Below are 60,948 nucleotides of genomic sequence, written 5' to 3'. Positions count from 1 at the left end.
AAGATGACAATAGAAATCATGTAGATATGAGTCTACATTAATCCATCCCTATCCCCCATCTATATAAACCAAGCAACAGGGCTAAGTAGGCTACCCATTGGACTGAACCACAAAGTCAGGATTGTAGTTTAAATGGGTGGTTCTCAAATCTATGAAGTGTCAAAATGTACACTATACACAGCTGTTTATGAATAATAAAATACTGTTAATTAACCATGTTGTCTTACCCATTCTGATCGTGGCGTCATCCTTCGTCCACATTGTTTTGAATTTGGGGAGAAGGATTGCAGCTGTGATCAGCTCAGGGTCGTGAAACATGTGGCTGAAGCGCTTCCTTAGTCTCAGTTGTAGCGCATCCACCAGAGGCTTACAGTACTTCAGAGACAACTTGATTCGGTCAAATTTTGTGATCAGCAGGTTGATAGTAGGAAGTAGACACCCCATCTGGACATTGGTTTCAGCCTGCAGGATGTTGATGGCCTTTGCAACTGGGCTCATGGTAGAAGCATACTCTGTGAGGAAGGATGAGTGCAGCTGGATTGAACCTGTAAAAAAAATATATATATAATAATAATAATACTCTGCTTCCTAACCCTATACAAAGGGGACTACTAACCATTTGACCTGATTTAACTGCAGTAATCAATGGCTGGATGAGTAGTTTACTAAATGGATCAATTTAGTATGTGGCTACAACATGTGAAACAGTTATTAGTCCCCAAGCAAAAGGTCAGAAAACACTGCAACAGATTTAGACAATATTCAAGACCTTAAATTATGACAAAATACATCATCCTTACATACATTGGAACCTCAAAGTCTGTGCAGGGAACTCTGATGGCCGCCTCTCCTTTGTCGATCCTCAGGAGTCTTTCTACAGCCATGAACCAGGAGTTCCAACTCGTAGCATTTGGGCGCAGCAGCTGGAGGTCGCAAGTATCTTCAACCATTTTGGCTGCAAGTGTGTATCTTCCGCATTTGTTCCAAAGTGCTTGGCACTTGCCAAATGTTAAAAATGGGACACTTTTTTGTAAGCCTCACTGGATGTTGCTTTCAGGGCATTGACTGTAGATACTAAGTTGAGTAGGTGGCAAGCACAGCGCTGGTGCTTCGGCAGCTGGTACTCAAAACCATCATCTTCATTCAGAATCATTGCCACATCAACAAACTCCACTTCTTCACTCTCCTCTTGTTCCTCTTCCCCATCTTCCTGTCCTGGCTGAGCTGCTTCACCACCCACTGCTTCCAGTGTCTCGTTGTTTTCACCTTCTCCAAAAACTTGGAAAGCTTTCAAGAAGTTAGAGCCGTTGTCTGTTGTTGTTCACGCAATCTTAACCTGGACTTCAAACTCAGAATAGATGTAATTTAGGGCGCCTGCCAACACATCAAAGGTGTGCGATCCTCTCAACCGTTTACAAGCAGGGCTGCAGAGCATCTGTTGAGACTGTCAGGGTCTATCCAGTGGGATGTAACACCAATGAAGCTCCGTCTTCTTGCAGACCAGCAGTTGGTGGTGGTGGCGGTGATGTGGTCAATTCCTCTCATGGCCTCAGTCACCTTCTTCTTAATTTCCTTGGAGACTTCATCAATCCTGGAGCACAGTGTGGGCCTTGATAAGATCTTTGAGTTAGGCTGCAGATCCTGGACAAACTCTGAACGGTTCTTGTTCTACAACAGCGAATGGTTGGAGCCCTTGGACCACATACTTCACCACAGCTTTGTCAATGGATTTTTGAGACACTGTCTTCAGTAATGTGCTCTGCTTGATGGTGGAGAGAGTCTCAGGGGCATGTTTTCTCTTCAGTGTGTTTGCTGTCAGTTCTCCATACTTCTTTAGATGGTGTACATGCTTTCTCTGAAATAATAAGAAAAGATAAATAGTTACTTAGCTAGATAACTACCATCACCAAATACTTAAGGATACTATTTTTAAAGCTATAAACATGAGGTAAGTGACTGCTTGTGACCATTTAATATTACAATGATAAAAAACTGTTAATTGATCTAGCTAGTAGGTTACGTCAATAACTTAAGTCTACAGTAATTAGCTAGGTAAGAACAACTTTATCAACTAACAAGGAATAAAATGGCTAGCTAACTGGGTGTTTGCTAAAATTCCAAAGCTAACATTAGTTAGCTAGCTAGACCAGGTGTTTAGAGAAAATGTATTCGACTAGACTAACGTTAGCTGACTAAAATGTACCCAGATTCATTAACTACTAGTTAGCTACTGTAACTAGTTAGCTCAAGTCAGTTTAGTTAGATTGCGCTAGCTAACAAAACTTCCGAATCTGGGCACATTTTAGCCAGCTAAAGTAGGTATCTACTTGCTAGTGAACTATTTAGGTGTAGGATTAGCTAGCATCAACTAACACATCAACTTGTTACTTTAGCAAATGTTGGCTAGCTAGGTTAGCTAATGTTAGCTAACATGCTAATTATCATGCTAACTTTATTCTAGCTAACTAGCAAGCTAACAGTAGGCTTATCTCAATTTGTTTTTTAAGTTCGACGGCGAGATCTTGAAGGCTAGTATTTCCTGAACATTTGGTAAACATAACAGACATTTCATCCGGTAGGATGAATCCTTCATTCCGAGGAAAGACAACATTTATTATAGATACAGCCAAGGAAGTTGATACTCATCAGGAAGTAGTGGTAGAGCGATGTCGGACATGATTGTGCGATTTTGGACATACTTAGGCAAAGTGCTGCTGAGGTGATGACTGTTTTGCGTTGGCAAGTAACGTTAACAGGCTCCCGATGGGTGGGGTTTACACGTTAGGACCCTTGGATTTGCCCAAACTGGTGAGGATTGGATCAACTCTGCATGTCATCGCCTACTGCCTTGCAAAACAAGTTCCCCCATGAGTGTTCCGACTCGCCGATGTTGCTTTCATCTTTTTTCCAACATGATTCGTCTTTTTCTTCCAGCTTCAGATTTTTGTATTTATTTTTAAGTAACGAATGTGTCAGGGGAAATGTATTGGAGTAAATGTATACTTTTTTTCATTTTTTATGTAGTGAAGTAAAAGTCAACAGAAATATGAATAGTAAAGTAAATTACTGATACCCCAAAAAACTACTTAAGTACAGTAAGGAAGTATTTCTACTTTGCACAACTGTAAAATACATATCCACGTGTTGTAAGATCTGCCAGGCGTCAGCAACGCCTGGGCATAGCAACGCGCCCAAGATCGGTTTGGTTGAAATACTATCAATCATGGGGCTATTTGGTGGGGAAGAAAATTGAATGTTCTCGATATCCCGCTGTACTACAGAGAAATACTGTAAGTTATTTCTTACCAAAATGAAGTAGCCATGGCAGGAGTGTTCCATACAATGACATTGTATTTATACCAATTGGCCTTAGCCTCTGGTCTCCAGCCAAGGTTTACAACCATTCCGTTACTTATGATGTAGGCCGAAGGCTTGACAGTGCATCAAAACGATTCAAAATATTTCAGAGAGCCCAGATCAAGCAGGTTTATACGTATATATTATATAAATATGGGTAATCAACTCCAGATGTAGTCCCCAAGTGATCATTTCTACGGCGCTTTTATAAAGTGTAATGGCTCCCTCCTCGGGACACATGCAGAACAACATAATTGAACCCTCTCATTGCCTTGCCACCTGGTGTCGCTTTACATTAGAGGAAAGTCAGGTCAGGGACCTGTAGCTCCAGAGAAGCACAGGTTCAATTGTGATTTTGTAGATGGTGAAACGATCCTTAAAATGTCTTTCTCTCGCAAAATGCTGCATGTAACATATATCAGTTCAACAATGATTGTGATGTCTCTCAAACGGAGGTGGTGAATCTCCCATATTATGTCTTTAACATGGTTCAATGGCGTCGGAAGAGATTGCTGCAGTTTTTCAGGTTCAAATCAAATGTTTTAATTTTGTATTTTTTTTAAATTGAACCTTTATTTAAGTCAGTTACCCAAGTCAGTTAAGAACAAATTCTTATTTACAATGATGGCCTATCAGGGAACAGTGTGTTAACTGCCTTGTTCAGGGGCAGAACAACATATTTTTACCTTGTCAGCTCCGGGATTTAATCCAGCAACCTTTCGGTTATTGCCCAACACTCTAACCACTAGGCTACCTGCCAAATACAACAGGTGTGTAGATCTTACAGTGAAATGCTTACTTACAAGCCCTTAACCAACAATGCAGTTTTAAGAAAAAAAACAAGTGTTAAGTAAAAAATAGATAAGTAAAAAATAAAAGTAACAAATAATTAAAGAGCAGCAGTAAAATAACTATAGCAAGGCTATATACAGGGGGTTCCGGTACAGAGTCAATGTCCTAACCAATTGTGCTATTGTGTGTGTTTTTTTGCATTATTTGTAACTTATTTTGTACATAATGTTTTTGCCACTGTCTCTTATGACCGAAAAGAGCTTCTGGATATCAGAACAGCGATTACTCACCTCGTATTGGACAAAGATTTTTTCTTTAATGAGTCGGACACAAAGGATTTACTTCAGACACCGGACAAGGCCAAAATCTCTGTCCTTCACATGAAGAAGACACAGCGATATAGGGGACGTAGGTCTGGGTGCCTTATAAGAATCTGACGGCGAGTGGATAACCCGCCTCTATCATCCATCCTTTTAGCCAACGTGCAATCATTGAATAATAAACTGGATGAGCTCTGATCAACGGGACATTAAAAACTGTAATATCTTATGTTTCACTGAGTTGTGGCTGAACGACGACATGGATGATATACAGTTGAAGTCGGAAGTTTACATACACTTAGGTTGGAGTCATTAAAACTTGTTTTTCAACCACTCCACAAATTTCTTGTTAACAAACTATAGTTTTGGCAAGTCGGTTAGGACATCTACTTTGTCATTTTTCCTACAATTGTTTACAGACAGATTATTTCACTTATAATTCACTGTCTCACAATTCCAGTGGGTCAGAAGTTTACATACACTAAGTTGACTGCCTTTAAATAGCTTGGAAAATTCCAGAAAATGATGGCATGGCTTTAGAAGCTTCTGATAGGCTAATTGACATTATTTGAGTCAATTGGAGATGTACCTGTGGATGTATTTCAAGGCCTACCTTCAAACTCAGTGCCTCTTGCTTGACATCATGGGAAAATCAAAACAAATCAGCAAAGACCTCAGAAAGAAAATTGTAGACCTCCACAAGTCTGGTTCATCCTTGGGAGCAATTTCCAAATGCCTGAATGTACCACGTTCATCTGTACAAACAATAGTACACAAGTATAAACACCATGGGACCAGGCAGCCATCATACCGCTCAGGAAGAAGACTCGTTCTGTCTCCTAGAGATGAACGTACTTTGGTGCGAAAAGTGCAAATCAACCCCAGAACAACAGCAAAGGACCATGTGAAGATGCTGGAGGAAACAGGTACAGAAGTATCTATATCCACAATAAAACGAGTCCTATGTCGACATAACCTGAAAGTCCGCTCAGCAAGGAAGAAGCCACTGCTCCAAAACCACCATAAAAAAGCCAGACTACGGTTTGCAACTGCACATGGGGACAAAGATCGTACTTTTTGGAGAAATGTCCTCTGGTCTGAGAACTGTTTGGCCATAATGACCATCGTTATGTTTGGAGGAAAAAGGGGGAGGCTTGCAACCCGAAGAACACCATCCCACCGTGAAGCAGGGGGGTGGCAACATCATGTTGTGTGGGTGCTTTGCTGCTGGAGGGACTGGTGCACTTCACAAAATAGATGGCATCATGTGGTAGGAAAATTATGTGGATATATTGACGCAACATCTCAAGACATCAGTCAGGAAGTTAAAGCTTGGTTGCAAATGCGTCTTCCAAATGGACAATGACCCCAAGCATACTTCCAAAGTTGTGGCAAAATGGCTTAAGGACAACAAAGTCAAGGTATTGGAGTGGCCATTACAAAGCCCTGACCTCAATCCTATAGAACATTTTTGGGCAGAACTGAAAAAGTGTGTGCGAGCAAGGAGGGCTAAAAACCTGACTCAGTTACACCAGCTCTGTCAGGAGGAATGGGCCAAAATTCACCCAACTTATTGTGGGAAGCTTGTGGAAAGCTACCCACAACGTTTGACCCAAGTTAAACAATTTAAAGGCAATGCTCCAAAATATTAATTTAATGTATATAAACTTCTGACCCACTGGGAATGTAATGAAAGAAATAAAAGCTGAAAGAAATCATTCTCTCTACTATTATTCTGACATTTCACATTCTTAAAATAACGTGTTGATCCTAACTGACCTAAGACATGGAATGTTTACTAGGTTTAAATGTCAGGAATTGTGAAAAACTGATCTTAAATGTATTTCGCTAAGGTGTATGTAAACTTCCGACTTTAACTGTATCTGTCTATTTACCACCACAAACTGATGCTGGCAGTAAGACCGCACTCAACGAGCTGTATAAGGCCATAAGCAAACAAGAAAATCCTCATCCAAAGGTGGCGCTCCTAGTGGCCGGGGACTTTAATGCAGGGAAACCTAAATGCTTTTTAACTTCTTATGTCTGGGTGGCAGTATTGAGTAGCTTGGATAAAAAGGTGCCCAGAGGCTAAGATATGCATATTATTAGTAGATTTGGATAGAAAACACTCTGAAGTTTCTAAAACTGTTTGAATGATGTCTGTGAGTATAACAGAACTCATGTGGCAGGCAAAAACCTGATAAAAAATCCAACCAGGAAGTGGGAAATCTGAGGTTTGTAGGTTTGCCTATCCAATATACAGTGGGATATTGGTCATATTGCACTTCCTAAGGCTTCCACTATATGTCAACAGTCTTTAGAACCTTGTTTGATGCTTCTACTGTGAAGAATGAGGGAAGGAGAGCTCTTTGAGTCAGGTGTCTGGCATGAGCTGAACATGCGCGCTCATGTGAGAGCGACCTGCTTTCCATTGCATTTCTGAAGACAAAGGAATTCTCCGGGTTGAAACATTATTGAAGATTTATGTTAAAAACATCCTAAAGATTGATTCTATACATCGTTTGACATGTTTCTACGAACTGTAATGGAAATGTTTGACTTTTCGTCTGACCTGCACGTCATGAATTTGGATTACTGGACTGAACGCGCGAACAAAATGAAGGTATTTGGACATAAATGATGGACTATATCGAACAAAACAAACATTTATTGTGGAACTGGGATTCCTGGGAGTGCGTTCTGATGAAGATCATCAAAGGTAAGTGAATCTTTATAATGCTATTTCTGACTTCTGTTGACTCTAAAACTTGGTGGATATAGTTTTGGCTTATTTGGGCTCTGAGCACTGTACTCAGATTATAGCATGGTGTGCTTTTTCCGTAATTTAAAAAAAAAAATCTGACAAAGCGGTTGCATTAAGGAGAAGTTTATCTCAAGTTCCATGTTTAATAATTGTATCTTTTATCAATGTTTATTATGAGTATTTCTGTAAATTGATGTGGCTCTCTGCAAAATCACCTGATGTTTTGGAGGCAAAACATTACTGAACATAACACGCCAATGTAAACTAAGATTTTTGGATATAAATATGAACTTTATCGAACAAAACATACATGTATTGTGTAACATGAAGTCCTATGAGTGTCATCTGATGAAGATCATCAAAGGTTAGTGATTCATTTTATCTCTATTTCTGCTTTTTGTGACTCCTCTCTTTGGCTGGAAAAATGGCTTGGTTTTTCTGTGACTAGGTGCAGACCTAACATAATTGTTTGGTGTGCTTTCGTCGTAAAGTATTTTTGAAATCGGACACTGTGGTGGGATTAACAACAAGTTTATCTTTAAAATGGTGTAAAATACTTGTATGGCTGAGGAATTGTAATTATGAGATTTCTGTTGTTTTGAATTTGGCGTCCTGCACTGTCACTGGCTGTTGTCATATCGATCCCGTTAACGGGATCTCAGCCGAAAGAAGTTAACTAATTTCTACCAGCATGTCACACGTGCAACCAGAGGAAAAAATAACCTGAGACCAACTTTACTTCACACAGAGATGCGAACAAAGCTCTCCCTTGCCCTCAATTTGGAAAATATGACCATAACTCTATCCTCCTGATTCCTGCTGTGCTAGAAAAACTAAAGCAGCAAGTACCAGTGACTCGCTCATTACGGAAGTGGTCAGATGACGCAGATGATAAGCTACAGGACTGTTTTGCTAGCACAGACTGGAATAAGTTCCGGGATTCTTCCGATGGCATTGAGGAGTACACCACATCAGTCACTGGCTTCATCAATCAGTGCATCGATGACGTCGTCCCCACAGTGACCGTACGCACATACCCCAACCAGAAGCCATGGATTACAAGCAACATGCGCACTGAGCTAAAGGGTAGAGCTGCCGCTTTCAAGGAGCAGGACTCTATAAGAAATCCCGCTATGCCCTCCGACGAACCATCAAACAGGCAAGTGTCAATACAAGACTAAGATTGAATCCTACTACACTGGCTCTGACGGTCTTGCAAACTATTACGCACTACAAAGGGAAGCAAAGCCGCGAGCTGCCCAGTGACACGAGACTACCAGACGAGCTAAAATACTTCCATTAGCGCTTCGAGGCAAGCAACACTGAAGCATGCATGAGAGCACCAGCTGTTCCGGATGACTGTGTGACCACACTCTCCGTATCCGAGTGAGTAAGACCTTTAAACAGGTCAACATTCACAAGGCCGCAGGGCCAGACAGATTACAAGGACTTGTACTCCAAGCATGCGCTGACCAAGTGTCTTCACTGACATTTTCAACCTGTCCCTGACCAAGTCTGTAATACCAACATGTTTCAAGCAGACCACCATAGTCCCTGTGCCCAAGAACACCAAGGTAACCTGCTTAAATGACTACCGACCCGTAGCACTCACATCTGTAGCCATGAAGTGCTTTGAAAGGCTGGTCAAGGCTCACATCAACACCATGATCCCAGAAACCCTAGACCCACTCCAATTTGCATACTGCCCCAACAGATCCACAGATGACCCAATCTCTATTGCACTCCACACTGCCCTTTCCCACCTGGACAAAAGGAACACCTACATGAGAATGCTATTCATTGAGTACAGCTCAGCGTTCAACACCATACTGCCCTCAAAACTCATCACTAATCTAAGGACCCTGGGACTAAACACCTCGCTTTGCAAATGGATCCCTGACTTCCCCTCAGGGGTGCGTGCTCAGTCCCCTCCTGTATTCCCTGTTCACCCATGACTGCATGGCCAAGCACGACTCCAACACCATCATTAAGTTTGCCAACGACACAACGGTGGTAGGCCTGATCACCTACAACGATGAGACAGCCTGGCAGTGTGGTGCCAGGATTACAAACTCTTCCTCAACGTGATCAAGACAAAGGAGATGATCGTGGACTACAGGAAAAGGAGAGCCGAGCACGCCCCCATTCTCATCGACGGGGCTGTAGTGGAACAGGTTGAGAGCTTCAAGTTCCTTGGTGTCCACATCACCAACAAACTATCATGGTCCAAACACACCCTCGTGAAGAGGGCACAACACGCCTATTTCCCCTCAGGAGACTGAAAAGATTTGTCATGGGTGCTCAGCTCCTCAAAAAGTTATGCAGCTGCACCATCGAGAGCATCCTGACTGGTTGCATCATCGCCTGGTATGGCAATTGCTCGGCCTCTGACCGCAAGGCACTATAGAGGGAAGTGCGTATAGCCCAGTACATCACTGGGGACAAGCTTCCTGCCATCCAGGACCTCTATACCAGGCGGTGTCAGAGGAAGGCCCTAAAAATTGTCAAAGACTCCAGCCACCCTATTCATAGACTGTTCTCTCTGCTACCACATGGCAAGCGGTACCAGAGCACCAATTCCAGGTCCAAAAGGCATCTTAACAGCTTCTACCCTCAAGCCATAAGACTCCTGAACAGATAATCAAATAGCTACCTGGACTATTTGCATTGCCCCCCCCCCCCCCCCCCCCCCATATTTTACACAGCTGCTACTCTCTTTTTATTATCTATGCATAGTCACTTTACCACTACATACATGTACATATTACTTCAATTACCTCGACTAACCTGTACCCCCGCACATTGACTCTGTACCGGTACCCCCTGTATGTAGCCTTGTTACTTTTATTTTATTGTTGCTATTTCATTATTTGTTATTTTTCTATTTTCTTTTTTTACTCCAGTTTATTTTAGTAAATACTTTCTTAACACTTGTTTTTAACTGCATTGTTGGTTAAGGGCTTGTAAGTAAGCATTTCACTGTAAGATCCTGCAAGTTCAGGGAGTGAGTGTTTTAATAAAATTAATGGAACATAATACAAAACAAGAAACACTAACAGCACAAAGACATGAAACAGAAACAATGATGCCTGGGGAAGGAACCAAAGGGAGTGACATGTATAGGGCAGGTAATCAAGGAGATGATGGAGTCTAGGTGAGTCTGATGACGCGCAGGTGCGCGTAACGATGGTGACAGGTGTGCGCCATAACGAGCAGCCTGGTGACCTAGAGGCCGGAGAGGGAGCACACGTGACAATACCTTGTATTCGGCACGTGACAAATAACATTTGATTTGATTTTGAACATACCAAAGCTTTTGTCTTTAGCGAAAGGAAAATACATAATCCTCTGTGAGACAGCTTACATTGCACACAATGTGATGTATGATGTCCTTATGTTTCATGATACTTTAGATGAGAAATGCATATTTTTCCTACACAGCAGATAACACAATTCACCCTCTTTCTGTGTCTACACATTTACACACAAGTATTGTATGTGGATGTAACGCTCGTGGGAAGAAGACCAAGGTGCAGCGTGGTACGTGTTCATGCTTCTTTATTTTTTTTAAACGAACACCAAACAAAAGAACAACGAACGTAACGTCTTGACGGCTCAGCAGAGCTAACAAAAACAACATCCCACAACCTAAAGTGGCAAAACAGGCTGCCTAAGTATGATTCCCAATCAGAGACAACGATAGACAGCTGTCCCTGATTGAGAACCATACCCGGCCAAAACATAGAATCACAAATCATAGAAATAAAGAACAGAATGCCCACCCCAAATCACACCCTGACCAAACCAAATAGACACATAAAAAGGCTCTCTAAGGTCAGGGCGTGACAGTGGAGGGAAAATCCATTCATTTTTTCATGTAACAAAGGCTCATAGAGACAGGAGTCTGTCTTGGTGGGGTACTCATGTCTGCTTGTATTTGAGAGCAGCTTTGCTCAATAGATTCACTGTACTTCTCGTCACCTCCTGTGGAGGTCTAGTGATGGCTCGTGCCCCTTCCTTCTCCATTCCAGGTGTCTATGGGTATAGACCAAATAAGCAAACAAACAACACAAGAGCAAACCATTTCACAGACAAGATTTGTCTGGGCTTGGGGAGAGATCTTGTTTGCACTGTGGTGGGCTGGTTCCATTTCAGTGTGATGGCATAGGTTCCCTCTCAGGTCAGGCCTGGCCAGGCCTGTTTTTTAAAAGTTTTTACGTCTGGGTGATACTATATCATAGCGCACCACCAGACCCAATTCACTTTGTTATAGACCTAGTCTTTATCTAAGCTAATCAGAAATGTCTTTAAGATTATACAGCATTCCGCTCGTATTAAGAAATCTTCATCTCAAGATAGATTGTGCTGTAGCACTCACTCATCATCCTTCCATCCTGCCACATATCATTTGATTAGCCAGTCCAAGAATGACATAGTGTGAAGAAAACATTTTTTAGCATATTGAGTCTATTATAAACCATCCAAAATATACCAAAGCACTCTTACCAGGTAGCCTGGGAAACCAAAATGGTGTGACACACTGAATCAAACTGACAAATAAACCGACTTCGCTACAATGTTTACTTCAAAGGTTTAATTCTGTATTCTTTTAACATTCCCTATGTCTTTGTTTCTGCTTCTGCTGTCCTTCCTGGAGGACAAACAGGAGCAGGTAAAATCCATGTCTCCAATCTCTAATGCAATCTCACAGCCAACATTATTTATTTTCCCTATCTTTTTATACACATTAAGGCCCAGGTGAGAATTGAAAGCAACGACTGGGGGCATTTACACCTTTGTGTATGTGTATTAGGGACAAAAGTGTTTTAAAAATGGCGAGTGGCTGACAAGATCAACTTTAAATTCCCCTGCCTGTTTACCTATCCGCAACACAGCCTAATGACGAGAGTCATGGGAGTAGCATATGTGCCCATTTTCAATAAAGGCAAATAAAGTAGCATGTATGTTAGAGAATAAATAATCAATTAGGATAATAACATGGGTTTTGTCACTAAAGTCAGGTTTTTGCTATGCGATGCCAGAAGCAATCTCTAACCACTGGAGTCAGAAGAATTCAAAATGTCCAGATTTACTTCTTGATATACTACAGTATCATGACTGTGGAGGGTGACACAAGTTTAATGTCCATTATATTTTTGTGATGACTGCAGAGATCTCTTATTCTTGTCCGTATTTTTTTAAACGGCATTGTTGGTTGGGGGCTCATAAGTAAGCATTTCACTGTAAGGTCTACCTACACCTGTTGTATTCGGCGCATGTGACTAATAAGATTTGATTTGATAATGAATGATTTCCTCAATGCTGGTAAATGCAGATTTGCTGAGCCCAGCTGTGGCTGAAGGTTTCACATGACTTGACACCTGCAGGGCTGCTGCGTGGGGCCATATGTACGCTCCTGCAAGCAGGCACAATACGCACCCCAGAATGGGATGGCCATTGAACTCTTAGGCAAGTGGCAATATTTGCTCACCTGAAATACCCACATCTTGCCAGTTGGGGTGGGGAAGGTCCCCTGGTGCAGCTGTAGCCTGGAGAAAGAGCAGAGCATGAAGTTTTATTGGGGGCTCCCCTGCTGAGCGGCTGTTTAGCGGTGGCTGCCCCATTGTGTTTTATGTGAGGCGGGGCCATATTAGTGACCGTGTCATTGGACCTCCTTTGCCAATGGCCTGTTAGCTGTCAGGGACGGTAAAATGCCAAATTTACAGGCTCACTAAGACTCTGCCAAGGATGTTCACGGGTAAGCTAACACAGATTGGGGACTTATGTTGTTGGGCAGGCAGGGAAGCTTGACCGCCAAGATCCTGGAGTGACACGTAGGCAGATCTGTTTGAGCCTTCTTCATTACCCAAACGGCCCCCGCTATGTTCCTCAGTAAACACTACAAATGACACATCTACATATGGATGGCTACCGGAAGATACAGGAAGGGTGCTGGACGACTGAACAGAGATCAGCTCTCCACGGACACACCAGCTTTTAATTTCACTCTATTGTGTTTAATCACAGATGTTACTTATAAACTGAGGTAGTCCGGTGTGATGGTAGAAATGCATTTCTGCCTCTGAGCCAGTGGGATCTAGTGGAGAGCCTCATAGTAAGTTGAATGAAAGGCTCAGCTTTGCGTCTGTGGCGGCAGGCTCAGGTCATCCGTGGCTGTGTCAGAGGTAATACCAAACTTGAAATTCCCCATCAGCCTAGAATACAGATAAGACAGCTGCAGATATGGGACTGATGGAAAAGGAAATGGCCAAATGCCCCCGACAGGCAGATGAATAACTGATACGTGAATGTTTTCTAAACAAGTCCCTTTTGTTTCTCAGATTCAGTTCAATGGATTTCGAGATCTGAAGTCGTTGTGATGATTAGAATAAGCTGTTATGTTTCAGACTATCACAATGTCTGCACTTTTATGTGCTCAATCATATAATACACAGTATGTGTTAAAAAAACACAACATGAAGCTATGAAATTTGCATTTAACAATAACAAGGAACAGCTGGTCAATTATTCCATATATATGCATCAAAACAAGTGCAAAGGTAGCTTTTTGAGAAATCCCTTGATAATGTTTACCATTAGATGGACTAGTAACTGATAGATTAATTTCCAATCAGCCCTGATTGCGGCCTGTGATTTTAGAGGATAGCAGGTGAATGTGAATGGAAGTACCTGACAGTTTATCAGGGCTGGTTGAAGTGATATTAGACACAATTCTTCCCATGGGATCACACCAGGTTAATTAGCATAGCACTACTTGGCCTCACGTTTAATTGCCTTCTGTCTGTGATTAAATGTGTATTGACTCTGCTAATGAATAAATCAAATCAAATTGTATTGGTTGCATACACATGTTTAGCAGAGCATATGTAGGCAATATTACATATTTTGCCCTAATACACACCAGTTCAAATGGTTTAACATAACATGCTGGAGCAATATGCAAGTTTGTTGTGTCCAAGCAATTGTACATACAATATTTCACCAAAAATAGAGGCTCATGGACAAAGATAAGAATGGTTCAGTAGCTAACATCACAAAGCACGCTCCACACATGACCTGTACCTCTTGTTGTATTATGTCCTTCAAAGTCCTTTGCTCTTAACATTTTGAGCATCTGACTGTTGCATCTCAAGATGTTGGGTCCCATGATATCTCCTCCTGTGGTCCACTGAGTAGAAACTAGACCTTGTTTGATCGATGCAGAGCATCACTCAGCTTAGGCCTCCTTTTTACATGACAAGAGAAAAGTATCACAAATGAAATTACCAGGTCCTAGATACAGCAAACATAAAACATAGGCAATTGCGTGGCATTCCTCAGCGCATTCCTCTCAATATCAAAAGGTACGTATTTGAAGAAATCCTTAGTCCATTTACGCCAGTGTTTGCCCTAGGACCCAGTGGGGTGAGTCAGTGTAATAACTGCTGCCCCCTCCCTCTGAATCACATCACTATGGCTGTCCTCCCTCTTCATTTAGCCGGGTTGTATGCCTTCCCCGTCTAGTCCCTTTTCAGATTCATTTCCAGGTAAACACACTGTGGCAAGCCGCAAACCTGCAGCCAACAGGCGTTGTCACAGCTGTGGCAGATAATGGCAAGTCCAAACCCCGGGCCTGTTCTGGTATGTTTACTGTCACCACAGGCACTTGCCAGCAAACATTTTTCCATCACTTTCTGAAGAAAGAGGATCATTATTAATTTTATTTTGATGATTCGCAAGCTTAACCTGTTGGCCCCAGTGTTTTGTATGAGGAGGTGCCTCGGAGGAGAGTAATGCAAAAAAAACCTCACAAGGTGGAAACTAAAGTGAAAACTGATGCAGCACAGTGGAAAGAAATCCTACTTTGAATGTGAAACTTAAAGTAACACATTCCAGCCAACAACTCCTAGGTGTTTGAAGGAATGTTAGATGGTCCTGCCTTTCTCACGGAGCAGAAAGCGCCAAGTTTTCATCCCCCAGCCCAGCTCTGTTTCCATGCCCCTCTCAGGCACCCGTGGATGACCCTGAGGTGAAGGGGATCCAGAGAATTAAGCTTTGTGATATGGCGTAATAGGACGGCGTAATAGGATGATGTAATAGGATGATGTTATAGGATGATGTTATAGGATGGCGTAATAGGACGGCGTAATAGGATGATGTAATAGGATGATGTAATAGGATGATGTTATAGGATGATGTTATAGGATGGCGTAATAGGACGGCGTAATAGGATGATGTAATAGGATGATGTTATAGGGTGATGTAATAGGATGATGTAATAGGATGGCGTAATAGGATGATGTAATAGGATGATATTATAGGATGATGTTATAGGGTGATGTAATAGGATGATGTTATAGGGTGAGATAATAGGATGGCGTAATAGGATGATGTAATAGGATGATGTTATAGGGTGAGATAATAGGATGATGTAATAGGATGGAGTAATAGGATGATATAATAGGATGATGTTATAGGATGGCGTAATAGGACGGCGTAATAGGATGATGTAATAGGATGGTGTTATAGGGTGAGATAATAGGATGATGTAATAGGATGGCGTAATAGGATGATGTTATAGGATGGCGTAATAGGACGGCGTAATAGGATGATGTAATAAGAGGATGTTATAGGATGATGTTATAGGGTGATGTAATAGGATGATGTAATAGGATGGCATAATAGGATGGCGCAATAGGATGGTGTAATAGGGTGATGTTATAGGGTGATGTAATAGGATGATGTAATAGGATTGCGTGACAAGATTATGTGATGGAAGGTGTGTTGTGACACAGGTGTGTTGTGACATAGCACAGGTGTCAGACTGTCACTTTGTGTTTCTGACCCTTGAGATAGTTTCCCCAGGGCTATTTTGAGGTTTTCCCTTTATAGTTCCACAAGGACATCTTTAGTTTGAAAATAACTAGAGGATTCAACTCGGGTCCTTTAGGGCCACAGTGTTTGGAAGTGGCCTTTGAAGCCTGGAGCTGTGCACCTGTGGGCTAGAGACATAAATTCAAGTGCAGTAGTATCATAATCATATTCAATGTTTCATTCATGGGGTCAGACAAGAAATAATTGTATCCCAAGAGCTGCCTTGTCCCCTTGGTTTCCAGTACCTGGTATGAATAACAAATCGTCCGAGAATAGAATCCAAGATCTCCATAAAATCAAAGCATAATGTGCCTTTATGTTAAGCTGACCATACCAACCAGTTTGTAAGGGGATATTGCACTGCGATGCCAGCGTTAAAGAACTATAGCACAACCCCTTCTGTGAAATGTGAAAAAAGTGTGTGATCCTTTTCTGTCACCTATTGGACAAGTTATTATTGCACTCATCGCCATACAAGCAAACATGACAAAGGACTGATGTATATGTAAGTCTCAGTTTGTTGAAATGGTCTAAATCCATTGTTATACGGCCAATATAATGTTATGTTGTAGTTTTGTTTTTATAATACAAACCAATTTGTGACCTTTACATGAGAGGACATGCTTCGGGATATGCTTTTTAACAATTAATTACAGAATTAATACTTTTTAATGTCCAAACCATGCAGATTTACGCTTATGTTATGCTTCTCAATAAATTAAAGTAAATGTGTCCTTAAACATAGCAAGAGGTGCACGATCTAATTACCAAGTTAAGAAGACTGTCTGTTGGCCCCTCGTCAACATGGCACGGTTTACTCTCCTTTAATAATGGGTTTTACCGATAGTTATGTTCTTACGTCTATGTACAGTCAAATAGATGTTCAACCAACCAACGGCACGTGGCTGGCACCACTCTGTCCTCGCCTTGATGCAGCAAATATTTTATTAATGTCCCAAATGCCTGGGCCAATGACTCGCTGCATGACAGGGAGTTAGTAAAAAAATCAAATTAAATTGTATTTGTCACATCAGCCGAATAGAACTGGTGTATACTTTACCATGAAATGCTTACTTACGAGCCCTTCTCAATGATGGAGAGTTAAAAAAATAATAATATAAATAATAATAGTAACACGAGGAATAAAATAAAATACATAATAATTGAGCTGTATACATGGAGTAGAAGTACCAGATCAATGTGTAGAGGTATGAGGTATTTGAAGTAGATATGTACATGAAGGCAGGGTAAAGTGACTAGGCATCAGGATAGATAATAGATCCGGTGTGGCTGAGTTGGTAGAGCATGGCACTTGCAAAGCCAACGTCATTGACCTCTTTCCAAACTTCTCAGGTCTGTACATAAATAGGGTCAAATGTGACTGGCCAGACTGTCACAAAGGAATGTTGAAGGAAAGTCATTATGAAAAACATTTTATGGATGACAATTTGCTTTATACATGACCAACTGGACAACGTAATTCGCTCATGTAAAGGTCCCAAATCGGGTTGATTCCCGCCGGGGACAAGTACGGAAAAAAAGTCAGTAAAATGTATGCAGCCACTACTGCAAGTCGCTGTGGATACGAACGTTGGATAAATGACTAGAATGTAAAATAATAATACGCTTAAAATAAAGAACAGAGTAGCAGTAGCAAAGGAGCGTGAATGTGTTTGTGTTGTGTCTGTTTGCGTGTGCACATATATATATATGTAGTGTCTGAGAATGTGTGTGTGGGTTTTGTGTTGGAGTGTCTATGTAGTGTGTGTGAGTGTGTGTGTGTATATAGTCCAGTGAGTGTATATAGTTTATTCATTAAAGTAACGATAGGCTATATAGATAGATGTTAAAGGGTGTTGTTTTATAACCAAATGCGCCGAACTATTATTGTTGGACAAATATAACCAAGAGAGGGCGCTATGAAACTTCAATCTTCTTAAACAAACCCATAGAAATAGCCTAATTAAAAAACTATTCATTTTCGTTTGATTTGATAATAGAGAACCCTTAAAACAATGTCTTTATTATGTTTTATAAAATCTGTAGGGGGGAAATGTGGACAGGGAGAAAATATGGACAATTATAATATTGATTATTATAATTGGCTGGATGATTTTATTCTAGCCTAAATCATTCTCCCTGAGCCTTCCTGCCTTCATTTTTTAAATGTTGTTTTATTTAAAATGTATTTAACTAGGCAAGCCAGTTAAGAACACATTCTTATTTTACAATGACGGCCTACGTTGAGGTGATCCGTTAAATCGTCAGTGCTCAAACACATTGAATAAACTTTACTTTGTTTAAATGTATCTAGCTAACAGCAGCGCGTGTGTCCTCAGCAATCAATAGTCCACACCTTGACCCTCACGCGCGCACACGGACTAGACTTCATCTGGCCTATTTTATTCCACACATTTAATAGCAATAGATGCAACCAAGTGAATAATACCTTATAAAATTAAAATAAATAATAAACTGGCAATATGGAGGTTCCCGAGTGGCCCAGTGGTCTAAGGCACTGCATCTTAGTACTTACCCTGGTTCAAATCCAGGCTGTATCACAACCGGCCGTGATTGGGAGTCCCATAGATCGGCGCACAATTGGACAAGCGTCGTCCGGGTTTGGCCTAGTTAAATAAAGGTTAAATAATAATATATATATATTTTTTTGCTATACATTAGGCCCATGTGGGATTATTGCTTGTGCAATAGGGGTTTAAAATATCAATATTATTCTTCAGGGGCCAATAATGAGTTCTCACTGTAAAACTGGTTGAATACCCTGAATTGTTAGCTTAGGCTACAAATTATATCGACTAATTGATCAACTTAAACTAAATAATTGCTCTATCGCCTCACCAAAGCTATATTTAATTCGGTTAATTTGTTATAACACTTCAATAAGACGGAGTAGACTAGCGAACAAGTACATTTCCTCGTCAAATACTCATAAAGACCTCAGGCCTTGGTGGGAAAAACAATTAAGATGCTTTAAAATTACTTTTTCAAGCAACGTCTGAAAAATAATATCACAGGATAAAGAACGTGCACGATGAAAAAGCAGCGTTAAAGCCGCACTTAAAATCCCCCCGCCCCCTCCTTTTCTGACATTAAATAAGATTAGTTTACAGTGAATCTTTTCATGAGACTGTTCTTTTTAGTTCGCACAGGTGTACAATAGGGGGGCAAGTCGAGGAGTCTCACGCCTAGGTGTGAGGAGATTATTCAAATAGGGCAAGCGAAGAAGTAGGCTAGGGATTGGAGGCTCGACTGGCGCACAGACCTATATCATAGCGTTTACAGCCAGCTTTGAACGTCATTTCAACTCCAGTCATCACCAGACGCTTTTCAGCGCCCGTGGGCACGGCTGGCTGAAAGACAGACCACACATGCGCCAGTCCTTGACAGAGCATAGGCTACCAACGACCCGGATACCCCGTGGTCCCAAATCACCGTCTGTTAGAGAGCGTTTTGCCATTTCTTCCGCGGAGAAACGGTTTGAAAAGTATTCGGAACTTCCATGATGCTTGGAGCAGTTAAAATGGAAGGACACGAACACACAGACTGGAGCACCTACTACGGAGAGCCCGAGGTGGGTACCTTAAATATATTTTTCCGTCTAAAGCCGATCCCATTTTATACAATTCAATATTAGCCCAGAGATAATATTAACTTTGTGATCAAATATTGACTTGAGGCGCCTCCAAATCCTGCCCCATCTCTACTCACGGCACTATCCTAACAAAGATGTTCTTGACATGTAGGGGAAACGTTTTACTCAGATTGTAATTGCATATGTCTACATTTATCTTTACAAAATCATACACAGTTTTGTATTATTTTTTACCCATGGAGCAAATATTTGTGTTGCAGGTTCTTTAGCCTAATATCGTCCACATATAGCCTATGCTTATTACACACTAGAACAAGTTGATCGAGTTTCTATTTTTAAGATGTTTAGCTGAGGTAAGACATGGTGACAATTCTTCGTTTTTACATGCTTGATGTAGGCTAGACATTACAATTGGTCACATTATTGAGTGAAATTATATTACTGTCAAGAAATGTTCTTTACCAAATTTAGACTTGGATTTCAACAGAGCACGAAACTACAGCTGGATTGCTTGCTTTCACACCAATTTATTATCACACCGTTTTAATAATAGACCTAATGATGATCGTATTGTTGTTGATTGTTATTATTATTGCTGATATTAGGCTACTGTTATTATTTTAGTATCATAGCTATATTAAGTATACTACACATTTATAGGCTGTAGTGTCAAACTTCCTAAAATCTCAATACATAACAGCCTAACAATCTTTGTTTTCCGTCTTGGTTTCTAGTGTTACTCCTCGGTTGGCAACATGAACACAGGCCTGGGCATGAACTCAATGAACACCTACATGAGCATGTCGGGCATGAGCACCACGGCCAACATGGCAGCCAACTCCATGAACATGTCATACGTGAACACAGCCATGAGCCCCTCCATGACCGGCATGTCACCGGGCTCCGGAGCCATGAACAGCATGGGCGCGGGCATGACAGCCATGAGCGCCGCGCTCAGCCCCAGCATGAGCCCCATGACCGCGCAGCCTCAGTCCATGAACTCCCTAACCTCCTCCTACTCCAACATGAACGCCATGAGCCCCATGTATGGACAGTCCAGCATCAACAGATCTAGGGATCCCAAGACATATCGGAGGAGCTACACTCACGCCAAGCCCCCATACTCTTACATTTCCCTCATCACTATGGCTATCCAACAGTCCCCCAGCAAGATGCTAACGCTGGCTGAGATCTATCAGTGGATCATGGACCTTTTCCCGTTCTACCGACAGAACCAGCAACGCTGGCAGAACTCAATTCGCCACTCTCTATCCTTCAATGATTGCTTCCTCAAAGTGCCTCGATCCCCAGATAAGCCCGGAAAGGGCTCGTTTTGGACCCTCCACCCGGATTCGGGAAACATGTTCGAGAACGGCTGCTATCTGAGGAGGCAGAAACGGTTTAAGTGTGCCGGCCAAAAGAAGATGTGCAAGGAGTCGGGTCGGAAGACATCAGAAGGTGGCTCCAACAGCAGCTCGGAGAGTTGCAACGGCAACGAGTCCCCCCATTCCAACCTGTCCCCCAACGACCACAAAAGGCCTCTGTCAGACATGAAGTCGACCCAGGCTTTGAGTCCGGAGCACGCTACCTCACCCGTGTCCCATTCCCAGGCACATGGGCACCTCATGTCCCAGCATCACTCGGTCCTCGCACACGAAGCACACCTGAAACCCGAGCATCACTACTCGTTCAACCACCCCTTTTCCATCAACAACCTCATGTCCTCGGAGCAACAGCATCACAAAATGGATCTAAAGACTTACGAGCAGGTGATGCACTATTCCGGCTACGGTTCCCCCATGGCCGGGGCGCTATCCATGGGTTCAATGGGCAAAACGGGCTTAGATTCATCGTCAATACCCGCTGATGCTTCTTACTATCATGGCGTCTACTCCAGGCCTATTATGAACTCCTCATAAACGTTGACCCCAAACCTCAAACAGACCTTTTTCAGCAATTTGTACATTTGTAAAATTATAGTTTGTGCATATTATGTAGGCCTATTCCATATATTTTTGACGTTTCCCACTGATTTAGTTGTCAAGTTGGTTTAGTAATTATTTTGTAAAGGGATGTTAATAATAATGTGTCAAAATCTGTTTAAAAGTCTGCTTTGAGAATGGACCAAAAGACGATTAGCCTACTGTAAAATGCATCTGAATAGCGGGAATTTTAAATGATTTTAATGCATTGTGGGAGACTGAAGTTCTTCAATCAATTGTGTAATTCTTATTTATGGCTTGTAAATGTGTATTGTTGTAGTTGACAACAAGAACAGAATCTATATTAAAGTGTTATTTGGATTTTCTTCTGAACAAAATGGTGGATTTTTTTATGTATAGCCTACGCAGCAATACAATTATGATAATAATAAAATATTAAAGATTATTATTATTATTAGTAGTGGTTGTAGTAGTTGTATGCATAGGCCTATACCATTAGCAGCATCAACAGTGGCAGCACCAGATAAACCCATGGATATGCCTTATATATTTTACTTAGAATGACAATATTCGTTTTTATTGAAAATGTCAACATCAGCATCTCTTAACTATTAAAAAAGGGGTCTATTATGTCGAAGAAAAACACTTGTTGTAGGAATTACTTTAAACATTACACCACGAAAAAAGCTGTTTTTTATCTTGTCACCCGTGTTCATAACGTATCGAGATGCCTATGTCCAGTTGAGTATTGAAGATGGAGGAAAAAAAGCTTTTGATCCCCTCAATGACTACAGTAAGTGGCAACATATTTTGACAATGACAAAAAAGAAAGGCCTATAATAGTAAAAAAAAGAGGCAAGAAATACATTTATATGCAGAATATATAGCATTTCAAATTTCTATAATTTTTTTAACTGCAGTGATTAATCTATATCGAGATCTGCACCTTCATGTCCCCTGAACAAAAATGTCAAAAAGGGCCTTAGGTCTCACAACTATCTTTTTTGTGTGCCTGCCATGGGTAACAAGTAGACTATTCTCACTTTGGCCAAATATGTTTGATTGAATTCCATCTACCATTTTATATTGAAAATGTTAATGATATTAATATAATTAATAATAAATGCTATAATATAATTCATATTTACACAATTCCTATGCGAAAGCAACCAGCAATATTGACCTATTTATCCACATGGCTCCTAGATATTTAGCAAACAAGAACATCAAAACATAGGCCAAGGTATAGCTTTATGATTTGTCACAAACTTGAGATTCCAAGTGACAGTTGTGAAATAGGGGTGGAGGGTGCTGACGATATGGCCACAATCAGTCACGCTATGATATACAGGTGAGGACATGCACCAAACAATATTCCCCAGCTCAGCTCAACACAGTCATGTGTTTTCTGTCATAATATTATGGTGTCGATCTTTTTCAAACGTAAAGTCGTGTATGATACCATATAGTCAAGGGCAGCTCAATGTCAAAAAGCAGAAACAACAACGACAGACCTACTCACATCTTAGTGCAGAATGAAGACCAATGTTAAAATTTGCTTTATGTCCTAAGGGCTCAATACATTTATTAGGCCTATATTAATCATTACTATTAATGATTACTAGTAATTACATTGGCACAAGGCTTTCGCTAGTCGTGTCTATAGACTATCGTACAATATAATGCATTATCACATTTATTAAATACAGTATCTCTCTGCCTCTTTAACACACACACACACACACACACACACACACACACACACACACACACACACACATAGTGTGAGGCCCCCCTAATGGAAGACACACTAAAGTTGAGATCTTTCAAAGAAATTTGTTTCATTATTACATAAAACTATCCCGTAGCGTCAGAGAATAGTTGTGGGAAAGGGTGCTGATTGAGAACAGTGTCTACAGAATGTGATGCTCTGCCTGCTTTGTTCTGTATCACTAAGCCATTGTCTGGGGATTCTTTTAAACTACTTGGAGATCCCTTCTCAATGGGCCTAAAGATAAGATATAGTTGTATTCGAAATGAATCAAAATTCTCACATTCCCAACACGGCAAGACGCCCAATCTTTCACTCCACAGACCGGGGGATACCAAGCCCCTGCCGATGTGCTTGGAAATCCAAGGGCAGAGAAGAAGTTTGTCTCCCTGCCAGATAGGACACCGGTTCACCTTCTGAACACGTAAAGGGTGCATTTATTCTCCAGTCCCTCTCACAAATCGTACTTTAAACACCAGTGATCTGCGAATAAACAAAGGCAGTAAACAATGGAGTCGAGGCTATGCCCACAATATAGGAAGTGTACATGCACAACCAAATTGCAGGAGTGTAAACTTTGAATAGGACGTCACCGCTCAGTAAATTTACACAGACATTACATTTTGTTCTCTTGTTTTTAGACATAATGCTAAGCTGTTTTTTTTTTTTTACAGCACACTGATCGATATCTTGGTAAAATAATACTTTTTTTTTTAAACTAGCGGGGCACTGAAATCTTTGCTTTGTGCTAAAGTCAACAGTGGCAGAGTTTGAGCTCAAATAAATGCCGTGATGTCTCCAGCCCTTTGCAGTAGCTGAAGGCGAGGTTCCACAATGGGCTCCGGTAGCTTGCCAATAAGCATCGACTGTATTGCACAGGTATGGACATTTGATTTGATTCTATATTTCCTACATTTATTTCAATTCAATCGTTTTGTGATATGAGTTATTTATTTGGGATAGGCAAGATGAGAATTGAGCGTTGGCTCAAATCCTGGGCTCACGAGAAAGGTCCTCGAGCAAGCGGGATTGGATTCTATGACAACGGAGTTCAAATCTTCAAAAAGGCTGAGGTGATTTGCAAGTTCTGTGATAGAGGTGGCCTCAGTGTCTTTAAATGGCGTGTCAGAGAGCTATTACAGCTGATAGATATCATTGATGTCATCAGAGGAGCACTTGCTCCATTGCGTATGGAACTCAGTTTTACACCATCAAACCCTGCGGCTACAACATTGAAATGTTAGCGTTCGGTTGGTTTATAGCCTATCCGTTTTGAGGGTTCTGCTGTGTGCCTCCGGTTTTCATAAATCAATAATTTTACACACGCTGCTTGAGAATATATCAAACACTTTAATCAATAGGCCTATGTGGAATTCTAAATGTCACAATTTTTTTATTCCATTAATTAGCTATCATAAATTATCCTCATTCTTTTCACCATCTCATTGGTATCCATTTACAATTGGTTAAGGACTTCTAATGATAATCTATGGCTAATAATAATAATAATAAGAAGAAGAAAACAAGGCTTCATTTATTTCTGCTTAATAATCTTACTGTATAAAAAAATATACCATTGTGTTTAGAAAATAGTAGTAATAAAAGTTGTAATGTTGAGATAAAACCGCATAATGCGCCCTAAAAACACTGGGGACAGTTTTTCAATAATTAATTCCCCTCCAATCTCGCTCTCACAAGGAGCAAGAGCCCTCGAAAATACCTATTACCCATTATTAAATGAGCGTATGCCGAAACTCTTCCTTTGATGGAGGGGATAACCCCAGTCAAGCCTCCTCCAGAGTGGAGTGAAATGGGAATGGCCTTTTGGAACCCTGGTTCAAAGGTAACCGGCCTCAATCTACACTGGAGAACCATTTTACCAAACGTACACGAGCGTTTACGCCGCTGACACCAGTCTCCTAGGCCTACATAATACAATTTAGTTACCTGAGATACATGACATGGCGGAACCTTCATTATTGTGTAGGACCATTTATAAAGGCCTACCTCTGAAAATTTGTTTTCGCTCAAATAGGAAAATGGGCAATAGAGATAATGTGCAGATGCCCTGGCCAGGTAGACGCACGCACGCGTCCACACAAACACACACACCAAAAAGGGTTTCAAATGTCAGCAGAGAGAGATGCCTCTGCTAAGGTCATGGGCGCACCATCAGTAGCAACCTCTTCACGGTTGTTATAGCAACAAGATGAGCGATGGTACAGCTTAAATTGGTAACCCAATTTAATTACAGTTCTTACCGGTCTTCCTATTTGCATATTTCTAGATTAGGAACCAATGGCACTTCTCCAGACTGAAACCTAGTCTGGAATTCTTGGAACAAGTTGTGGTCAAACTTGGATGAAATTCCTCCTGCAGTGATCACGACAGGTTTTGTCCATTCATGCTCCCCTCTAGAGTCTGAGGCTGGATTTGCTGAAAGCTTATCTGTCCTTATGTTTGCTTTTCTATTGCACGAGCTTTGGAACAAAACTGGGATAAGGTTTCTCATAACACTGGGATAAATCGATATTAGGCCTACAAGCATCAAAACAAATGTCCAGGTTTGAAACAGGTTGGAAATAGGTTTTTATTTTTAAAACATATATTGTTTTCCAGGGGTATTGTTTTTGATCATCTAAATTGCCATAGTTCAAGTTCTTACTGGAATCAGAATTGCATCAGTTGAATAAATAAATTAAATTTCTAGCAGTAAATACACATAGTCTCATAGGCATATAGGCCTACATTAACACCTGTGTTTTGATGGGTTTCCAACTCTGGCCCTATATTCCATTTGAAAGCACTAGTAGCCTAAGCTCACATTCACCCACCAGGGCCTGGAACACCCAAGTAGAACGGTCTCCCGGGTGATATCGGGACACCGGTCTAACAAGCTGTAATTCTGTTTCAGCCTATTGCAGGGGTGGGACCGTCCACATACCCCGACTTAACTCCTCTTTCACGCGAAATACTCCTAATCCCATATCTTAGCAAGGGAAACTGCTATCCCACAGTATATTAAAGGACAACAAAGTCAAAACTCAAAGCCACCCATGGTTTCTCAGCAGTCAGTTCCTCTCATGATTTACGCTCATCGTGTCCACCCATCTCGCTTCAATTATCATTGACATTAGTGGCCATTTTCTCAATTAGGCAAGTTGACACTTTGCATGAATACTTTTCAATGCTATTCAAATAAGTGTATACGCTTAGGATACATTACATCTAGGCCTATACATTTATATAGGCCTGCAATTAATTTAGCTAAATAGATTCATACAAAAAAAAGGCAACATAGGTTGTCTGCTACTGGCGGCAAACCTATTTTTCCACTGGGAGTAAATAATCATATTTTTGTTTTTTATTATGTTTATGATGATGATGATGATGATTATTATTATTACTATTATTATTGTTGTTATTATTATTATCCATGTAGACTATTGATATGATTACGCCTTTGAAATGGATGATCAAATTAAATTGGTGATCAAATATGAGGCAATGTTTATATGACCCCCTCTCAAACAGCCCCTTATTTACCCCTTATTCGCAGGTATACCCCTTTTATAAATATCAGTGGCTAACTGGTAAATTGGGAGAGGTGGGGGTGTTGTTAAGGTCCAATGCAGCCGTTTTATCTCATTATTAAATAATTTCAGGGTAACAAAGTACCTTACTGTGATTGTTTTCATTTAAAATAGTCAAAAAGAAACAACAATAGGTTGTTAGCAAAGAACAATTTCTAAACCAAGGATTTTGCTAAGACTGTCTGGAAGTGATCCGAGTGGGGAGCTAGCTGTTATTAGCAGAGACGTTTGGAACTCTCTTTCTTATTGGTCTATTAACTAATTTATCACCTGGTGATGTCACCAGGCAGGTCAAAACTCCATCCCACCAAAACAGGCAAAGATTTCAGGCGGTCTTCTCCAACAGCTCCAACACTAAAAGGGGATTATCATTATTTTCACAATATCACAGTATTATTCCAATCTCATTGTGTGGAAATATATATAAAACACTGTCAAATCACGTTTTTGACTGCACTGGGCCTTTAAACCATGGGGGCGGTTTGCAGTTCAAATTAGGGAGGTGTTAAACAATGGAAGTGTAATGAATTTACCTGCAAAAAAATCAGAGAATCATTCACACAGACCCAATACCTGTATTTTGGTTACAGGGTTTGTGAAATTGCAGGAATCGTGAGTAGGTCTTTAGGTGGCTTTTATTTTCCATGTTTTTTACCCCCAACCCCTTTCAGATATATGAAAAGGTTGGTATATAAATGCAGGCATGGTAAATTAGTGGGATTTTGGTCTGCCATAGATGTCTCAAGCTTATTTCTCAAAAAATGTGTCCACAAATTTGTTTACATCCCTGCTAGTGAGCGTTTCTCCTTTGCCAAGATAATCCATCCACCTGACAGGTGTGGCATATCAAGAAGCTGATTAAACAGCATGATCATTCTACACGTGCACCTTGTGCTGGGAACAATAAAAGGCCACTTTAAAACGTGCAGGTTTGTCACACAACACAATGCCACAGATGTCTCAAGTTTTGAGGGAGTGTGCAATTGGCATGCTGACTGCAGGAATGTCCACCAGAGCTGTTGCCAGATAATTTAATGTTAATTAATGTACCAGAAGCTGCATCAAACGTTGTTTTAAAGAACTTAGCAGTACGTACAACTGGCCTCATAAAAGCAGACGACGTGTAACCATGCCAGCCCAGGACGTCCACATCCGGCTTTATCACCTGTGTGATCGTCTGAGGGAGGGGTGGGGCGCTGAGTAATAAAGCCCTTTCATGGGGAAAAACTCATTATGATTGGCTGGGCCTGGCTCCCCAGTGGGTGGGTCTGGCTGCCAAGTGGGTGGGCCTATGCCCTCCAAGGCCCACCCATGGCTGCACCCCTGCCCAGTCATGTGAAATCCATAGATTAGGACCTCATTTACTTATTTCAATTGACTGATTTCCTGATATAAACTGTAACTCAGTAATATCTTTGAAATTGTTGGATGTTGTGTTTATATTTTTGTTCAGTGTAACAAATATTTTATAAGACCAAGAGGCACATACGAAAAATAAGCATTCAATATTGATTAAGGTAGATAATAGATTTTTTGAGAACTACAGATAACAAAACTAATTGATTTACTGATTCTTACTGATAAGAATTTTGAGTAGCATAATTTGGCCATTTCAATATATGGGGCAAAACTAGGTGTCAGACAACAATTTTTGTTTTTCTTTTCATTTTAATATATAAGTGAAAATATATCAAGTTAAAAAGAACTTGCACTTTTTCTTACAATATTTCTAATTTGGTATGATATGCAAAGTAAAAAACGGAAAAGGATACCTTATATACAGTAGGCTACCTTTTATAAATTTGAATGCATGGCCAGGTTTTCCCTTACAAATTCACAGGTTCATTGGGCATCTGTCTATATTCTTTGATGTGCCTATTCAAATCATTTTTACCAATATTTTCAATGAATTTCACAATTATTAATTTTAATTAAATACTGAAAAAAAGTATTGGTTCCATGTTTTATAAGCTGAAATAAAAGATCCCAGAAATGTTCCATATGCACAAAAAGCTTATTTTTTGTTTACATCCCTGTAGGTGAGCATTTCTCCTTTGCCAAAATAATGACCAGAATGACCTCACCTTCCTCAGGGTCCACACCTGACAGGTGTGGCATATCAAGAAGCTGATTAAACAGCATGGTCATTACACAGGTGAACCTTGTGCTGGGGACAATAAAAATACACTAAAATGAATAGGTTTGTCACACAACACGATGCCACAGATGTCTCAAGTTTTGAGGGAGCGTGCAATTGGCATGCTGACTGCAGGAATGTCCACCAAATCAAATCAAAAAAGTAACACAATAACAGGTTAGAGGTCATTTGTACATGTAGGTAGGGGTGAAGTGACTATGCATAGATAATAAACAGCGAGTAGCAGCAGTGTACAAAACAAATGGGGGGGGGGGGGGGGGGGGGGGGGGTGTTCAATGTAATAGTCCGGTGGCCATTTGATTAATTGTTCAGCAGTCTTATGGCTTGGGGGTAGAAGCTGTTAAGGAGCATTTTGGTCCTAGACTTGGCACTCCGGTACCACTTGCTGTGCGGTAGCAGAAAAAACAGTCTATGACTTGGGTGACTGGAGTCTCTGACAATCTTATGGGTTTTCCTCTGACCGCCTATTATACAGGTCCTGGATTGCAGGAAGCTTGGCCCCAGTGATGTACTGGGCCGTACGCACTACCCACTGTAGCGCCTTACGGTCAGATGCCGAGCAGTTGCCATAACAGGCTGAGATGCAACCTGTCAGGATGCGCTCGATGGTGCAGCTGTAGAACTTTTTGAGGATCTGGGGACCCATGCCAAATCTTTTCAGTTTCCTGAGGGGGAAAATGTTTTGTTGTGCCCTCTTCCCGAATGTCTTAGTGTGTTTGGACCATGACAGATCGTTGGTGATGTGGACACCAAGGAACTTGAAACTCTCTTGAAACTTGAAACCAGAGTTGTTGCCAGAGAATTGAATGTCAATTTCTCTACCTTAAGCGGCCTCCAATGTCGTTTTAGAGAATTTGGCAGTACGTCCAACCGGCCTCACAACCGCAGACCACTTGTAACCAAGCCAGCCCAGGACCTCCACATCCAGCTTCTTAACCTGCGGGGTTGTCTGAGACCAGCCACCCGACAGCTGATAAAACTGAGGAGCATTTCTGTTTGTAATAAAGCCCTTTTGTTGGGTTAAAACTAATTCTGATTGGCTGGGCCTGGCTCCGCAGTAGCCAGGCCCAGCCACGTCTCTCCTATACCTCTGTCTCTATAGGCTGCACACGTCTCTCCTATACCTCTGTCTCTATAGGCTGCACACGTCTCTCCTATACCTCTGTCTCTATAGGCTGCACACGTCTCTCCTATACCTCTGTCTCTATAGGCTGCACACGTCTCTCCTATACCTCTGTCTCTATAGGCTGCACACGTCTCTCCTATACCTCTGTCTCTATAGGCTGCACACGTCTCTCCTATACCTCTGTCTCTATAGGCTGCACACGTCTCTCCTATACCTCTGTCTCTACAGGCTGCACACGTCTCTCCTATACCTCTGTCTCTATAGGCTGCACACGTCTCTCCTATACCTCTGTCTCTATAGGCTGCACAGGTCTCTCCTATACCTCTGTCTCTATAGGCTGCACACGTCTCTCCTATACCTCTGTCTCTATAGGCTGCACACGTCTCTCCTATACACACCTTCCTCCCAGACACACCTCTTAACTCTACACACCTCTTTCCCATACACAAGAGAATGTCTGACATATGAACAGACATATCGGAAGAAAAATATATAGAAACAGTTTTGAGAAAACAACTCCTATTTGAAGTATAGGTAGCACTATACATTACAGCTGGCTTCTTATTTATTGATATTCTCAGAAGATACATTCCAGACATCATTTCGGATTTGACCAAGCAGAGCAGAGCAGAGCAGGTAGTGGTCAGAGGGTCAGTATAAATACCTGTCACGATAGGAAAAGGAGGAGGGGGACAGGGTGACTGTGATGTGTCTGCACCTCTCTAACACGGCAGTGTGACATTTCAGACCAGGGATTCCACTCACCCTGAGCCAGGCCGCATGGCCTTGTGGTCCACACATCCACATCCCCCCCCCCCCCCCCCCCCCCCCCCCCCACACACACACACACACACAGGGCTGTGCTGGCATCACAGAGAGGCCAGTCAACAATGCCCAGCAGCTGACGGGACAACCACTGACCTGAAGACAACCTATTCAGACAACCTATTCTTAGTCCCCTGCTGCTTTTGTATCACTCAGAGTGGATGGATTGTTGGTGCTTGTCCTACAGTACGCATTGTAGGTCGTCATGGTGAGGAGAGATATTAACCTACATTTACCAAAGAGTCATCTGAAAATATACGCAGTGATGTGGATACGAAGTAATCAGCAATACAGAATGCACAGCCTTGTGGATAAACAGGATTAAGTGAGAAATAAGAACAAAAATGTACAAGTGGTGTTGATTCTTATTGAATAAAGCAGAAGAACATGAAATGGGGAGGACAGGCAAGGCCTTTGTCTCTGGAGGAGAGAACAGTGAAGAGAGGCTCAGGCATGCTAGGATGGAAGATTAGCTTCTCAAAGAGATACATGAAGCTCAGGAAGCCCACGGCAAGATAATACATGTGTTCAACCATGCAGCAAGACACTGTATTAAATCAAGATTAGAGAAGTCCAAAATATTAATCTAGGTATTACCGGGATTGAAATGGAGAAGTTATGCATGTGTGTTGTGTTGTTTAAGTGCTTCTATAGCCTTTTTCTGTAACGTGTATATAGAATTTGGCAGTCACATTTCTCTATGGGATTGATGCAAGTGTTTGAGAGGGAACCATGTTGGAAAGCCACCATAACACATTATTTCATTCAGCTGTGGTAAAGAGATTTCTTCTCAGTTATCATTGATTGATCCGACATGATTCCTTTATTCCCCCTGAAGCCTGAAAACCTTAGAGTGGGGTTTTAAATTCAGACTGGCATAACTGATGGATATCTAGCTGAAGGTTTCTCTGCCTTGGACTCAGGACTTGTATTTCCTTTTCCTGTGTCCATCCAGTGCAGACATTCACAGGAATGGCTGCTAAGCTCTCTCCTCACCCACCTCCAATCCTAGGGAGCTGAGGCCTGAGCCCACAGGCCAGTCAAAGCGAAGGACATACAACTCATTAAAAGTTAATGAAACCTATAAACGCAGTGCGCCAGCGATTCATTTAAACCCCAAAGCAATCTCCTCTTCCAGCAAAGGCAAACAAGCCCGTGTGCCCCCCCAACGCTCTACTCTGAATAACAAACTACGTAATATTTTCTTCTGTATAAGTTCCCTATGCAGACATGTTCAGTGTGATAGGCTATCTTACAATGGGACTTGTCCAATTTATTGAACGCGGGGAAAAAGTGTTCTGCAGGGGTGAATTCTGTAATCTGCTTCCAAGTTGAATTGAATACCTTTACTTTACACTGCCTCAGCTTGTCAGGGAGGCTGACATATATGCCATTTCAACATTCATGAGAATCAATGACATTCAAATAATGTGCTCATTTTAATACCTTACGAGTGAGAAAAAAAATCATTGTTAAATCCTGTATTTGTTCTCCTTCATGGTATAACAGTACAGAGGACTGCTCCTGATCTGTGCATTGTTTACCATCCATAGGCTATTTCAACCCTTTAAAGCAACCCACCCCTCTCAGTCTTGTCCAGGGAAGCCCTCATCTAATAATATTTCAACTCAATTTAATAACAACCAATTGACACCAATAACATGTCAAAGTGTGTAAAGATAAGTGTCAATTGAAAACTAAGCGTAGAACAATAACCACCCACTTTAACATGACCTCCCACGGCCCATAGAGGTATCCTCCAAGGATTCAAATTAAATTCCCTCCATGTGTAGCAGCACTGTCAGCCATTTAATGAATTCTCATACCATGACTTGAGTTAAATGAATCCCCAATTGAATCCCATATAAATGGCTGTGTCGTTTATCATGTACAGGCTGATGCTCAACTGAAGGGTCCTGGAAAGCTGGTTGGTGGCTATAGAGCAGTTGAGCAGATTACCATTAAAGACAAGATCTGTACGTTTCCTCTAACAGAGTATTCCCCTGATACACACGATTTAACCCATCGCCTGTTCACCGCTGTCTGTGAAATAGTCTGGAGTGGGGTTTAATATCCTGTCTGATGAAGAAGTCACCCATCCAGATGTATGTGTCATGATCGGATAAATTTCTTTTCCTATGTGCTATAGCGGCAAGTATTCAACTGTTTATACCAAAGACACATAACATTTTTTATTTCTGGTTTCTTCAATGTATTGGTGTAACACACCATTGACATTTTTTCTGAAAAATATTGTTTCCGGTTACAGTAGCGGTGTGTTTGGGATTGTCTGAGGTTTCAGAGACTGTTGCATTACTATAATGATGCAAATTTCAGGTGGGGTCATACTTAAAATGAACACTGAGTCAGTAAGCTGATGTAGACCACTGGGCAGATTGATGATTGTCAGTGATGTGTTTATGAAAGGTAGTTTGTAAAGGACTAATCCATACAAATGCTACAGCATCGTGTGGGACAGTGCTAATGAGTTGAGGATGGAAATGCACACCAGCCTCTCACAGAGGTTTGAATAACGGTGTGTTTTGGTTTTCATGATTAGACAAACTACAAGATCAACACATACAATTCTACTGTCATAGTCAGGGTGGCGTCGTATGGCGTTTGCACCGTAAAACAAGACATTTCTGATGGTGGAGGAGTTAAGTAGGACTGAATAGGAACAGTTGTCTGGTTTGTTGTCTCTGGCATTAGAAACCAAGCGTAGTTAGCAAACAGATATAGCAGTGTCACAGATCCAAAATGTTTCATATATAGTTGCTAAGTAAGCAGTGATTTGGGATGATTTTGTGGGTGACAGAAGGTTCTAAGGTCACTTTGGCTGTTCTGACGGAGGTTCCAGACTCTATATCCCATTCCACCAAATGTCTGACCAGATATGTTTTATTGCGGCATCTGCAAGCTCTGTCAATTTTCTGCCAAGCCTGAGTCATGTACCTATCATCATCATCATCATAGAAAAAAATAAACAAGAAACTTTTCAAATCACCCCCATACCACCAAATCCTGGACAGAAGTTGGTCCATCACTATTCATACCATTGTACTGCCATTACAACAACTAAACACATAATTTGTGTTTCCGAAATCCATCCTGTATGTATCCAATACCAAATGTCTGGCGACTGAAAGCCTATACGTAGCGAGCGGGGGTGCATAATTGCTAGGAAACATTTGACTGAACATTTGGTGATAAAACGCAGTGGTCGCCCCGCCCTCCCCCGCAGCTTAAAACTAATTAATTCAGGATCCTGACATAAACTCTCCAATCCTTTGACAGCTTGGAGCTGAAATAAAAATGCTAGTTCTCCTGGGAACGGCAGGAGATAGCCGACTCTTTTCTGGACTGTTTGCTCACTGGCCCTGAGAGCAATCTTCTTCAGTCAGAATGAAATGCAAGGACACAAACAATGTACCACGGAGAGAATGGGAGATGGGGAATGAACAGTTTGGACTATTTGCTCAGCAGAAGGGCAGTCACAATGGCCGGCGGATGGCTTTCCCATGCATCAAGCCTCTTAGTCTTAGGCCTCCCTTTGTTGCCGGGTTTTTCGCCCTGGCCAGATAAGAGCCCAGCTGCCCTATACTTTTAATTCCCATTGTACACCGTACTGTATCGTCATTTATCTGCCTACATACTGCCTGCCATGATGTTGCTGTCTAATTGAACGGGTTATCGCCTGTGCATCTCGGTGGCTAAGGATCACCTTAGCTTGTGCTGCCGTTTAAGGCTTGAATCCCTTTCTCTTCAGTAAACAGCGGAGAGGTGGTTAGGGTGGAGGAATAATGTCTGACCCCTCTTCTCTCCAGAAAGGAGGCAGCACAAGTCAAGCACAGAATATGATAATGATACCCATTCACAGTTCCTTCATACTGCATATGTATAGTTCATATGGAGCAGGGCTCACCATGAAGGAAATGCAGCTCAAAAACACAACTAAGACACAGGGAGGAACCACCAAAGTGAAATAGACATTTCAACATTGTTTTTCAGTCTCAGACGTTGACAGAGATGTCCTTTAGGCTCCTATGCTGCTGAATACGGCAGACGGCCCTTGAGAGAGCGATCAGATGCATTCACCTAATGCCAACTCAAGTTAGAACCAAATAAAGCAAGTAGCCGCCCTGACTGAGACCAGGATCCATGTTGTGGTCTTTGTTTCAGTTTGTTAGTTTGTGTTTGCGTTTACATAAAAAACGTCTGATATCATACACACACACACTCAAATACACACCCATCCCCCACCTTAAAGGCTGTAATGTCACAGGGCCCTGTGGGTGGTCAGATCCAGATGCTGAGAGGATGGTGGTGGAACATGTTGCCGTTAATTCAAAGTTACAATGAACATTGTGAGGCTGCTGCCATTTTGTAGGTAATTCCTGTCATTGACTTGTCAATTTCTATTATGCATTTTATGCATGGATTATAATTCAGAAGGACAGCATGTGAGCCTTATTATCCCAGTGTAAGAATGGGCAATTACAAGCTGGTCATGTTTCAAAGAGATGTGCTAATACATGCTCCGAATGAACTCTGGAACACGATGGAAGTGGAGCTGAATATCCAAAGAGGGAGCAATTTTATGTCAATGATTTTACAAAAGAGATCAAATATAAAATATAGATCAAATGCAGCTGGGATATTAGCAAAGAGAAAATCTTCTTTAAGGAACAATAAGTGCTTGTTTTGGTTGAGAGTGATCAGCTTGACAGTTTGTTGTGCCTCTGAACGCTTGGTGAGCATGTCAGAGCTCAGGTATGGGAGGAGAAATACGTTTCTTACTGGGCTGTGTGAGCGGAGCGGTAGCAGCCTGTGGGGTGGGTGGTGCCGGGCTTGGCAGCCCTCTCAGCTTCACGCTCCAATGACCCTGAAATAAAGCTATGTTCAAGGCATTTTAACACTGCTTAAGGTTGTCAGTGGCCGTGTAATTTATGACTTCTGAGAACATCAGTTTTGGGTTCCGTACAACACACAATCTCCCAGCATTCAAACATGGAGAAAGAGCCAGTGAGTCATACAAGATGAAATGTACAACACTCCTCCAATTACCCCAAGCACTGTTGACCTCTAGCTCACCGTGCTGTTGTCTTGTGTGTCAGAGAGCACTCGGAGGACTCGCACAGAGTTTATGTTATGATGCTTCAGGCCTTCTGACATGTACTGTGTTCAAGGTGGTCTTTTGTCACCTGTGCCGTTGTCTAAAGCCATGAGGCTATATTCACAGCCGTGAAATATCAGACCCTGCAGCTCCTAGTGGATGGCCAGAGGCAGAATTCATTGTCATTGGCTTCTCCTTTGACCACCCAGAGCAGAGAATGTTAGCTTCTGCGGAAGTCGAATGAGGTGATGCACTTTGCATTGATTGTATTTAAAAATGCATTATTGGCAATATTAAATGTTTTATTGGCAATATTAGTTTGCCATTGTATGGGAAATGCAATCAAATGTAAATATGTAGTTCTCTTCAAATAAGTATATACTTTCAAGGGCATTATTTGCCTTTTTTTCTTAAATTGCAGCTTGTGGTGGATTGAATTAACAGCTGATTCAACAATGTACTTTATGTCAACGTTCACTCACAATTTGATAACCACTAGAACATTATGTTGAATTAAATTGCAGAACAAGATATTGATAAATAGCCCTTTTCTATTTTCTTAACTAAACCATATCTCACATAGTAAGACATTAATTTAAGCTCTCCTCACGATACGTTGATTTGATCAACTGAAAGACTTTGTACAATATAACACAATTTTTACTTGTTTTTATGAAGCATCTTACAAACCTATAAAGCTAGAATCTGTTGTTGAAACAATAACAAAGCGGACACCCTGCTTCTGTTTTGGGAAGAAGCTGAGTTTTGATGGGATATGACAGTTGAAATAAGCTCATGAGGCATTCGTAAGTTATATTCTTCAAGAATCAATGGGTATATATCATTAATGTATAAGTCCAAAAATGAATGCAGCAACTAAGGATTCTAGCTCCTATAAGGAAAATGTACAATTATGTACTACAATTAAAACTTTTAGGAGAACTACAAGTTGTCCTTGTATATTATACAATTTAGAGGCAAATAGATACATAATGAAATGCCTTCATAATGAAATTACTTCACTGTGTGGATAATATTACACATCTTCTGTAGGACTACATACTATTTACTTTTGCCAGAGCTATAGAAAATGAACAAGAACATTATTCCCCACGGAAGAATGTCAAACGAAAAGTAAAGCATTTCTTAGCGTTCTATAAATGCAATGATTTATTTCTGGAATTTTTGTGAGATAGTTACGAGCTTTTCATAGGATATTGAGAATAATTAAAGTCAATATACTGATCCATTTGTCAACAATTTGTCTGTGGGTTTCATAAAGTTACTATTTCAATTACATGACATTTTACTATAATTATGTAACTGTATTGTTTTTCTTGAATTCTATAAATAGAAAATTAAGACCAAATTAATTAAATTAGTAGAACATAATTGAAAAATTATTTAATATGTCTTGGAGTTGTGTTAACAGAGAGAAAATCAGCAATTTTTCTTCCTCAGCATGTAGGGTCATAATATAATTCGGAAATATCCCAAAATGGCACATAATTCTGAGATATCCCAAAATGGCACATAATTCTGAGATATCCCAAAATGGTACATAATTTGGAGATATCCCAAAATGGTACATAATTCTGAGATATCCCAAAATGGAGGTGATGTTGACTGAGTAATTGACAAAAGAGCAACATACATACATCCCTCAATTTCTAAAAGGATGACAGTTGTTAATCTAAGATTTGTTGTTGTATTCAAGTTATTTTTCCTTTCCCCGGTTGCAGAGATCTTATTTTTCTATTTATTTATACAGACAAATTACCATATATTATATAAATGGGAAACTTGCATATTTTATGACTGCAATTTTATTTTAGATCATGATCAATATTCTATATTTGTTTTATGCCAGTGTGCCTATTGTGTGGCACTTGTTTTGTGGTATTTCTGAGTATATGTTTATACTGTGGCTCTGCATTGGGTCCGCTAAACACACTGAGTACTCAGCACAAGCAGCCCACTGACCATGTCGTTCACATCACTACCTTTCTTACTATGCGGAGGTGTCTTTGACACACGTGAATGTGACGGGCAAGTTGGCTAAACATTCCTGTGTGTTCCCCATTCTCCTCTCTATACCTGCCTACCACTACCCACACTGAGCTGCTTTAGTTCTGTCTCTGTCTCCCACAATGCAAAGTTGACTTTCTCACAGGGAATATAACAATTTGCCTCTATTCAACCTGTTTTTTTGTGACAATATCAAAGCTAATGTTAAAAGTTGTATGCATGTATATGTTGTGTTATTACCAAAATATTAGGATAGACATGGGTATAAAACAGCATTAAGAAGTCAAATGTGTATTTAAAAAAATTATATTTCACCTTTATTTAACCAGGTAGGCCAGTTGAGAACAAGTTCTCATTTGTATAATATGTGAGATTTCTCTTTGCAATAGCCTATATACTGTATGTTCTTAACTGTGACTGGATAAAATGTTATGCTTTGGGAATTCAATGTCGCCATCCCATGCTTATCGGCACATCCAGCCTATTTGAGTGGTTTTGAAATGCTGGGTCTCTGAGGACGGATCACAGCAGAGCTATAACCACACATCAAATAAAGAAGGGAAAATGGTTTATGGAGCTTCTCTCTTTCTCTCTGTCTAACAGGTCTCTGCTGGGGAGGGCTCCATGGCTGTGCCGTCGGAGAGGTGCCTTCGGAGAGAGGATGGATAGGGAGGAGAGGAGAGGAGGCCTCAACGTAAGGAGGGATAACGAGTAGAGGAGGCCATAATGATACATAGGAGGAGAGTACTGGTTCGGACAGAAGAAGCAGATGGATCTGACTGCCACACACATTGTCCCTTCAGTCGTGGGCTGTGCTGTGACCGCCCCATGGCACCCGCAAGGTATGTCAGCCATGTTTACCAAGCTATCCATCTCCTACCTGCCCTTCTGGAACAGGAACCTTTGTTTGAACCATACAGTCGTTAAGCCATCCTTTGACTCTGCTTAACCCAGTTTATTTCCTGGTGGGTGAAGCAGCTACGAATTTATTCCACCTTAGTTTTGACCTTTATTTTTTTTTACAATGCTAATGTATTTAGATGACTCAAAGAAGAGTGGCTGATTGTGGTCAGGAAAGGTGGTGAGTTATAGAGAGGGGCAGCAATTGTCCTTATCATGGGTAGCCAGGATTAGCAAATAAACTGGCCATGGAAGACAACACACACGTACTGGGAGGATTTCAACTCCATGACGTTCAGACATGCCTGTTATAAACAAGCACATGGTTCAAGGGTATGAAATTGAAAAGAAAATGGCTAACAACATAAGACAAACAATATGGATAAGAGGATCTGAAAGGATGGAAGCAATTATGTCCAAGTCATTAGAGCTAATAAATGGATAAATATTATTGCGGCTGTTTACCAGTTGCTTTTGAATGTTGTTGTATCAGTGATGAAGTGAGTTGAGGCAAGGAGAAATTGGGATGTGAGGGGATGTAGTAAAAGCTTTTCAGTCAAGGCAACAACATCAGTTGTTACTCTTACCTGAATGAATCAACTTGACCTAATTGTTAATGGAACAAAGAAGGTGACATTTTCTGAGTGAGATTCTGGCATGAAAACTCTTTATCTCTAGTTTCTCTACTGCTGTGTGCCAAGCACTTTTAGTTCCATCTTCACACTGTTCCTTAAAACACAAACCTCCATTTATCTCTCACTTCTCCTCACTTGGAGAGAGCAGATATCTCTGAATCGTTAATGATTGACTCGTAGTTTGCAAAATACCCTACATATGGCAGCCACTTTGTTCACTTACGTTTCACTATATTTTCAGCCATACACCCTTGAGCTTCCACAAGCCTCTCCAACTCTCATACAGTATTATTGGATTTGGGGGTTGGGGTGGGTGGACCGTGACAAACTCTCTTTAGAAAACCATCGGCAAGTTCAGGAAAATGGGAGATAAGGGCTGTCGCTGGCCCTTTTAGTGGGTTATAAGAATGAGGCTGTGTACACTTAATTCTCCTGTAAGATAAATGTGGCCTTTCTGAAAGCTAGTTCATGCTTCACCTTTCTGCAGGCATGAAATGAGCCCTGGACTTCTCATTCACATCATGAATTAGGGAGCAAACCAAGAATATGGTACTTTAATGAACCATGGGTGGGTAAAACAGGATCAAACTTTAAATGACTTGTTCTGTTCATGGTTATCATTTCAGGGACCATGTTGGACAAAAAGAGAGGTGATCCTGATTAGATTCGATCAAAATACAAATTTATTGGGAAATGTCAAGCTCTCGTTCTTATCACCACACCATTTCTGACACTATATGACATATTGAAAGCTCAGTGATATGCTATAATGGGTGAAGTCTTGTGCTGTTGTATATTTGAGGAAAGCAGTGTTGCAGACATTTTTCTGAGAGATGTATCCAATGGCAAAGGTGTTTTATTGGGATTAACTCTTTGTGTTATTTTGGCTTTATCCTCCACAGATGGAGACGGCCTTTGACTTATGTGTGGAATGGGACCAATGGGATCATTGCAGTCCTGCCTATGACCTTCTCCCCGCATCACCACAGATCCACAGACACATAAAGGCACTTTCCTCTCTGAGTGCATGTCTACCTGGCTACGTCTGCTTCTGACCTGTCTGCATCTATGAAATATCAAAGCTTGTGTCAGGCAGCGCTGAATAGGGACAAAAAAGAGGCACCATTAATGATTAACTGTTCTAAAAGTCCTGGCTTTTTTATTCCCATGGTTCCTGGGTTATCTTGCGGCCATGTGACTTGCTCGCAGTGTTTTTCAAGCAGATTGGGGGAAAGCTAGTGAGCAAACACAGGTGCTTTGGACTGGAGTCGCAGACGCTGTCAGGGACAACCACAAACAAGAGCAGCAATGCCTGGCTAAATGAGAGCCCATCCCCTTACTTACTCCCTGGCTAGCTTAGCTTTGTCACTGACTGCAGTGGCTGGAGATACTCACCACAGCCCAAGCCCAATGTCCTCCTAGTGTTCCACAACTTTTCCCACTCTCCAAAGAAACAAACAAATTAAATGTGAGGATTGGAGCCCCCTTGGCATTCGCTCTGGTCTCGAGTATAGAGGGAGAGCAAACAAATGAATGGTGTTCCATTTCTCCCTTTCTAAAACAAACCAAATGTGGTTTTCCTAAAGTGGGGCAATTCCAGTGACCCTGGTGTCAAACAGGGTTCAACACTCCGGTACTTGAGAAGCGTAGTGGGAAATGAGAGAGAGATATTCAGAAAGGTGCTATGCAGGAAGACAATCTGATTCTCAGAAAATGGAGTGGTTGATTTGATTGTTTCATGAATGTTTCATGACAGGAGGATGACGAATAAATCATGAATACATAAAAGCATCTTTTCTGTCAACAAAGTATACTTTTTTGTTGTTCTGATTAGATTGAGTTCTGAAAATGTTCTTGAGTTGTTTTCAAGGTTCTATAAACACAGTCTGGGCACTTAACCCTTTTCTTTTCAATAACGTCTGTCCCTTTGTAAAATGACTGAGAGCGCTCTGTAGCACAACTTTGATAACACAATCATATGATATGTTGACGTTATCTGAACACGGCTTTCCGGCAGCGAGATAAATGAACAGCATGATAACGTGAACAAAAGTCTGGTTCTGATTGGTTGGTCTATGAATAGAAAAAATGCAGAATGGAAAGTCTCCACAATAAGGGCAATTCATTAGATTTGGATTTTTCTACAATCTACATGACCAGGGTCAGACGGACAGCTTTTGTTTCAGTCAAATATTTATTTGTGTGTTAGCAGGTCTTTCGGTTCTTACCCTGCAATTACAGTGAGCCTGTAAAGCTGAGATGATAAAATTGTTTAAAAACAAACACTCCAAATCAACAGGAGAGGAAATGAAGCTAGAGAGAGTTAGGGTAGGGGGGGGGGGTTGAGAGAGAGAGAGAGCGAATGAGCTGGAGGTCAAAACTAGTTTCCTCTGAGGCCAGCAGTACCTTTGGAACTCTACGATCTAGCTGACTTTTTGAGCCCAATTCTCTGAGTTTGTGTGTGTGTACACAATCCAGGGACTCACTCAAAGCTGTGTTTGCTCTCCTCCTGAAACTGATTGAAGAAATATTGGGGTCCTGATGTAGAATATTGGAAATGTAAAATAATAAAAACACTATCTATAATTTAAAGTATACATTTTTAAGAAATATGTTTTCTACCTTTTATTGCCTGAAATTCTTTGCAATTGTAGCTACTACCTGCCATTTTCAATTTGCTAAAATGTTGAAAAAGAAGATGGACAGTTGAAAGAATAGCAGTATGTTTCACTTCTTGTAAGCTTTCTTTGTGGACATGCTGTCCAGGCCTCAATAGAAACAAACTAAAGAGACCCATCTGATCAGCTCAACTCATGTCATGCAGTAGATCCCTGTGGGGATTTAATGTGAGGTGATTGTGAACAGTCTGATCTGAGGAGTTACAAATCCTCACTTTCAGAGATCTTACTGTAATTCACATGCAGGATCTGATTCAAAGTGTGTGTGTGGGGGGGGGTTGAGTTAAAGCATGGGGGCCAAACATCTCGAGAGGATTTCAGACAACAGCTTTGTTGCCAAGTCATTGTGCTACTGTCAAAGTTGTCTAGCCTATTGTTGGACGAAACTCGGCTCAATCAAATAACTATTTCCAGTAATGAGGTAAGAAGATGAAAGCTCATTGAACATAGCGACATGCTCAAAGGCCCTTTTGATGTCGCAGGCACAATGGTAAAATTTGAAAAGAGCAAAGTGTGCTCTAAGCTGCAATGCACTGCATTAACCCCTAGTCTTTTGTCAGGCCTACACTTTCAATTAAGGAATATTCCATTCTATGGAAAATGTAATTCATGAATGATATGCTCTTTGAAAAGAAAGCTTACCACCAATGTACTTGACTCCTCTCTAGAAAAGGTGATCAAGGGATGGATAGTGTTGACTTTTATTTAAAGGAAATATGCTTTAGTTTGCTATATAATGAAATCACTTTCCCACAAATGCATTGAAATATTTCACATGAAGACCTTAAATTCCACAAATGAACTTTTAACAAGGCACACCTGTTAATTGAAATGCATTCCAGGTGACTATCTCATGAAGCTGGCTGAGAGAATGCCAAGAGTGTGCAAAGCTGTCATCAAGGCAAATGGTGGCTACTTTGAAGAATCTAAAATCTAAAATAGATTTTGATTTGTTTAACACTTTTTGGTTACGAAGATTCCATGTGTTATTTCATAGTTTTGATGTCTTCACTATTATTCTACAATGTAGAAAATAGTAAAGCTATAGAAAAAGACGGTGTGTCCAAACTTTTGACTGGTACTGTAGATACAGTGCCTTCAGAAAGTATTAAGACCCCTTGACTTTTTCCATATTTTGTTACGTTACAGCCTTATTCTAATAATTAAAAAAAAGTCATCATCAATCTACACACAATACCCCATAATGACAAAGCAAAAACAGGTTTTTAGAAATATTTGCTAATTGATAAAAAAACAAAACAGAAATATGACATTTACATAAGTATTAACTTCTTATGGCTGAAGGGGCAGTATTGAGTAGCTTGGATGAAAGATGCCCATTGTAAACGGCCAGCTCCTCAGTCTCAGTTGCTAATATATGCATATTATTATTAGTATTGGATAGAAAACACTCTAAAGTTTATAAAACTGTTTGAATTAAGTCTGTGAGATTAACAGAACTCATATGGCAGGCAAAAACCTGAGAAGTTCCACTTCCTGTTTGGATTTTTTCTGGGGGTGCCATATTTTCAACCAAGCTCTTATTGAATATAAAGAGAGATATGGATGGGTTTTCACTTCCTACGGCTTCCACTAGATGTCAACAGTCAATATAACTTAGTCTGATGACTCTAATTTGAAGGGGATTCGAAGGAGACAGGAATGAGTAATCACTTCCATGAGGTGCCCACGCATTGAACTGGCGCGTTCCTTCTCTCCATTGAAGTCGATGTAATTCTCCGGTTGGAACGTTATTCAAGATGTATGTTAACAACATTCTAAAGATTGATTCAGTACATCGTTTGCCATGTTTCTACTGACTGTAACGGAATGTTTGGACATTTCGTCACGTTATAGTGGTCGCGCTTTGAGACTTTGGTTAGGGTATTTGGTAAACAATTCGAAAGTAGTTAATTTGACATAAATAACGGACATGAACGAACAAATCAAGCATTTATTGTGGAACTGGGATTCCTAGGACTGCATTCTGATGAATTCATCAAAGGTAAGGAAACATTTATCATGTATGGGGGCGGCAGGGTAGCCTAGTGGTTAGCGCGTTGGGCTAGAAACCGAAAGGTTGCAAGTTCAAATCCCCGAGCTGACAAGGTACAAATCTGTCGTTCTGCCCCTGAACAAGGCAGTTAACCCACTGTTCCTAGGCCGTCATTGAAAATAAGAGTTTGTTCTTAACTGACTTGCCTAGTTAAATAAAGGTTAAATGTAAGTCGCTCTGGATAAGAGCGTCTGCTAAATGACTTAAATGTAAATGTAATGTATTTTCTGGTTTCTGTTGAGTCCAACATGGTGGCTAATTTGGCTAATCATCTGAGCTCCGTCTCAGATTATTGCATGGTTTATATTTCCGTAAAGTTTTTTTAAAATCTGACACAGCGGTTGCATTAAGGAGAGGTATATCTATAATTCTATGTGTATTACTTGTATTATCATTTATATTTATGTTGAGTATTTCTGTTGAAACGATGTGGCTATGCAAAGTCACTTGATGTTTTTGCAACTAGTGAATCTAACGCCTCAATGTAAACTCAGATTTTTTGATATAAATATGAACTTAATCAAACAAAACATGCATGTATTGTGTAACATGAAGTCCGATGAGTGTCATCTGATGAAAATAATCGAAGGTTAGTGATTAATTTTATCTCTTTTCTGGTTTTTGTGAAAGCTATCTTTAGCTGGAAAAAATGGCTGTGGTTATTGTGGTTTTGTGGTGACCTAACATAATCGTTTGTAGTGCTTTCGCTGAAAAGCCTATTTGAAATCGGACACTTTGGTGGGATTAACAACAAGATTACCTTTAAAATGATATAAGACACATGAATGTCTGAGGAATTTTAATTATGAGATTTCTGTTTTTTGAATTTGGCGCCCTGCACTTTGACTGGCTGTTGTCATATCGATCCTGTTAACAGGACTGCAGCCATAAGACGTTTTTAAGACCATTTACTCAGTACTTTGTTGAAGCACCTTTGGCAGTGATTACAGCATAGAGTCTTATTTGGTATAACGCTACAAGCTTGGCACACCTGTATTTGGGAAGTTTCTCACATTCTTCTCTGCAGATCCTCTTAAGCTCTGTCAGGTTGGATGGGGAGAGTTGATGCACAGGTATTTTCAGGTCTCTCCAGAGATGTTCGATCGTGTTCAAGCCCGGGCTCGGCTCGGCCACTCAAAGACATTCAGAGACTTGTCCCGAAGCCCCTTCTGCGTTGTCTTGGCTGTGAGCTTAGGGAAGGTGTTGGAAGGTGAACCTTGGTCCCAGTCTGAGGTCCTGAGCGCTCTGGAGCAGGTTTTCATCAAGGATGTCTCTGTACTTTGCTCCGTTCAACTTTGCCTCGATTCTGAATAGTCTCCCAGTCCCTGCTGCTGAAAAACATCCCCACAGCATGATGCTGCCACCACCATGCTTAACCGTAGGGATGGTGCCAGGTTTCCTCCAGATATGACGCTTGGCATTCAGGCCAAAGAGTTAAATCTTGGTTTCATCAGACCAGAGAATCTTGTTACTCATGGTCTGAGAGTTTTTAGGTGCCTTTTGACAAACCGCAAGCGGGCTGTCATGTGCCTTTTGGTGAGGAGTGGCTTCCGTTTGGCCACTCTAACATAAAGGCCTGATTGGTGGAGTGCTGCATAGATGGTTGTCCTTCTGGAAGGTTCTCTTATCTTTACAGAGGAACTCTAGAGCTCTGTCAGTGTGACCATCGGGTTCTTGGTCACCTCCCTGACCAAGGCCCTTCTCCCCCATTGCTCCATTTGGCCGGGCGGCCAGCTCTAGGAAGAGTCTTGGTGGTTTCAAACTTCTTCCATTTAAGAATGATGGAGGCCACTGTGTTCTTGGGGAACTTCAATGCTGCAGACATTTTTTGGTACCCTTCCCCAGATCTGTGCCTCGACACAATCCTGTCTCGAAGCTCTACAGACAACTCTTTTGACCTCACGGCTTGGTTTTTGCTCTGACATGCACTGTCAACTGAGTGACCTTACATAAACAGGCATGTGCCTTTCCAAATCATGTCCAATCAATTGAATTTACCACAAGTGGACTCCAAACAAGTTGTAGAAAGATCTCAAGGACGATCAATGGAAACAGGATGCACCTGAGCTCAATTTTGAGTCTCATAGCAAAGGGTCTGAATACTTACGTAAATAAGGTATTTCTGTTTTTTATATTGAATACATTTGCAAACATTTCTAAAAACCTGTTTTCCCTTTGTCATTATGGGGTATTGTGTGTAGATTGCTGATTTTTTTTATTTTATTTAATCCATTTTAGAATAAGGCTGTAACGTTTAAAAAAAAGTGGAAAAAGTCAAGGGGTCTGAAAACTTTCCGAATGCGCTGTATATATAACCTGTTATCAGGTGTTCCTTTCAATTGGTTGACTGCTCATTGGAGGTGGCAACATACACAGCAGTCACGCTTGTCATGGGTTACTGCAGGGCCAATCTCTCCACATCAGGTATCTGCAGACTTCTCTCCAGACATGAAGAGCAATTAAACATACCTATTTTTGTTTAAAAGATTAGGTTGCAGGGTTTGACCCACACAGAATATATACAATGATACATGCCCATTGTAAAAATAGATCAGCTTTGGACATCAACTTCCCTTCATTTATTGTGCTACTTAGAGTTCTAGTTTACATGGTTCGGCCAGATACCACTGCTGTATATCATCATAAAGAACATGGAACAAAACGTAACAGCCTGTTTACTGTGTAGCACCTTTCCCCTCCTGGAACAGTGGGATGTTTTGAATTTCATCTGATATCTGATTTATTCTCAGTGATAGGTGTACCTCCAGCCAGGTAGGTGTGGACCCCCCTCTCCCCCACTCGCCTTGTCTGTCAGCTGGCCACTTTCACCCCGCTCAACCCATCAGTAAGTATTCATTTTCTACATGGTGCTAAGACAAAGGCCGTCTGCCAGGGTAATGGAGAGAGGTTGTAGGCGAGACAGAGCAGGAGACCGCTCTGCAACAAGCTCTCACAGTCTCACTGCAGAATTAGACGTTCATCCACATTTCAAAATGTTTTTGTTGCTCCTGTTGCTCTGTATTGTTCCTATTTTTCCAAACGTCAAATTTATAAGTTACAGGTGTAGACCATACCGTGAAATTCCTACTTACAAGCCCTTAACTAACAATGCAGTTTTAAGAAAAATAAGAGCTACATATATATTTACTAATTAAATTAAGTAAAACATTTTTTTTACAATAAAATAACAATAACAGGCTATATACAGGGGGTACCGGTACCGAGTCAATGTGCGGGGGTACAGGTTAGTCGAGGTAATTGAGGTAACATGTACATGTAGGTAGGGGTAAAGTGACTATGCATAGATAACAGATAATAAACAGCCAGTAGCAGCAGTGTAAAAAAAAGGGGGGTTCAATGTAAATAGTCCGGGTAGCCATTTGATTAGCTGTTGAGCAGTTTTATGGCTCGGGGGTAGCAGCTGTTAAAAAGCCTTTTGGACCTAGACTTGGCACTCCGGTACCGTTTACCATGCGGTAGGAGAGAGAACAGTCTATGACTAGATTGGCTGGAGTCTTTGGCAATTTTTAGGGCCTTCCTCTGAGACCACATTGTATAGAGGTCCTGGATGGCAGGTAGCTTGGCCCCAGTAGCGCCTTGCAGTCGGTGTCCGAGCAGTTGCCATACCAGGCGGTGATGCAATCAGTTAGGATGGTGCAGCTGTATAACGTTTTGAGGATCTGTGGACCCATGCTAAATCTTTTCAATCTCCCGAGGGGGAATATGCGTTGTCGTGCCCTCTTCATGACTGTCTTGGTGTGTTTGTTGGGATGTGAACAACAAAGAACTTGAAGCTCTCAACCAGCTCCACTACAGCCCAATAGATGAGATTGAGGCGTGCTCGGCCCTCCTTTTCCTGTAGTCAACGATCATCTCCTTTGTCTTGAGCGCGATGATGGAGAGGTTGTTGTCCTGGCACAATATTGCCAGGTCTCTGACCTCCCTATAGGCTGTCTCATTGCTGTTGGTGATCAGGCTTACCACTGTTGTGTGGTTGGCAAACTTAATGATGGTGTTGGAGTCAAGCTTGGCCATGCAATCGTGGGTGAACAGGGAGTACAGGAGGAGACTAAGCACGCACCCCTGAGGAGCCCCAGTGTTGATGAACAGTGTGGCAGATGTGTTGTTGCCTAACCTTACCACAAGGGGGTGGCCCATCAGGAAGTCCAGGATCCAGTTGCAGAGGGAGATCTTTAGTCTCATGGTCCTTAGCTTAGTGATGAGCTTTGAGGGCACTATGGTGTTGAACGCTGAGCTGTACTCAATGAACAGAATTCTCACGTAGGTGTTCCTTTAGTCCAGGTGGGAAAGGGCAGTGTGGAGTGCAATAGAGATTGCATCATCTGTGGATTTGTTGGGGTGGTATGCACATTGGAGTGGATCTAGGGTTTCTGGAATGATGATGTTGATGTGAGCCATGAACAGCCTTTCAAAGCACTTCATGGCTACAGACATGCTACGGGTCGGTAGTCATTTAAGCAGGTTACCTGGGTATTCTTGGGCACAGGGACTATGGTGGTCTGCTTGAAACATTGAGACATTACAGACTAGGACAGGGACAGGTTGAAAGTGTCAGTGAAGACTCTTGCCAGTTGGTCAGCGCATGCTCTGAGTACATGTCCTGGTAATCCGTCTGGCCCTGCAGCCTTGTGAATGTTGACCTGTTTAATGGTCTTAGTCACATCAGCTATGGAGAGCGGGATCACACAGTCATCTGGAACAGCTGGTGCTCTCATGCATGCTTCAGTTTTGCTTGCCACGAAGCTGGCATAGAAGTCATTTAGCTCGCCTGGTAGGCTCATGTCCCTGGGCAGCTCTCAGCTGGGCTTCCCTTTGTAGTGCGTAATAGTTTGCATTCCCTGGCACATCCGACGAGCATCGGAGCCGGTGTAGTAGGATTCAATCTTAGTCCTGTATTGACGCTTTGCCTGCTTGATGGTTTGTCTGAGGGCATAGCGGGATTTTTTCTAAGTGTCCGCGATAGAGTCCAACTCCTTGAAGGCGGCAGCTCTACTCTTTAGCTCAAGGCAGGTGTTGCCTGTATTCCATGGCTTCTGGTTGGGGTATGGACATACGGTCACTGTGGGGACGACGTCATCGATGCACTTATTGATGAAGCTGGTGACTGATGTGGTATACTCCTCAATGCCATCAGATGAATCCCGGAACATATTCCAGTCTGTGCTAGCAAGACAGTCATGTAGTTTAGCATCTGCGTCATCTGACCACTTCCGTTTTGAGCGAGTCACTGTTACTTCCTGCTTTAGTTTTGGCTTGTAAGCAGGAATCAGGAGGATAGAATTATGGCCATATTTTCCAAATGGAGGGCGAGGGAGAGGTTTGTACGTGTCTCTGTGTGGAGTAAAGGTATTCTCGATTTTTTTTCTCCTTTGGGTGCACATGTGACATGCTGGTAGAAAATAGGTCAAACGGATTTAAGTTTGCCTGCATTAAAGTCCCCGGCCACTAGGAGCGCCACCTCTGGATGAGCATTTTCTTGTTTGCTTATGGCCTTATACATCTCGTTGAGTGCGGTCTTAGCACCAGCATCGGTTTGTCGTGGTAAATAGACAGCTGCAAAAATAGTGTGGTCTACAGCTTATAATGAAATACTCTACCTCAAGCGAGCAAAACCTTGAGACTTCCTTAATATTAGATTTTGCTCACAAGCTGTTATTGACAAATAGACACAGACCACCACCCCTTGTCTTACCAGAGGTTGCTGTTCTGCCTATGCCGATGCATAGAAAACCCAGCCAACTGTGTGTTATCCATGTTGTCGTTCAGCCACGACTCGTGAAACATAAGATAATACCGTTTTTAATGTCCCGTTGGAAGGATAGTCTCAAACGGAGCTCATCCAGTTTATTCTCCAATGATTACACGTTGGCGAATAGGACGGATGGTAGAAGCGGGTTACACACTCGCCAACAAATTCTCACAAGGCAACCTTACCTGTGTCCCCTGTTAAGTTAAGACAGTCATTACGAATGGTTAAGGTAATGGTTAAGGTTAAGGTTTGGGATGGGATGGGGTTAAAACCTGCCCCCTCCCCCCAAAACATCTACCTTCTGATACAGAGTCATGAGATTACCCAAGTTTACTTGATGGTAAGCACAGCCCTCTTAGCTGTACCGTCATCACAACTCTAATTACCTCTCATTCACTCAATCACTCTGTCTCTTCTTTATGATTACAACATAGGCTATTTGGGCTCCCGAGTGGTGCAGCGGTCTAAGGCACTGCATCTCAGTGCAAGAGGTGTCACTACAGACCCTAGTTCGAATCCAGGCTGTATCACATCCGGCCGTGATTGGGAATCCCATAGGGTGGCGCACAATTGGCTCAGTGTCGTCCGGGTTTGACTGTGGTAGGCCGTCATTGTAAATAGAATGTGTTCTTACCTGACTTGTCTAGTTTAATAAAGGTAAAATAAATAATTAAATAGGCCCCTTCCATTCAATTACTTGAGTAAATACTGATCTGTTGGTCTCCTGCAAATAAGTCAATTCATAAGGTACATCTAGGGGCCGAATGTTATGACCGTCACAAAGGCGCATGGAAAATTACAGTGACAGGTGATTAATCTACCAGTCCAGCCAACTCATTAGAAGAGATATATGGTCATTATAATGAACAGACAGGGTGTCAAAACATCAGAAATTGAGTGAACTGCATTAAATTCAGTTGTATATATTATAATAGCTAGATGCAACAAAAATGTATGGTGTGGAGTAGAGAGTCACTTTTTTTGTTGTACATTTGTTTGTGGGGTGAGGGTGCGTGTGTATGTTTGTCTGTGTGTATGCGTGCATGCATGTTTGTGTGTATGTGTGTGTGTACGTATGCATTTGTGTGTGTGTCTGTATGACAGCTGTTGAGGTAGGATCATACAGGAAGCAGCTGGGCTGGCTCACCTGTTGTATAAATGAACATGACCAATCCCTTCCGTCAGCAGTAGAGAGGCAGGAAAAGCCTGGACTAAAGCACCCAGAGACATCTAACAAAAGGCCTGCAGGGGAGGGGGAGGGAAGGATGCAGGAGCAGAACAACCTGCGAACAGGCATATTTCAGCCACTTACTTTGTGTCTTATAGTCTGAATGGAATATCATCACCTTTATTATTGGAAGGAAATTTGTTCCCAATTACTTACCTGGTTAAAGGTTGAATAAAAAGTTATAACAGTCACAGTACGTCACTTAATCCTGACAACAATAGGAAATGGGAATACTGATTAAAAAGTAGAATAAAAGGGACCAAAATGACCCAATTATAATTTATTCACTTTACAATTGTTGGGAGAGAAATCTCCTACTGGATCAGGTGAAAAAGTGAGGAGGAAAATGTAGAATGCAGTTTTCAGTGATGGAGGGCCCAGGAGTCTCAGCAGCATGATCGATTGAACAACAGACCTGATCAAGAGATGACAAAAGAGATAAGAGGCACTTTGGAGACTTCCAGATCCTCTCTCTCTCTTTCTCTCTCGGCATTGGGTTTGTTTTCAAATTCTTTGTGGATCTGTGTAATCTGAGGGAAACGTGTCTCTAATTTGGTCATACATTTGGCAGGAGGTCATGAAGTGCAGCTCAGTTTCCACCTTATTTTGTGCTCAGTGTGCACATAGCCTGTCTTCTGTTGAGAGCCAGGTCTGCCTATGGCAGCCTTTCTCAATAGCAAGCTATGCTCACTGAGTCTATACATACTCAAAGCTTTCCTTAAGTTTGGGTCAGTCACAGTGGTCAGGTATTCTGCCACTGTGTACTCTCTGTTTAGTGTACTCTCTGTTCCAGTTTGCTCAGTTTTATTGTTAATTCTTTCCAATGTGTCAAGTAATTATCTTTTTGTTTTCTCATGATTTGTGTGGGTCTAATTGTGTTGCTGTCCTGGGGCTCTGTGGGGTCTGTTTGTGTTTGTGAACAGAGCCCCTGGACCAGCTTGCTCAGGGGACTCTTCTCCAGCTTCATTTTTTTGTAGGTGATGGGTTTGTTATGGAAGGTTTGGGAATTGCTTCCTTTTAGGTGGTTGTAGAATTTAACGGCTCTTTTCTGGATTTTTATAATTAGCGGGTATCGGCTTAATTCTGCTCTGCGTGCATTATTTGGTGTTTTACATTTTACATACATACACGAATTCTGCATGCAGAGTCTCAATTGGGTGCTTGTCCCATTATTATAATATATATTTTTTAATTGAACCTTTATTTAACTAGGCAAGTCAGTTAAGAACACATTCTTATTTACAATGACGGCCTACACCGGCCAAACCCAGACGACGCTGGGCCAATTGTGCCGCCCTATGGGACTCCCAATCACGGCCGGTTGTGATAGAACCTGGATTCGAACCAGGGTGTCTGTAGTGACGCCTCTAGCATTGAAATGCAGTGTGAGTTCTTGGGAGTGAGTTCTTGGTTGGTGAGCAGACCCCAAACCTCACAACCATTAAGGGCAATGAGTTCTATAACTGATTATTAAAGTATTTTTAGCCAGATCCTAATTGGTATGTCAAATTTTATGTTCCTTTTGATGGCATAGAAGGCCCTTCTTGCCTTGTCTCTCAGCTCGTTCACAGCTTTGTGGAAGTTACCTGTGGCGCTGATGTTAGGCCAAGGTACGTATAGTTTTTAGTGTGCTCTAGGACAACGGTGTCTAGATGGAATTTGTATTCGTGGTCCTGGCAACTGGACCTTTTTTGGAACACCATTATTTTTGTCTTACTGAGATTTACTGTCAGAGCCCAGGTCTGACAGAATATGTGCAGAAGATCTAGGTGCTGCTGTATGCCCTCCTTGGTTGGGGACAGAAACACCAGATCATCAGCCACCACTAGACATTTGACTTCAGATTCTAGTAGGGTGAGGTCGAGTGCTGCAGACTGTTCTAGTGCCCTCGCCAATTTATTGATATATATGTTGAAGAGGGTGGGGCTTAAGCTGCACCCCTGTCTCACCCTAGGGCCCTGTAGAAAGAAATGTGTGTGTTTTTTGCCAATTTTAACCGCACACTTGTTGTTTGTGTACATGGATTTTATAATGTCGTATGTTCTTCCCCCAACACCATCAATTTGTATAGCAGGCCCTCATGCCAAATTGAGTCAAAGGCTTTTTTTGAAATAAACAAAGCATGAGAAGACTTTGCCTTTGTTTTGGTTTGTTAGTTTGTCAATTAGGGTGTGCTGGGTGACTATGTGGTCTGTTGTACGGTAATTTGGTAAAAATAAAATTTTACATTTGCTCAGTACATTGTTTTCACTGAGGAAATGTACGAGTCTGCTGTTAATGATAATGCAAAGGATTTTCCTAAGGTTGCTGTTGACGCATATCCCACAGTAGTTATTGGGGTCAAATTTGTCTCCACTTTTGTGGATTGGGGTGATCAGTCCTGGGTTCCAAATATTGGGGAAGATGCCAGAGCTAAGGATAATGTTAAAGAGTTTAAGTATAGCCAATTGGAATTTGTTGTCTGTATATTTCAGCATTTCATTGAGGATACCATCAACACCACAGGCCTTTTTGGGTTGGCGGGTTTGTATTTTGTCCTGTCGTTCATTCAATGTAATTGCAGAATCCAGTGGGTTCTGGTAGTCTTTACTAGTTGATTCTAAGATTTGTATTTGATAATATATATGTTTTTGCTGTTTGTTCTTTGTTATAGGACCAAAAAGATTGGAGAAGTGGTTTAACCTTACATCTCCGTTTTGGATAGATAACTCTTCATGTTGTTGTTTGTTTAGTGTTTTCCAATTTTCTTAGAAGTGGTTAGAATCTATGGATTCTTCATTCACATTGAGCTGATTCCTCATGTGCTGTTCCTTCTTTTTCCGTAGTATATTTCTGTATTGTTTTAGTGATTCACCATAGTGAAGGCGTAGACTCAGATTTTCTGGGTCTCTATGTTTTTGGTTGGATAGGTTTCTCAATTTCTTTCTTAGGTTTTTGCATTCTTCATCAAACCATTTAGTCATTTTTGTACATTTTCTTCAGTTTTCTGTTTGACATTTTTAGATTTGATAGGAAGCTGAGAGGTCAAATATACTGTTAAGGTTTTCTACTGCCAAGTTTACACCTTCACTATTACAGTGGAACGTTCTGTCTAGGAAGTTGTCTAAAAGAGATTGAATTTGTTGTTGCCTAATTGTTTTTGGTAGGTTTCCACACTACATTCCTTCCATCTATAGCATTTGTTAATATTATTCAGTTCCTTTGGCTTTAATGCCTCATGATTGAGTATTGCTCTGTTCAAGTAGATTGAACAATTTCAATTCAATTTCAGTTTCAATTCAATTTCAATTCAATTTCAATTCTCTCTCTCTCTCTGTGTGTTCTCCTGGCATGACCCAGGCCCCAGATAAAGTGAGAGAGCCCTGGAGAGAGAGAGAACAATGGGAGGCGGTGTCAAATGACAAGCAAGGTAAACGATTGCTTCCTAAAAGCACCACATCTGACAGAGCGGGCTGTGCCATGGAGACGAGGATGTCCTCCCCATCCATTAACCCAATGACTGACTGGCTGCCTAGCGCTGATTCATTAATACACTGATGAATAACTGCTCCATGGGTGGGATCCATGTATCTACCTGTACCTGTACGCTCAGAGGCTCTGAGTCAATCTCTTGAAGGATCAGATGTGTCATAGCTGACAGCACAATCAAAACAAACACTTGGCTATTCAAAATCACCTGACCACCTATGAAGATTGGATTAAGTCATTGCATTTTAATTAGACTCTTAAGTGAATTGAGAACACATGATGTTTTACTGAATAAAATATACATTTCCCTGCCATTTATATTACGAGTCAAGAGAAGGTTTACCTGTCATTTGTAAGGCTGTAATGGCCAACCAAAGAATCAAACACAGTAGTGAATGATTAGGCTGATTACCTACATGGGTGAACGGGTGAAACGTGCGCAAAGAAAGGTAAGGAGGAAATTCTCCAGAAATAATCTTTAGTGACAGACTGACAGGCCAATGAGTGATCATATATTTATGGATAAAGACACAAAACAAGAAAGTTCCCAGTGTTCATTGAAGGGCAGTGAATCCAAAATGAACTCCTTTTATGAGGCTGACTTTGCCAGTGTGATGACGCTACTACAAAGCGGGTAACAAAGCAGGCAGTAAAGGAGGAGTTGTGACAAGATAGCGGCAGAATCAACTTTCACGTTGCTGAATGGAGGCAGGAGCCTGGCCCAGCCTGGCGCTGCATTGACTGGAGGCAGGCTAATTTTAACCGCGCGCATCGCTCCTTTCAGACACGCACACAAAACCCCCTTTTCACAGAGCTTTGTCAGTAACCTGCTGTGACCTGTATTCAAGGCTGCGTCAGGGTCCCCTGCACAAAAGGTGCCAGTGAGGGGGGAGTTGCAGCAGGATGATGACCACTCCAGGCCTCGCACCCTTAGACCCCCCATCCCCCTCCCCCAGGACGGACAATGGATGGGAGAGCAGAAAAACAACCTTCTACTTGAAAAGTTTAAGAAAAAGTAATGTACACAGACAGAAGTACGTAAACCTGCACACACATTTATTCTCTATTCTCTCTAACACACACACACATGCATGCGTGCACCAGCGCACACACACACACACACACACACACACACACACACACACACACACACACACACACACACACACACACACACACACACACACACACACACACACACACACACACACACACACACACACACACACACACACACACACACACACAAAGAATTACAAAAAGCTCTGGAAACTAAAGGGCTCTTGTAACAAGGCTCAGCATCTTGATGAAAAATTCAAACGATATTAAATGGAGAACGTCAACAGCAGACACACTCCTGGTGAGGGCCTTACTAACAGACAGAGTAACTCAGCACACACATTACCCCTCCACAGCTCAAACTCTCAACATAATGATGATGGCTGTTTTAACTTCGGCCTAGCTTTTAAAACCTTTACACACCGCTAACACACCACTTCTGAAGGGGTAAGAGGTCAGGGTGGGGCGAGAGGTGTCCAGGCCTGTCCTCTTCTCCAGACGTACCTGCCAGCCAGCGTCATTGGTCACCTGTGCCCCCCCACCGGTGACCACTTCCTCAAAGACGCAGATTAAGATATCAGCACAGTGGCATTCCAACTGTCCTCCACCACAACATGGTCCTATAATACCTCCTGACAGGAGAGCTTTACCACCAGGAATCAGATTCTCACATCCATCAGTGAGCCCTCTTCTTAGGGAATGGAGAAAAGAAGCAACTCACAGAAATGTGTGGAACCACCCCACTCAGAGACCAGGACCAGGGGACAAGGTAGCCAGTAAAGCACAGAGAGTAGAGTGAGTGCTCGTGCGTGTGTGTGAAAGTGAGAGAGTGTTTGTGGCGTAAATGTGTGTGCATGCATGCATGTCTGTGTTTCCTCATGTGTGTATGTGTGTGTGTACGCACGTCAGAGTTTCGCCTCATGGTGACTCACCCAGCGGTCACTCTGAACAATTTCAGTGTCTCAGCACGTGTTGCCAGGCTGCTCTCTGCTAGGCTGACAGGCAGGGAGGGAGGGAGGACGGGAGAGACCACATCCACTGAGCCAGATCTACAGCCAAGGACATAGACAGGAAGTAGAGGCAGCAGGAGCTTTGTTATCATCTCAGTGGAAACACAAGCCATGGAATAGTGTAATCAACAGGAAATGAAACGTGTGCCAGTCAGGGCATAGTACACTACAGTCCAAGTCTAAATCCTAGCACCAAGCATAAATGATCTTGTCAAATTAACTGTGGGACATTCCTCAAGAAAGTTTGCTGGGAGACAGTAATGATGATTAAGAGACAAGGTAAATGCAAAAATAGCAAGTATCTTACAGAGAAGAACAAGACTGTAATTGTTACATTTCAGATGGCCATGGCGAGGTACTGTACGCTTGAGAGTGATGTCAGGGGTGAGACAGGGTATTTTGGAAAATGTATTTTCAAATGTTCTCCCTAGCAGGAGTATCCCTTTGTTTCAGAGCATGCTCGATATAGACTCAAACCAGTGTGACATTTACAGGCTGCTGTTTTGAAGCGGAGCCAATTGCTCTGGAAGTAGTAAAGGAGCCACCTGTCCTGCTTCACCTGCTCTACTGCTGTGGGTTGGTTATGGAGGATACAAACACTCTAAAGCATTAATATCTCCCTTCTTACTAGCCATTGTGCAGCACAACTTCCAAATCCTTCAAATTGGGCTATTGTAACAAACACAAGAAAAGCATACCGTGGGAGAGCAATTTTCTTTTCACCATCTCCTTTTGGCTACGGCTGGAGTAAGCCTGATAATTCCACTCTCCATGGGGAGTCACAACAGGTGTGATCCAAGTGTTCCCAATGAGATACAATCGAGTTTGAGATTATTTTGAATAATACGATGTGTATTTACAAGCCTTGAGACTTGTGGGGCTATATGTAAATGCATATCCATGTAAAGACTTCCTAATTATTTTTCCATACCATTTGATTATTGTGAGTTTGCTGAGATGTGCCAAACGTATGCAAGGCTTTCAAAGTATTAAATCAGATAATGTATACATTCATCTATCAAGCTCCATTACATGTTGAAATAAATAAATGAGCATTCTGCAAACAGCGAAATAACTTAAAACACGGCAACATATCTGTGTCTGACATCCGTCTCCACCGGAAGAATCTGTGTGTGTGAGAGTCTGTGTGTGCATGTGTGTGAAGGAGAGAATTGGCATGCTGGCCCACCTAATTGTTATTGCGTCTGTGTTTGGCCTGGAGACAGTCGATAAGTGTCAGGAATCAGCCTGAGGGTTGTGTCTCCCACTCCCAGTGTCTTAGTTGTAATGCATCCCTCCACTAACAGGGATCAAGGTATTAGGGATTCAGGTTATTTGGATTGATTTTATGTGCTGTCATGCTGGGCTGCCGACAGCCTCATATTTGTGGAAATTGCAAATTCCTCCTTTGAAATGTCAGCAGCATTCAATCTTCCCTGAGTGGTCAATACAGGAATCTCTCCCCAATCCCCTATCCAACCACCTTTATTAAACCGAGACCCTGCAGTGTTCCTTCCGTTACCTAGTTACCATGACATCAAGCAGCACAGAGAAGGATTGGACCAGGCCGGATTGTAACATGATGAGTGAGTGAGTAAAAAATCTACATGAATAACTTTTCATAAGATCTCTGACCATGGTAGACAGATTGTGTATGGATAAGGCAGTTTGTTGTGGATTATGTTTGTCCATAGGGAGGGTCAGTAATATAAAGAAAATACAGGAAATGAAGGTCAATGTCCCTTAGGTAACTAAGATGATGGAGAACACCTTTTGCAAAAACACGAACATTTCCATCCCTGTAATCCTTTAGATATCATCCAAAATTAACTTACAGTGAGTCAGAGCCTTACACCACTTTAAAAAGGAGATATATGATCCGTGTATCACCAAACAATACTAAATTCATTTATAATAATATTATAGTAAAATGTTCTCACCTTTATCAGAGGTCAATGTAGCCAATGTAGTCCTGAGACACAGCAGATACCTGAGACACTGCAGGTCCCTATTGTCCAGAATGGCTCTGTAGAGGACAACCGCTCAGTGGCGTCTAGCAGTATTTGCATGCCATCACCGTTTTTGGTTTCTCCGTGTCATAGCAAATGTTTCTCTTCCTTACCCAGTGTTGACAGGAGCGACTGAGTACCTCCTCCACCCCCATTCACCACAATCAAATTTACTCTGGCTTGAGTACACATTTAGGGGCCATTTGTTTAAGGCAAACACTTAGATTTGTCATTGACCAATATCCACAGGTTTATTCCCATCAAGTTCACTGGGAGCATCTCAGATTATTCACCGTGTCCTCTTTGCAATGAATGAAAATGATTAGACCTGGAAATGGCATTGTTTTATTACTGATATCCATATGAAGTCTCTCCCTTTGTATTTGTAGGAGCAGGTCTGGACAAACTTACTGATGATATCATGGCAGGGTTTCACAAACAGCAAAGTTGCAATGTTGACATCCACAACACTTTAAGTATCTACAGTACAATTACAGGAGTGGCACGACTAACTAACAAACATTGGCTGGGTCTGGATACTGTGTGTGAACGGCACACTCCTCCATGGTTGGTAGTTGATAAACCCTTCGCTGGAGCCAGCCCAGCAGCACTCCTCTGACATCACCTACAGAGAGAGAGAGAGAGCCTTAATAAAACAACCAGGACCCATGTACATATTCAGGGCCCAACAGTGGTGTACTCGGTTGGCTAACATACTACAGGCCATGTTGTCTTCTTGCTCCAAATTTACTCTAAAAACTAATCACGGCCTGATAGAGCCCATGGCAAATATGGGAGAGATTGACATCCACATGTCAAAGTTTGCATAGACCGACCAAGTGTACACATAGGCCAGGCCAGGAAGTCAGGTGGCCTGGCTGCAGTAGCTGGGCCTGGGTGGATCCAGGATGGGGAGAGACAGGCAGACCATGTGACACACAGCCATGGAAGGGAGCGATCAGAGGAGGACATCCATTTATAAATGCCAAACGTGGCCACCAATTTAATGTTTTCTTCTCTCTGGCTACAACAAATTGCATTGAAATTTTAACCAAGATAGCTGATAGCTTTTTCCGGCGTCGCTCCCGTCACCCTTCAAATTGCCTGATAATCCACAGCAAAGACTGTGGTGCTAACAGAGAAGGTTAACCCCTGACTGATGTGTCTGATGGTAATCTATAGATCAATTAGGGAGGGACACATTGGGTCAAGCTACAGATATTGCAGTGGCTATTAGTTCCCCTATCTGCCATTATTACACAGTCACATGCTCAAACATTGTGCAGGGTTGGTATGCCAGGCACAGATGCCTAGGGTAAACAGACAGGCCTACGAGGCTTGCACAAAATATTGATCCAACAGCAGATGGGAGCCTTGATATCAGCCATTCAGTTTTTCCATGTCTGTGTGGTCTTGTTGTCTGCATGTGTTGTTGTGATATTTATTGACATTAGTGTTTGGAAACTCATTTAGCAATAGTTATTTCTTCCAAAAAATAAATGATGAGTAAAATTTCAGAATGATCTGTCTGTTTTAGATTGCTGTGACGTGTGGAATTTCCGTTCCTTTCCATTCAGTATTGTATTTAATACTACAATACATTTCACAAAAAATATATGTTTGTAGCTGAAAATCAAAGATGATTCTGCAAAATTAATGTATATGCAATTTTAAAAAATGCTTACAAGGCACAAATTCAAAATGACGATAGGCTTACTTACAACAAGTCAAAAGCAGCTGCAGTAGTCTCTATGCCAAGTTAACATGTTCAACTATTTAAGACTAATAATTTCTCGAACTGAACTTTTGCTCTTCCTTCCGTAATCCCATTCTACAGCTAGCTGTTTTCTTTCCA

At 41.6% G+C, this 60,948-nt stretch overlaps 1 protein-coding gene and 1 long non-coding RNA gene across 3 annotated transcripts; both read left to right on the top strand.

Moving 5' to 3' along the window:
• The first annotated feature begins 19,293 nt into the window (after positions 1 to 19,293).
• LOC120059873 (hepatocyte nuclear factor 3-beta-like) lies at positions 19,294 to 22,028 on the top strand. 2 transcript variants are annotated; one of them, XM_039008930.1, is made up of 2 exons: positions 19,294 to 19,699; positions 20,455 to 22,028. In XM_039008930.1, exons 1-2 carry the CDS (start codon positions 19,628 to 19,630, stop codon positions 21,637 to 21,639), a joined length of 1,257 nt encoding a protein of 418 aa, XP_038864858.1. In that variant the 5' UTR covers positions 19,294 to 19,627; the 3' UTR covers positions 21,640 to 22,028. The 2 variants fall into 2 exon arrangements, with proteins under 2 accessions (XP_038864858.1, XP_038864859.1); XM_039008931.1 differs by lacking the exon at positions 19,294 to 19,699 and adding an exon at positions 19,789 to 20,073.
• Positions 22,029 to 24,045: 2,017 nt separating this feature from the next.
• LOC120060284 lies at positions 24,046 to 41,608 on the top strand. Its single transcript, XR_005478216.1, has 3 exons — positions 24,046 to 24,313; positions 38,884 to 39,122; positions 40,718 to 41,608. It is a non-coding gene; the product is annotated as an uncharacterized LOC120060284 (long non-coding RNA).
• The last annotated feature ends 19,340 nt before the right edge of the window (positions 41,609 to 60,948 follow it).

Source organism: Salvelinus namaycush, chromosome 15 (assembly GCF_016432855.1).
Source record: "Salvelinus namaycush isolate Seneca chromosome 15, SaNama_1.0, whole genome shotgun sequence".
Classification (NCBI taxonomy): Eukaryota; Metazoa; Chordata; class Actinopteri; order Salmoniformes; family Salmonidae; genus Salvelinus; species Salvelinus namaycush.
The sequence above is the reverse complement of the archived record's forward strand: the minus strand, read 5'-3'. Positions and strand labels throughout refer to the sequence as shown.

Bases quoted from the DNA above. Each gene is read 5' to 3' on its own strand.
- LOC120059873 (XM_039008930.1), top strand. From the start codon at position 19,628: ATGATGCTTGGAGCAGTTAAAATGGAAGGACACGAACACACAGACTGG. The intron at 19,700-20,454 runs GTGGGTACCTTA...CTTGGTTTCTAG, and splicing joins CCTACTACGGAGAGCCCGAG to TGTTACTCCTCGGTTGGCAA.